The sequence below is a fragment of the Impatiens glandulifera genome, chromosome 1 (genome assembly GCF_907164915.1).
Source record: "Impatiens glandulifera chromosome 1, dImpGla2.1, whole genome shotgun sequence".
NCBI lineage: Eukaryota > Viridiplantae > Streptophyta > Magnoliopsida > Ericales > Balsaminaceae > Impatiens > Impatiens glandulifera.
In genome coordinates, this window is record NC_061862.1 from 94884880 (window position 1) to 94956968 (window position 72089).

The 72089-nt window shown below is 25.1% G+C and overlaps 4 protein-coding genes, 1 long non-coding RNA gene and 1 pseudogene across 5 annotated transcripts; all 6 read left to right on the forward strand.

The window, feature by feature from the left end:
• Positions 1-13340: 13340 nt before the first annotated feature.
• LOC124936824 lies at positions 13341-14201 on the forward strand. The gene is made up of 2 exons (XM_047477350.1): positions 13341-13729; positions 13832-14201. Exons 1-2 carry the CDS (start codon positions 13341-13343, stop codon positions 14199-14201), a joined length of 759 nt encoding a protein of 252 aa, XP_047333306.1.
• Positions 14202-14693: 492 nt separating this feature from the next.
• On the forward strand, positions 14694-15854 carry LOC124936835. The gene has a single exon (XM_047477360.1). The coding sequence runs from the start codon at positions 14694-14696 to the stop codon at positions 15852-15854; it is 1161 nt and encodes a 386-aa protein (XP_047333316.1).
• Positions 15855-27002: 11148 nt separating this feature from the next.
• Positions 27003-27582, forward strand: LOC124919337. Its single transcript, XR_007097568.1, has 3 exons — positions 27003-27239; positions 27316-27394; positions 27468-27582. It is a non-coding gene; the product is annotated as an uncharacterized LOC124919337 (long non-coding RNA).
• A 5170-nt stretch (positions 27583-32752) lies between these two features.
• Positions 32753-37383, forward strand: LOC124936845 (zinc finger BED domain-containing protein RICESLEEPER 2-like). The gene is made up of 5 exons (XM_047477371.1): positions 32753-32875; positions 33180-33405; positions 35283-35546; positions 35672-36070; positions 36152-37383. The coding sequence occupies exons 1-5, from the start codon at positions 32753-32755 to the stop codon at positions 37381-37383; spliced, it is 2244 nt and encodes a 747-aa protein (XP_047333327.1).
• Positions 37384-42901: 5518 nt separating this feature from the next.
• LOC124936855 lies at positions 42902-49064 on the forward strand. Its single transcript, XM_047477380.1, has 3 exons — positions 42902-43021; positions 48647-48839; positions 48934-49064. Exons 1-3 carry the CDS (start codon positions 42902-42904, stop codon positions 49062-49064), a joined length of 444 nt encoding a protein of 147 aa, XP_047333336.1.
• A 5118-nt stretch (positions 49065-54182) lies between these two features.
• On the forward strand, positions 54183-56788 carry LOC124919336 (annotated as a pseudogene).
• The last annotated feature ends 15301 nt before the right edge of the window (positions 56789-72089 follow it).

A 72089-nucleotide genomic window follows, 5' to 3' on the forward strand; every position in this document is an offset into this window, starting at 1 on the left:
CTTCACCACTATTATTAATACTTTTATTTTTTTAAAAAACTTTATCAAAACCATTACCAAATAAGATTTTTAAATAATTAAAAAAATTATTTTTAAAGACCTATAACCAAAAAAAAAAACCTTAAATTTTTTTTAATTTATCTTTAAAATATTTTTCTCTTTTTTATTCAAAAGGAAATGCAAGACAACTAACTAATTTATCAAAACTCAAGTTTCCTAATGAACATTTTTCAAGTATGATTTCCTTTATACACAAGAATTCATTTTCTTTTAAGCTTTTTGCCTATATTATTTTTAAGATTTTATTTGCTCAATAACAAACCCTGTCATTGTAGTCGGATTCCAACTAGGAGTTGTCTAATGACCTCTATTACAAAAGGTTGTTGAAGTGATAAAAATATTACATAATAAACTAAACGTTTCATATTCAATTATTATTTAAAAACGCCATAAAAATTTAAAAAAGTCATACTAAAGTTACAGCTGACTATGTCAAATTAAGCATTTAATTCCAAATTCTCTATTTTATATCAAATTATAGTAACAAAATATTCAAATAAGCTTCATATCAATTTATAGTAATTAAAGATTCATATCAAACTTATAATGTTCACCCTCAACTTTCTCTAATATCATTATCAAACATAATAGTATAAACCCTAATTTAATGTCAAGTCAAGCTAAGAAAAATGTTTTCAAACCTATATTACTAATATATTAAATATATTAACTATGTCGAATGAAAGTAACAAATGAGGAAAGACAACTTAAAACGAACCTTAATTTGAAAAGGTCAGTTGAATGAAATAAGTAGCAACTCATCGAAGGAAGGTAACCATGGATGAGTAGTCAGTAGTCGCCAGATGATTGAGTGTTAGGTGGACGACGACGGCGGTCAGTGGACAGCAACAACGGAACAGTAGTGGACAACTTTGGAACAAGAGTCAAACGGTAGAAAAGTAAGAAGAGAGATCTGATTTGAAAAATTGAATAAAAATAAAATGTGATAATATAATTTATTTATTTGTTTCATTTATCAAAACTACGTCATTTTGATAAATGAGACAACAAGTGGGACATCCTCTTGGGACAACTGATCTCATCTCGTTGTAGCGGAGGTGACTCAATAACAATCTGCTACGGTACAGAAATAAATGTCACGGTCCCAATATAATTCCAGCACCCTCCACGGTCCTAGTGTGCACTTGGGCTAAATTCTGTTTTTTGTTTTAATATTTCATTTTGTTTTCCTTTTATGTTATTTTACAAAATTGAATTCTGTTATGTTGTCACAATAATAATCCTGAATATTCTGGGGCTAGACAACAACTATAAGGTTGATCTCTCTTCCCCAAAGATCTATCGAATAATGAATATATCAAATTTTTGTGAAAGTTCTTCACCCTATTTTATTTTATGTATTAAACCTTTGTTTTGGACTGTTTGATATAGACCAACATTATTTCTTTTCTCATCTTTGATTCTTCTTTTCTCCTCATCTCAAAATTTTCATCACAAAACTCTTCCGCTGCACTTTGATTATATATTTTCTACTCGGTCCTAGAGATCAAGAACTCAATTCTTGAAATCAAGAACTATAAAAAACTCGTTACAAATCAAGTCGTAACATCTTGATATCAAAGCAAGACGATTCTCAAATGATAGAAACCTAATAGCAAATAGAGATGGACGCTCTAAAGACACTAATCGAAGGCTTGTCCCAACAAATGACTTCTATACAAACTTCAATGGACAGAAGGTTCAATGCCGCTGAAGAAAGAAGAGTAGTCATTGAAACTGATGCGTCTAATAATGGCCAAGATTCCCGCACCCGACCCTATGTTAATGCTTCTTGCTACGGTCCTCCTACGAACATGTCCTTCCAATATGGCCAACACTACGTTCCTCCAACTCGACTTACAAAAGTTGATTTTCCTGAATTTGATGGGACTAATTTGGAGGGATGACTCATATATGTCGAGCAATTCTTTAGGGTGGACAAGACAAATGATGTCACGAAACTGGACATTGCCCGCATTCACTTTTCAATGAGGATAGAATGTGGTATGACTCATATTTGCAGAGCCGCAACCATAAAGAAGTTTGTTGTGGGATGTATTCAAGAGAGATCTTTTGTTGCGATTCGGTCCGTTCATACACGAAACCCCCATAAGACAACGGATGAACTTGAAGAAGGTCAGCATTGTCCAAGAAGCAACATACGCATCCCTAATGAGCAGTAGACCCTTGTACAACGCTGAACTATCGCTGCTGCCAAGCCATCAATTGTTAACACGGTCTGGCCAAGCCATCAATTGTTAACACGGTCTGGCCAAGCACCAACCGGACAACCGACCCCAAGAGTAACTATGTTATACTTGCAATGAAAAGTGGGAGCCCAACCATATGTGGAAATCCAAATTATTCATGGTCTCGGCTAATCATCAAGAAGTCCAAGAACTCATTCAAGAACCCACTCAAGAACCAAGTTTTGATGATCCACCTTTACTGCTTGAGGTAGGGGATGAACCTGCCATTTCTTTGCATTCATTGATAGTCTTGAAGGGTATGCCTCGAGAAACAGGTCAACATGATACAAGGCGACCATCGGGAGAAGCCCTTGGAAAAATATAGTGTTGCTGGCATGGTGAAAATAAAGAGTAAGAACGAAGGCCAAATTGGTTCACTCGCGGCAATGACATCGGAAGACACTCCTAAAGATTTCTAGCACATAATCGAAGGCTTCAATGCTCTATTCCAACAACCTAAAACCGACCACCAGCTAGGAAAGTAATTAAAATCCATGGTTGTTTGACTGCCCATGTGTTGTTGGTCCAGAAAAAGGACTGAGCTTGGATGTTTGAAGACACTCTAGAGTATAATCGGAGCTGGAAGAAGGTTTTATATATCTGCTCCAGGTCCTAGCAACAAAGGTCAGCTCTCTACAACAGAAAACTTGACTTTGGGTGCATAGAAATTTCCTAGATTGGAGGAGTGGCAACTGACCCATCTAAGCTAAAAACGACAAGGTCCAGCCAGTTCCACTATTGAAAAATATTACTGAAGACTTTCAAAGAATTGCGGTCCTAGACTCTGATACTTGTTGGACCTGCTAAAAATCTGACCGAACAGCAAGAGAAAAGAGTTCTTTTTGAAGTTGGCATGATGCGAATAAGAGGCTGACTAAACCACGGTCTTTTCGTCGAGGGCGGCGAATTTTGAAGGGGGAGATAATGCTACAGTACAGAAATAAATGTCACGGTCCCAATATAATTTCAGCACCCTCCACGGTCATAGTGTGCACTTTGGCTAAATTTATATTTTTGTTTTAATATTTTGTTTTGTTTTTCTTTTCAGTTATTTTACAAACTGAATTCCGTTATGTTGTTACAATAATAATCATATTCAATATTCTGGGGCAAGACAACAACCATATAAGGCTGATCTTTCTTCCCCGAGGATCTATCGAATAATGAATATATCAAATTTCTTGTGAAAGTTCTTCACCCCTATTTTATTTTATGTATTGAACCTTTATTTTGGATTGCTTGGTATAGACCATCAATATTTCTTTTTTTATCTTTAATTCTTCTTTTCTCCTCATCTCAAATTTTTCATCACAAACTCTTCTGCTGCACTTTGATTATATATTTCTCATCCGGTCCTAGAAATTAAGAACTCGATTCTCGAAATCAAGAACTATAAAACACTCGCTACACAATCCTAACAATACCCTTTAACGCCATGAAGATAATCCAAACAGTAACTAGGTCAGCTATTCCACTATTTTTATATGAGAAATGATTAGGGAGTGATTTTGGGGAGTGAATGACGTGTGACAATCTGATTCGTTGAAAAAACAATAATTTTTGTTTCTCTTTTCTTTCCCCACCATTTATCTTTTTCTAGACAGTGATATAATAACTTCTTCACCGATCTCCAAAAATGTATATTAAATTATGAGCTATTTATAACTGGATATATAATAGTTTTTAAAAACTACATTTAATATATTTGTGTTTTAGGGTCATATTTGATTAAGATTTTAATCAAAGTTTAATTATTTAAATAATAATAATTAATGATGATTTTAAGGAACTAAAATATATATGTTTTTAATTATTTGGAGTAAGCGGAACAAGTCCGAAGTATATACTAGAATAGGTCAACTTCAACTAACAGTTTCCCAAACTAATCTTGACGTTCACTTTCCCAAACTAATTCATTTATTCTCAAACTAACCTAGTTTACTATTCAAACTCATTTTATTTTTTATTTTTTATTTTTTTTATTTTTTTTTTACATTTCAAATTTATTATATATATATATATAATTATTATTTATATAAACTAAATTATTTATATTTTGATATATATTTTAAATTATTAATTTTATAAATTTAATTATTTATATTTTGATATATAATTTAAATTATTTTTTTATAAATTTTTTTATTTATATTTTAATATAAATATTTAATGGTTCATTAACTTAAGACATATTTTTAGGAAGAAACAATAAAAATTGATAAAATTTTTATTGTGAAATTATATCAAAATGAAAAGTTGTCAAAATTATTTTAATAAAAGACAAGCCAATAAATATAAATAATAATTTGAATGAAAAGTTGTCAAAATTATTTTAATAAAAGACAAACCAATAAATATAAATAATAATTTAAATAATAAAATAAATAAATTTATAGGGATAAAAATCATACTGACACACACACATATATATATATATATATATATATATATATATATATATATATATATATATATATATATAATAAATTTGAAATGTAAATATATATATATATATATATATATATTAAAATATAAATAATTAAATTTATAAAAAAATAATTTAAATTATATATCAAAATATAAATAATCAAATTTATAAAAATAATAATTTAAAGTATATATCAAAATATAAATAATTTAGTTTATATAAATAATAATTTAAATATATATATCTATATATATATAAAAATTTGAAATGTTAAAAAAAATAAAAAAAAATAAAAAAATAAAAACTGAGTTTAAATAGTAAACTAGGTTAGTTTGGGAATAAATGAACAAATAGGTTAGTTTGGGAAAGTGAACGCCAAACAAGGTTAATTTGGGAAACTGTTTCAACTTCAACGGAAAGTTACGAGGTACTACAATTTTTATTTCTTTTATTTTTTAAATAATATAAAAATGTCTATAAATGTAATGTAAAAATAACAAAGAAAATAAAAATTAGTTTAATTGGTTAGTTATCCTTGAATTTAATAACTATGCAAGAAACCCTGTAAAAATATTTTTAATTTTAGGTGGCACTACTCTAAGGTAGGTGACTTTATCCAAATGTTGTATTAGAGTTGAGTAAACTCTCACTACTAGAATATTTTTCATGCTTTGTATAGTCTATCTTCTAATTCTAAATCTAAATTAATATATTAGGTTTATTTTGAAAAAAATTATATGTGATAAAAAAAGTCATTTATTTTTTAAAACAAAAAAAATCCATATATAAAAGAGAGGAGTTTTTCAAAACCTAAAAAATTTCACATTTTTAAATTAAATAAAAAGATAATTCACAAATTTTTAATTCATCGAGTTTTATAAATAAAATAACAAACTTAAATAATATATATTTTTGATATATATAGTAATAACTCAAATTTTACTTAAGTTTCAATATTTTTTTTTCAAGTTCTACCTCAATTCATTAATTTTCTATTCTTATTTGTATACATTGTTTCTTCAATTCTTTTTCTTAATATTAGTAATTAAATTAATCAAATTTTAGTTATTATGAATTTATTCTTAAATTAATCAAATTTATATTTGTATAAATATTCAAAATATATGTGTAATGACATAAATAAAAAAAATATATTTTTAATTATTCAAATTTATTGTTATATATAAATAGATCTATATAATTTTAATTTAAACTTAAAATTATGTTATTATATATTATATATAAAAATTTAGGTTGATTAACCCAATTATCTTTATCTTAGGCCTAATTGAGTTAGATCAAAAGATCATGAAACTTTTGGAGTAGGTTAGGCCATAGTTCCTTCTCTCACATCACATCTACTCTTTAATTTATTTTCTTTTTCTTTATCTGATTAGGGTAGGGTGAAATGTATTAAAAAATTAAAATTAGAGTAAATTTGAAAAAATTAGAATGATTTTAAATATTTTTTGATTAAACCTTCTCTAAATTAAGATATTTTTATCAATATAACTCAAGAACTATCATAATTTATGAATGTATAGCCAATAAAATCATACGAGACATAGATATTTTTAGTAAGATCAATTGGATATTTTTAGTAAGACCGATAATTATTTTAAAATATGAAGATTATAATAATTTTTATTAATTATTAAATTATTGTATTGTAATTGTTAATATTGTAACCCTATAAAATTTTTGTCCCATAAAACCTCAAACTATGAAATTTTTTAATATCGGTTTGCGTTTTAAGAATATTTTTTAACAAAATATTATTTTAAAAAATTTATAGAAATATATCTTAACGTTTTGGAATTAATCTAACAATAATTTTTATCAGATTTCAAATAATTTTCTTAGATTTAAAATAATCAAATTAAAATTCGATTAAATAAATCTGTATTTAAATTAATTAAAAATAATTAAATTAAAAGATTATTTATTTAATAAGAGTCGCAAATTAATTTTTAAAATCAATAAAATTATACATTTATAAACGTATTTTTGACCAGAGTCTCTTTTTGGTTCGTAGTTTGGTGATAATCGGGAAAAAGTTATATACTATATCATTTGTATCCGTTTAAGAATGGTCTCTACTTTATAAAATTTTGGTTTTGAAAAAAATGATTTTTTACATTTTATTTAACCAATTATTCTTCAGGTTCTAGATATGCACATATTTTTCGTATATTTAAAATTGTAACAATAATATTTAAATGATGGTACATAGGGCTGATGTCGACAATTAATGTGGAATATACCTAAAGAATATCAGTTAAAGGTATTAAGATTTAAAAATAAATCCCAAATAGGTCCTTACCAAAATATTTTTTGTGAAAATATTTACAAATATTTTGAAATCATTTTCTATTTTTTTTAGATTTTAGAAAATGATTTTGGGTTCCAAATTATAAAATAATTTTGAAATATTAAGGAACCAAACAGGCCCTAGACCAGTGTTCTCGGTCTTGGGTGCGATTTTCATCGGTCCTGGGCTAAAAACCTTAGTCCTAGGTCGAGGTGCGAGAACTCTTGGTCGAGGTGCTAAAGACTCTCGGTTAGATGCAGAAATCTTCAGTCTGGGTGTAGGAGGCTCTCAATCGGATGCGAGGATCCTCGGTCGGGTGCGGGAGTCATTGACTCATTGGTATATATGAAGAACACTCGGTTCGGGTTGGGCTAACTTTCTTTGGTCATTGGTACGAAGAACACTCGGTCCCGAGTTAGCCTTGAGCTAACTTTTATCGGCCCTAGGTGTGAAGGATTCTCGGTTATAGGTTAAGCCTAGGCTAAGTTTTTCGGTCCTCAAGAACATCAAACTACAAGTTTGATGATTTCGTTTGAGGCTTTGATCCTTTGATCCAAGGGTATGTGAAGCTTCGTATAGTTCCCATGATCATTTATAACATCATCTTGACGTGTCATTCGATCGAGATGATGTTCCATTCAACTCAAACAATTTTGGTACAAAAAATGTATTTTTGAGTTGTAAGGTTTAATGAAATATAAAAAGCTTGTCAATATCTTCCTTATGCTTCATATGGTTGAATGAACTAAAATATGAATACTGACGATTCGTTTTAACCAATTCAAGAACTGGAATATTTTATTTTTATAAAAAATTTAGCTTTTGATCAAAATAATTGGGATGATTTGGAATTGGCTCAAATATGTTCCCAATATCTTTATAAACAATGTTGGACAACTTTTTGGGTTCCTGTTCTTGAGTAGAACAAAAACCATTTTGAAATAATTTAAAATCAAAATTTGGGTTTTCTGATTTAAGTTGATTGATTCGATTTTGTTTCAACAGAAAACTTATAAATGATCTTAGGATCGTTCTTCAATCAAGAAAAAAATAACCGGGCAGCATATGAAACTAGAAAAATTGAAATATAAAAATTTCAATTCAAACTAGTAATTCAAATTAAAGTGTGATTAGAAGTTACTTGGAGTTAGAGAACACCCCTTAACTCTTAGAAAAACTTCATAAATTCTTGAATCAGAACCTTACTGCCTTATACAAAATTTTCAAAATTTCAGAAGCTTGAATCTCTTTAATGGTGGATTTTTTCACGGGCTTGACTAAGAGGTGGATAGTGGATCTATTGCCTTTGGTTTGCATAGAGGAGGGTATTTATAACCTCTCAAGGTCGGTTCACTAAGCAAGTGGATTAGATTAAGTCAAAAAGTCATTGATGGTCTTTTGTTTGATCTCTGACAAGTTGTTGGTATAGGTTCTGATGATGCCTCAAAGAGTAGGGGTAATGATCACAGGATAAGGGTGATCATTTCACCTTTTGAACGATCAAAAGGTGGAGAAACGACAAATTTCCATATTTAAAAAATCAAAGATGGAGCTTTTGGTTTGTTGTCGTGAGGAAGAAGACAAACCAGGCGAAACGACATCGTTTCGGGCGAGAAATCGAATGTGGGACACTTCGTTCGCATTCCATCTGTGTTCGGGCTTTCTGTTGCGTCTAGGCTAACGAAGATGAGGCGCACGTTAGTCAATTTGATGCTTCGCGGGCACGCATCTCGGCGTATCCTCCGTTGCAATGGACGACGCAAATGACTCTCGCGCGTTGGATAAGGGTGATCAAAAGGTGGAGAAACGACAAATTTTCATCTTTGAAAAATCAAAGATGGAGCTTCTAGTTCATCTTCACGAGGAAGAAGACAAACCAGGTGAAACGACGTCGTTTCAGGCGAAAAATCGAACGTGGGACACTCCATTCACGTTCCGTCTACGTTCGGGTTTTCTGTTGCGTCTAGGATAATGACAATAATGCGCGCATTAGTCGATCTGGTGCTTCGCGGGCGTGCGTCTCCTCCGATGCAGCGAGCGACAAAGATGACTCTCGTGCATTGGATGAGCATTCAACGCTCATCTAATGGTTGTAGAGTCTGTTGCAACGAATTCTTTTAATTCCAGCTGCAGTAGAGCACGCTCCATTTTTAGCCTAAGAGTTCGTTTGAAATTAATTTTTTCTTTCATCCCTATGACTTTATTTTTAACCTATAAAATATACAATTTTTTAATAATAAATATGACATTTATTTTGTCAATTTATTTATTTATATTTTTAGAATTTAATAAATAATTTATTTGAGATAAAATGGATATAAAATTTATCCTATATTATTTATTTTAATTTCTCTTAATTTTCTTAAAATTAATTTGAGATAAAATGAGTAAAACATTTATCCCAAATTATTTTATATATTTTTCTTGGCCATCATTTTAATTAATTAGAATTTATTTATCACAATAATTAATTCAATTAATTATTTAATCATGTTTTGACCTTATTTTTAATTATTTTGATTTATTTATTTAAAATAATTATTTAACAATTATAAATTGAGTAATTAAAATTTTAGTGTTTATAAATATATTTTAAATTAATTAGTATTAATTAAGTATTTATGAAAATGATTACGTTATATTTATTATATTATATTATATTATATATAATTAATAATTTAAATATATAAATATATTTATATATTTATAAATAATTAAATTTATAATTTATTTTAATAATAAGTTATAATATTAATAAAATTGTTAAATATTATATATATATATATAATATATAGATAACTAAGTTTAATAATAAACTAAAATAGTTTAATTTTATTTTTTTAAACTCAAATCCTATCTTTTCTTAGAAAAAAATATTTGATGGTTAGTTTTTAAATAATTTCGTACCAACCCTAGGTTGTGATTAATTATGCACAATGTTTTCATCGTGATATCAAAGGTAACATTATGATAATTTTCGTACATATTAGTTTTAATGTTTGTCATTCTTTGAACTTTTTATTTTATTGGTGTATAGTTTGATAGTTTTATTATTTGAACGATCAAACATTCCATAAGTTTTTTTTTTAAAGTTGGGAAAATAAATATAAAAGAAATTTGTAAGATTATATAGGAATAGTTGAATAAAATATTTTTTATTTTTGATAATAAAATAATCAATAATAAAGAAATGATTTAAATTAAACAAGTGTATTTGTTAATATAAATAAATATAGAGAGAGAAAAATCAGAATGGTGGCAGTGTATTGTATTAATACTGATGGATGCTGCCGTGCTTTTGTATTAATTCTCTATTACTATTACGAATATTAGGCCTTGTCGTTTATGGTTTTCAAAAAATTAAGAGAAAAATTGAATAATGGAGATGATTTTAAGGAGTTAATAATTGTTTTTGATAAAAAAATTTAAAATATATTGATGTATTTATTTAAATAAAATAATATTTTAAATTAGAAGGTATTTTAGTATTTTAATTAATGATTTAAGTGGTGTAATGGATAAAAAGAGAGTGAGGTGATGTTTAATTTTGTATGAGTTTTTAAAAAAACCCATAACGAACAAGGCCTTAATGTATCTACTAAAAAGGAAAACAAACAAAGGGCTTGTTCGGTCGGTCCAGTTTATTTAAATAATTTGGAGAGAAAAAAAATGATTATTGGTGATGATTTTGAGGAGATGATGATGTTTTTTTTTGGTAAAAAGACATAAAATGTATTAATATATAAAAATAAAATAAATAATTATAATTTAAAATAAATAATATTTTAGTATTTTAATTAATGAATTAATTTATTTAAAAAATAAAAAAATGAATAAAGTGATTTTGTTGGGTTATTTGGAAAATCTAAATCGGAAGAAAATGTAAGAGAGACTTATAATCTATAGACCATGATTGATTTCGGAAACATATTAAGAGGAGGGTAAATAAAATGTCTATAATAATTAAATAAATAAACTATTACAAATAAGGCCTTGTTCGGGTTTTTAAAAAAACTTAGAGAGAGAAAAAAAATAATGATTGGTGATGATTTTGAGGAAGTGATGATTATTTTAAGTAAAAAGACTTAAAGGTATTGATATATGTGAATAAATTAAAAAATAATAATTTAAAATAGAGGATATTTTAGTATTTTGGTTAATGAAATAAATGATGTAATTGTTGAGAAGTGATTGATTGAAAAATTGGTTTTGATTGGGTTTTTTTAAAAACTCAAAGAGAACCGGGCCTAAGAGTGAAAACGGGGCTGCACATTTTTTTATGAATAGGACGAAAATAACTCGATGATAGTTTCTCTTATTTTTACTATCATTTAGTGGAGTCATTTTATTTACTCCCTTACTCTAATTAAATGCAAATTTATTGTGGATTTAGAGTTTTTCTATAAATTTTTGTATGATTTATTATAAAAAAATATCTTCATGTATTATGTTAATGATATTTCATCGGAATAATACAAAAGACATAAATTAACATCAAGAAGATATTTTAAGTGAAGCTTGGAGTGTATTTTTAATTTTCCTTTATTTAATAAAAGAGAAATGATTGGAGAAATGAATTGAGAGGAGGGAAGAATGTGGTACAATTTGATTCGCTGCAAAAATAACAATTTTTATATATCTTTTCTCTCTTCTAAACTTTCATCTATTTTCCATCTAGTGATGTTGTGACATGTCATTCCCTTAGTCCATTTTCTCTCCCAATTTTTTTTCCTTATCACTCCTCTTAAAAAATATGTTTAAATATTTTTTTATTACAATAAAATTTCTAATTAAGAGCAATTTTGTTTCAGAATGTATAATTGATAATACGAACAGCAGAATCTATAATTGATAATACAAACAATTATGTATGTACTAGACGAATCTTCATAAGAACGATTTTGTTTCATAATCTATAATTGATAATACACCAACAAAATCTATAATTGATAATATAAACAATTATATACTAGACGAATCTTCATAAGAATAAGAGGTTGATTTTTTGTCAAGTTCTATAATAATCAATTTTAATTAATTTATTCTATTTTAAAATAATGTTTTTTAATAAATCTTGTTCATTTTGTCTTATTTTAAATATTGGTTTGTTTTTATGGGCATGTATTACTATATGGATGAATTATAAGTTTGAACAAAAACAAAATATTAAAAAGCAATTGTTTTTCCCACCTCCTCTCATATTCCCACCCCGCCTAACTCCTTAATTAATTTCAAAATGACTTATTTATCCCTACTACCTTTATATATTTACACATTTCTTAATTTATTTATTTTATTTTATTTTATTATTGAGTGTTTTTATTAAATATAATTAATTAATTACTTTGTAATATTTTTTTAATTTTATTTATTTAATTAAAAATACAAAATATTATTATTTTTATATTATAATTATTTAAAATATATTAAATATTGAAATATATAATAATTTAATAAAATATAAATATTTAATATTTTATTATATTAATTATATATATATATATATATTAAAATACTTACAAAAATTATTTATCAAATAATAATTAATAATTAGTTTAATCATAATATTTTAATTAATAATATTATATATTAATAATTAGTCAATCATAATATTTTTAATTTTAATTAATAATATTATATATTAATAATTATTTTTAATTAATAATATTATATATTAATAATTAGTCAAACATAATATTAATAATTATTAATATTTTTATAAATAAAATTATCTATTAAATAATAATTAATAATTAATATAATCATAATATTTTATTTAATAATATTATATATTAATAATTATTTAAACATAATATTTTTAATAATAAGTAGCTTCACCGCCGCCCTAAATTAACAAAATCAAATCTAAATAACAAAATTTGTTTTTTTGATAAATCAACACCAAAGAATCAAATATACTTTTTTAACATGAATAACCACAATTTCGATCCATTTTCAGATAATTGGTCATTTGAGAATGATGTTCCTAGTGGAGAGAACATCTCCAACAATAATCGCGATTATACACTTAGTTATTATCGGTTGCTTTATGCATATTTCTTATTTATTTTTGGAAAAGATTAATATCAATTATAAAATTATAATAAAAACTAATATAAAAAACTAATTGAGTTCTTTCACTATTATTTTATATTTATATAGTTATTTGAAAGTAGAGAAGATATGATAAATTGGGCGAAAATGGTATTGTGGTAGTGATTAAAACATCTGCTAATTTAAAAGGCGGTAATCTGCTAATTTAAAAGGCAGTAAGTTGCCAAAGTGTCATTTAATGTGTGAAAGAGGAGGAAAATACAAACTGCCACGGTATTTTGTTGATGGGCAATCCTTTAAAAGGAATACAGGGACAAAAAAATGTGAATGCCCATTCGAGCTGCGAGGTGTACCAATACCTCCAGAAGGTGTGATGTGGCATTTAAGGGTTGTATGTGGTTTCCATAACCATCAATTAGCAGAATCTATGTATGGTCATGAGTACACGTCTAGGTTAAAACCAATGGAGCTACAGTTTGTGCTCGACATGGCCAATAGCACAACACCTCGTGAAGTTCTTAATATATTGAAACAAAGAGACCCGTCAAACAATACAGGGATCAAAACCATTTACAATGCCATTTTCACAAATAAATCCGCCAAACGGGCCGGCCTAAATCAAGTCTAGTATGTCTTGGAGCAGTTAATTAAAAAAAATTACCTCCATGATTACCGTACAAATCCAGACACTAATGAAATTACGGATATTATTTGGGTTCACCATTAAAGTCTGTTACTTTTTGTCAACTGTCCATCCGTGTTGATCATTGATGCCACATATAAGACCAATGAGTATCGGTCACCACTATTGGAGGTTGTGGGTATCTCATCCACAATGCGAACTTACTCGCTTATGTTCGCATATCTAAGCAATGAAAGGGAAGAGCAACTAACATGGGCATTAGGTACCTTAAAAAAGTGGATGCTTGAAAAGGGGACATCGTTGCCATCAGTGTTTGTTTCCGATCGGGATATGGCGCTTATTAATGCCATTGAAATATGTTTTCCTACGGCACGTCACATCCTCTGTATTTGGCACATAAACCAGTGTGTAATGAAAAAATGTAGGCCTATGCTTGGTCTAAAGTGGAACAAGTAATTTAATGCGTCATTGCACTCGCTCATTAATTCATCCACATAGTGGTCTTACCATCATAAGTGGAAAGTCATGCACGAGGAGTACAGACGATTCCAGGGTGCCCTAAATTACCTTTGGGAGACATGGTTACACTCTTACAAAGAGCGATTTGTTTCAGCATGGATTGATACATGTATGCACCTCAGGAGTAATTCAAGTCAAAGGTGTAGTTACTTTTTAACTTTAAATATTGTACTATTTAAATTCCAACCATTATTAAAACACAATGCATTTTTCTATTGCAGGGCGGAAGGGGCACATGCGAGACTTAAAATGTATTTGGGAGATACCATGTCATCCCTGGAAACATCTTTTCTAAAAATACATAAGATGTTAACAAATCAGTTTGGGAAAATTCAAAAGTCGTTCGAGAGATCTCTCAACATTCCACGCCATACACATTTACATGACAACATTTTTTATCAAGTAAGGTGTCGAATTTCACTACAGGCAATGGAGTTTATTAATGCTGAGCTGAAATGCGCCGAGGAAGCATCTCACCAACTAGCTGGCAAATGCAACTGTTCAATTAAAACAATATACGGATTGCCTTGCAAGCATGATCTTGCACATTATCGGTTCCTTTCCATTCCAATTCCAATACAGAGTATCAACGCTCATTGGAGGTGGTTGTCTATGAACGGTCATGAATACCATGACGAAGGAGCACGAGCTAACATGACATCTAAAGTTGTTGAGATATTAGATGGGATGGATCCACAAATGCGAGAGCAAATGATAGATCCGTTTTTTAATATTGCGGATCCATCTCAAAGTACAGTTCGAGCCCCTTCGTACAATACAGAACATAGAGGTCGACCTACAGGAAAAGATGAGCAGAGCAAACGCCGCATACCTTCTTTTGTTGATATATCCACTTCAAGTTCTAGGGCCACTCAAACGAATGCAACGTCTCGAAAGAGAGGACGTGGGAGGGGGTCGGGGGTTCGCAATACTCTGTCGACCCATGATCACCCTCTCGTTTCACCCTTCCGTGATACCTACATTGAGAAATTACCTACGGTTATGCAGCCTTATATTTCTCATATTGTTGACGTTGAACCTGACGATCACTGTGGATTTAGGGCGATAGCCGCACTAATCGGGTATGGTGAAGAAGGTTGGATTCAAGTACGATACGATCTTATGGAGGAGATTCAACAAAATAAGCGTCAATATGATCAACTTTATCCAGATCGGGAAATGGCAGATAATCTATTAGTTTTATTAAAATATTTCGAGCAACCGGCACCTGAGAGGCATTGGATGGACTGTATGACTTTAGGAATTGTCATCGCATCAAGGTACAACCTCGTACTACATACATTTGGTGAGAATAATTGTAGTTGTTTTACTCACTTACCATTAAGGTCCCCTCTAGTTCCAGACCTAGAGCGCCGAGAAATAGCTATTGCCCTTGTTGGCCAACACTTCGTGCAAGTTTTTTTACACCCTCATTATCCTGTACCACCCTTTTCAATGTGGTGGTGTAATCATTCATCTGACGAAGCTAAAGGATGGGCAACTAGTTATATAGCACGTGCTAATTTGTGGTACGAAATAACGGGTACAGGACCTAACGGCGGTGCTGAATTTGGAGGAAATATCGATTAGAATTTTTTATTTTTAAATTTTTATTTACTTTGGTGTATTTTTATTAGAATTTATATTTTTAAATTTTTATTTACTTTGGTGTATTTTTTTATGACATGTGTACTCTTTTCTAAACCGGGTTAAAATACTTAATATTAAGAAATTAAAAAATAAAAATATTTTAATAAAAAATATTATGCATTATCACTAATTATTACTATATAATATATTAAAGACTTTATCTTATTTATTTTTATTTATTTGTTAGATAATTTTATTTATAAAAAAATTGATTTTTATAAGTATTTAAAAAATATATATATAATTAATATAATAAAATATCAAATATTTATATTTTATTAAATTTGTACACATTTTAATATTTAATATATTTTAAATAATTATAATATAAAAATAATAATATTTTGTATTTTTAATTAAATAAATAAAGTTAAAAAATATTAAAAATTAATTAATTATATTTAATAAAAAAACTTAATAATTAAATAAAATAAAATAAATAAAATAAGAAATGTAAATATATAAAGGTGACAGGGATAAATAAGTCATTTTAGAGTTAATTGAGGAGTGAAGGAGGGGATGGAAATATGGGAGGGGTGGAAAAAGCAACTCCCTATTAAAAATATCCTTTGATAATAATGCATATAAAGTCTACATTATAAAAAAAACACAAAAATAATTATCAAATATGTTAAATCAATTCAACAAATAATAATAAGAAAATGGATTATAATTCCATTAATTATATCACAAATTGTCGAATTTATAAACAAAAATGAGGAATTTTTATAATAAGAGACTTCTTTCTCGATGTGTTTTAGTTATTTCATAATCACCTTGATATTTAATTCTACAATATGCATTTTGGAACTTGCTAAAAAAAACATTAGCAAAATAATTGCTGCTCAGATCTTCTGTTACCGAATTCTCTATTCCTATTTTCGGACCAATCATAATGCATTATTATTATTTTATTATTAAATGAAATTTTGTGTTGAAATGAAGAGAGACCTGAACCCGGATATATAATTATGAGTCTATTTGATTTATGTAAAATCAAGGTTGAAAATCACATCACAAAGGAAGGAAAGTAGTATTTCATATCAGGAAGCGATATTTAGTGAAATTTGCTTCACTTCACTCAACTACTCAATGTAAAAATATAATGTTTTTAATTTACATGTAAATCCACTTACTCATTCATGTAAAACAAAAACCTACAAAATAAAATAAAATATATTAATTATTTTACTGTCTATATAATTATATATTATATAAATATATATAACTATTTTTATAAAGTTATTTGTGATATATTTAAATTAATTTGTATGAATTATTTTATAATTTATATAATTATATATTAAATATATATATTATATATATATAAGCACATTTAAAAAGAAATTGTGTAAGATATTTATATAAATTTACAAAACAAAATATTTTAAAATTTATTGGTAAGATATTTAAATGAATTTATTATAATTATTTTATATTTTATATAATTATATATTAAATATATATATATAAAACAAAATGTTCAAAAATTTCTGTAATATATTTAAATAAATTTGTAAAACAAAATATTTTAAAATTTATTTGTAAGATATTTAAAAAATATATATTTAAATTATTTTATATTTTATATAATTATATATTAAATATTAAATATATATAAATGTTCATGTAAAACCACTAACACATTTATGTAAAAACATTTATACGTTTATGTAAAAGTATTTATGCTTTCATATAAGTTTGAAAAAGAATAAAAAAAATGAACAAGCACAACCTAGTGAAGTAACGCTGATAAGAGTGAAACAAACTTCAATAGGTATTTACATTTTTAAGATATTTAAAAAATTTACTTTAATTATTTTATATCTTATATGATTATATATATATATATATATATATATATATATATATATATATATATATATATATATATATATATATATATATATATAACAAAATGTTAAAAAATCTATATAATATATTTAAATAAATTTGTAAAACAAAATATTTTAAAATTTATTTTTAAGATATTTAAATAAATTTATTTTATATTATATATATATATATATATATATATATATATATATATAACAACATGTTAAAAAATTTATGTAATACATTTAAATAAATTTGTAAAACAAAATATTTTAAAATTTATTTTTAAGATATTTAAATAAATTTATTTTATATTATATATATATATATATATATATATATATATATATATATATATATATATATATATATATAACAACATGTTCAAAAATTTATGTAATACATTTAAATAAATTTGTAAAACAAAATATTTTAAAAATTATTAGTAAAATATTTACATAAATTTATTTTATATTTTATATAATTATATATATATATATATATATATATATATAACAACATTTTCAAAATTTTCTATAATATATTAAAATGAATTTGAAAAACAAAATATTTTAAAATTTATTTGTAAGATATTTAAAAAAATATATATTTAAAATATTTTATATTTTATATTATTATATATTAAATATATATAAATGTCATGAAAAATCACTAACACATTTATACGTTCATGTAAATGCTTTTATGTAAGTCTGCAAGAGAATAAAAAAGTGAAACAAGTGCTACCTAGTAAAACTTGCTTCACTAGATATTTACAGCGCTATAATAGGAGTGAAGCAAACTTCACTAGGTATTTACATTTATAAGATAAATATTTTATCAAACATGTTCAAAATTTTATGTAATATATTAAAATAAATTTGTAAAATAAAATATTTTAAAATTTATTTGTAAGATATTTAAATAAATTTATTTTAATTATTTTATATTTTATATAATTATATAAAATAACATGTTCAAAAATTTATGTAATATATTTAAATGAATTTGTAAAACAAAATATTTTAAAATTTATTTGTAAGATATTTAAAAAATATATATATATATTATTTTATAATTTATATAATTATATATTAAATATTAAATATATATAAATGTTCATGTAAAACCAATAACACATCTATGTAAAAATATTTATACGTTCATAAAAATCATTTATGATTTCATGTAAGTCTGCAAGAGAATAAAAAAAAATAAAACAAGCACTACTTGGTGAAGCTTGCTTTACTAGGTATTTACAACACTAATAGGAATGAAACAAACTTTACTAGATATTTACATTTGGTAAGATATTTAAATTAATTTACTTTAATTATTTTATATTTTATTAAACATGTTCAAAAATTTATGTGATATATTTAAATAAATTTGTAAAACAAAATATTTTAAAATTTATTTGTAAGATATTTAAATAAATTTATTTTAATTATTTTATATTTTATATAATTATATATTAAATATATATAAAAAATAACATGTTAAAAAATTTGTGAATTTGTAAAACAAAATATTTTAAAATTTATTTGTAATATATTTTAAAAAAAATATATTTAAATTATTTTATATTTTATATAATTATATATTAAATATATATAAATGTCCATGTAAAACCACTAACACATTTATGCAAAAACATTTATACGTTAATGTAAAAGTATTTATACATTCATGTAAATCTACAAGAGAATAAAAAAATGAAACAAACGCTATTTGATGAAGTTTGTTTCACTAGGTATTTACAATACTAATAGGAATGAAGCAAACTTTACTTTACTAAGTATTTACATTTGTAAGATATTTAAATGAATTACTTTAATTATTTTATATTTTATCAAACATGTTCAAACATTTATGTAATATATTTAAATAAATTTGTAAAACAAAATATTTTAAAATTTATTGATAAAATATTTAAATAAATTTATTTTTATTATTTTATATTTTATATAATTATATTATTATATATTAAATAAATTATATATATATATATATATAATAACATGTTCAAAAATTTCTGTAATATATTTAAATGAAATTGTAAAACAAAATATTTTAAAATTTATTTTAAGATATTTAAAAAAATTATTTAAATTATTTTATATTTTATATAATTATATATTAAATATTAAATATATATATAAATGTTCATGTAAAATCACTAACACATTTATAAAAAACATTTATACGTTATTGTAAAAGCATTTATGTTTTCATGTAAGTTTGCAAGTTAATAAAAAAAATGAAACAAACGCTAATTGGTAAAAATTGATTCACTGTGTATTTACATTAAACTAGATCAGATAGAATTACTTGTTTGGACAACCCACTATTGCTCTATTCAGCGCTCAAATTCCTTCACTATTGCTCTACTAGAGGGTCAATAGAAGTGAAACAAACTTCACTATGTATTTACATTTGTAAGATATATTTAAATGAATTTAATTTGATTATTTTTTATTTTATCAAGCATGTTCAAAAATTTATGTAATATATTTAAATAAATTTGTAAAATAAAATATTTTAAAATTTATTTGTAAGATATTTAAATAAATTTATTTTAATTATTTTATATTTTATATATTTATATATTAAATATATATATATAAAAAATAACATGTTATAAAATTTATGTAATATATGTAATATATTTAAATAAATTTGTAAAACAAAATATTTTAAAATTTATTTGTAAGATATTTAAAAAAAATTATATAAATTATTATATATTTTATATAATTATATATTAAATATTAAATATATATAAATGTTCATGTAAAACCACTAACACATTTATGTAAAAACATTTATAGGTTAATGTAAAAACATTTATGCTTTAATGTTAGTCTGCAAAAGAATAAAAAAATTGAAACAAGCACTACCTGGTAAAGTTTGCTTCATTAGGTATTTACAACACTAAAGGAGTGAAACAAACTTCACTATATATTTACATTTGTAAGATATTTAAATGAATTTACTTTAATTATTTTATATTTTATTAAACATGTTAAAAATTTATGTAATATATTTAAATAAATTTGTAAAATAAAATATTTTAAAATTTATTTGTAAAATATTTAAATAAATTAATTTTAATTATTTTATATTTTATATAATTATATATTAAATATATATATATAAAATAACATGTTCAAAAATTTGTGAATTTGTAAAACAAAATATTTTAAAATTTATTTTTAATATATTTAAAAAAATATATTTGAATTATTTATTAAATATATATAAATGTTCATGTAAAACCACTAACACATTTATATAAAAATATTTATACGTTAATTTAAAATCATTCATGTAAATCTACAAGAGAATAAAAAAATGAAACAAGCGCTATTTGGTGAGGCTTATTTCACTTGGTATTTACAACGCTAATAGGAGTGAAACAAATTTCATTAGATATTTACATTTATAAGATATTTAAATGAATTATTTTATAATTTATCAAACATGTTCAAAAATTTATGTAATATATTTATATAAATTTTTAAAATAAATTATTTTAAAATTTATTTGTAAGATATTTAAATAAATTTATTTTAATTATTTTATATTTTATATAATTATATATTAAATATATATATATATAATAATATGTTCAAAAATTTATGTGTAATATATTTAAATGAATTTGTAAAATTAAATATTTTAAAATTTATTTTAAAGATATTTTAAAAAATTATTTAAATTATTTTATATTTTATATAATTATATATTAAATATATATAAATGTTCATGTAAAACCACTAACACATTTATGAAAAACATTTATACGTTCATGTAAAAACATTTATTTTTTAATTTAAGTCTGTAAATAAATAAAAAATGAAACAAACACTAATTGGTGAAGATTGTTTCACTAGGTATTTATAGCTCTAATAGAAGTGAAATAAACTTCACTATTTATTTACATTTGTAAGATATTTAAATGAATTTATTTTGATTATTTTATATTTTATCAAACATGTTAAAATTTTTTTGTATTATATTTAAATAAATTTGTAAAACAAAATATTTTAAAATTAATTTGTAAGATATTTAAATAAATTTATTTTAATTATTTTATATTTTATATAATTATATATTAAATATATATAAAAAAAATAACATGTTAAAAAATTGTTAATTTGTAAAACAAAATATTTTAAAATTTATTTATAATATATTTTAAAAAAATTATTTAAATTATTTATTAAATATATATAAATGTTCATGTAAAACCACTAACACATTCATATAAAAACATTTATACATTCATGTAAATCTACAAGAGAATAAAAAAATGAAACAAGCGCTACTTGGTGAAACTTATTTCACTATGTATTTACAACGCTAATAGGAGTGAAACAAACATCATTAGGTATTTACATTTGTAAGATATTTAAATGAATTATTTTATATTTTATCAAATATGTTTAAAAACTTATGTAATATATTTATATAAAATTTTAAAATAAAATATTTTAAAATTTATTTGTAAGATATTTAAATAAATTTATTTTAATTATTTTATATTTTATATAATTATATATTATATATATATATATAAAATAACATGTTTAAAAATTTCTGTAATATATTTAAATGAATTTGTAAAATTAAATATTTTAAAATTTATTTTAAAGTTATTTAAAAAAATTATTTAAATTATTTTATATTTTATTTAATTATATATTAAATATATATAAATGCTCATGTAAAACCAATAACACATTTATGAAAAACATTTATACGTTCATGTAAAAGCATTTATTTTTTTATTTAAGTCTGCAAATAATTAAAAAATTAAAACAAACACTAATTGGTGAGATTGTTTCACTAGGTATTTTCAGCGCTTATAGGAGTGAAATAAACTTCATTATTTATTTATATTTGTAAGATATTTAAATAAATTTACTTTGATTATTTTATATTTTATCAAATATGCTCAAAAATTTATGTATTATATTTAAATAAATTTGTAAAATAAAATATTTTAAAATTAATTTATAAGATATTTAAATAAATTTATTTTAATTATTTTATATTTTATATTTTATATAATTATATATTAAATATATATATATATATATAAAATAACATGTTTAAAAATTTATGTAATATATTTAAATGAATTTGTAAAACAAAATATTTTAAAATATATTTGTAAGATATTTAAAAAAATATATTTAAATTATTTTATATTTTATATAATTATATATTAAATATTAAATATTAAATATTTATAAATGTTTATGTAAAATCACAAACACATTTATGTAAAAACATTTATACGTTTATGTTTTTATGAAAGTCTGCAATAGAATTAAAAAATGAAATAAGTGATATCTGATGAAGCTTGCTTGCTTCACAAGATATTTACAACTATAATAGGAGTGAAGCCAACTTTATTAGGTATTTATATTTATAAGATAAATATTTTATCAAATATGTTCAAAATTTTATGTAATATATTTAAATAAATTTGTAAAAAAAATATTTTAAAATTTATTTGTAAGATATTTAAATAAATTTATTTTAAATATTTTAATTATTTTATATTTTATAAAATTTTATATTATATATATATATATATATATAAATAAAGAATAACATGTTTAAAAATTTCTGTAATCTATTTAAATGAATTTGTAAAATAAAATATTTAAAAATTTATTTATAAGATGTTTAAAAAAAATATTTAAATTATTTTATATTTTATATAATTATATATTAAATATTAATATATATAAATGTTAATGTAAAATCACTAACACATTTATGTATAAACATTTATACGTTAATGTAAAAGCATTTATGCTTTCATGTAAGTTTGCAAGAGAATACAAAAATGAAACAAGCGCAACCTAGTGAAGTTTGCTTCATTAGGTATTTACAACGCTAATAAGAGTGTAACAAACTTTACTAGGTATTTATATTTGTAAGATATTTAAATGAATTATTTTATATTTTATCAAACATGTTAAAAAATTTATGTTATATATAATTATATAGACGATAAAATAATTAATATATTTATTTTGTATTATTTTGTAGGTTTACATGCAAATATAAATGATTTTAAAGATGAAATAAATGGTTTTACATGGATTAGTAAGTGAATTTACATTAGTAGAGTGAAGTGAAGTAATGGTTACTAAATAACTTCCGTCTTCGTTTGTGATGTGATTCTCAAACATGATTTTACATTAATGAAGTTGACCCATAATTATATTCGGGTCCAAGTCTCTCTCTTCGTTTCAACCTAAAATATAATTTAATAATATAATAATTATGCTGCATTATGATTGGTCCGAAATGGGGAATTATGCTACATAATTGTCGAATTTTTATAATAAGAGACTTCTTTCTCGATAGCGTGGCTCTCCGCATTCGCATGGGCTAGTGACATGATGAGAACTACAAATGCGGTCTATAAAAGTGTCCTGAACCACGCCAGATACCAATTTTAGATCCGGTGCGCAGATAGCTGACGGGGTTTCGAGCAAGGGTGACGGAGCCAACCCCCACTAGGCAGAAAATCCAATCGGTGTTGCTTCCCCTTCGTCGAATACCGGCTGCTCTTATTCCCATCGATATGCCCGGCACACATAAATGCATTAGAGTGGCTTGTAGCCGATGTACTCTCTTCGCTCGATAAAGAAATACCGGGACCGGCGTGCGTTTTAGTTATTTCATAATCACCTTAATTGATATTTAATTCTACAATATGCACTTTGGAACTTCTTAAAAAAAACATTAGAAAAAAAAAAAAAACATTAGCAAAATAATTGAAGCTTTGAAGTTTAGTCGCATCACACCATGTATGTATAATGGAGTCCTTGGAGCTTGTTTGATCTTCAATTTCCTAGGATTTTATATGTTTTGTCTTAAAAAATATTGTTTATTAAAAAAAAATGGGATATTTGAGATTTAATTAAAAAATGGGTTAATATAAACTAAAGAAAAATTTAAGAAAACCTATTTTTTTTAGAAAATCAAAATAGCCTAGGATCAAACAAGCTCCAAGAATATGTAGCCTTAATGTTAATGTGTTTTGTCTTTTTTTTATTCCTTTTATATTATTTATTTACTTTCTATTTAAATAAACAATCATTAAAAAAAAACAAAAAAACAAATTAAAATGGAGAGAAAAAAATATTGTAGTATTAATTTGATTAAGCTTAATAGTTGCAAACTTGACTAAATAAATTTTGAAATCTAATAAACATTATTTAAAAAATATTGTAGTATTAATTTGATTAAGCTTTAATAGTCACTATTAATTATAATATATATGAAAGAATCTTATTCTTCACTAACCAAAGAATTAAAATGTATAATATTATATCCCATCATCCATTTCTTTATTTAAAAAAATATATGAAGAAATCTTACTTTTGAGTTAACCAATAACATATATTTTGAGTCAATTTCCATGTCTAATATTCTTTCCCCATGCCCACCACTTTTATTTATTTTCTTTCTTTTTTCATTAATTATTCAACTACTTAGACAATCTCCAACTTCGAAAAATAAAAATTTATTTTCAAACTCATTTTGGTGTAAATATTACATTAAATAATAATTATTTTCTAATCAAAAAATCTTTTCTCAAACTCAAAAAAATATTCTTATAATATTCTTCTTTACCTTAACTTTTATAACTTTTTAATATTACCTTATATATTTTACAAACTTATAAATTACATCACAATATTATAATATTATATAATTATTTTAAAATTAATATTAAATTAATTCTAAAAATTTATTAAAAATTCAAAAATTATAATACACGAACAAAAAAAATACATTTGAGATTGAACATTATTATAAAAAATATTATATAAATGAATTAAATTATATAAATAAATTAAATTAATAATCATATAAATAAGATTAATATAAAATATAGAATAAAAATTAAAATATAAACAAATAAAACATATAAATAAATAAAATATATAACCAAATTAAAAGATAAATAAATTAAAATATAAATAAGTTTAATATATAAAATTAATTAAATAAAAGTTATATAAAAATGAGAAACCATTTTCGGGTTACATTCAAAGATTTGAAGTAGGGTGGAAAACAAAACCCATTTTGGGTATAGGTATACAGCCCGTTAGAGTTGCTCTTAGGGTAACCAAAAAGAAACCTGTGTTATTTTTTACATATAATCTGTATAATTCTACCTTCAAACCCTAAAGAGGTTTCTCGAACTTTTTTCTAACCCTTGTTTTGTATTTCTTAAAAAATGAAGAAGAGGATGATCCTTACGACTGATGGCCGAAGTGAAGGTTTTGTCGGATGATTATTCTGATTCAATGTGATACGACAACAATGAAATGCGAGTCATAATCATCCAGGACTCGCCTTCGTCAAACCCCGGCAATGAAATGCGGATGGATTCGATGTCTTCTGTATATTCTATTGATTTTGTTTTGCATCTCCATTGTCGGGATTTAACGAAGGCGAGCATGATTCAGACTGGCGATTCTGACTGGCATTTCATTGTTGACGTCTGACAGTGAATCAGAATCATCATCTGACAAAACCTTGGTTTCGCCTACATAATGTTTGTATTATGTCAATCCAATGAAATCTCGTATTCCCAAATTTAAAATCGCGAAATTTTGAAAGTAGTAATCCTAGTCAATATTTTCTTAATACAATTAAATGTGTAGTATGAACTAACCTTTCAATTTATGAACTAATTGGAGAGGATAATTGTCAAACTAAAAAATTGATCACATAAATCTCCTCTTCATGAGTAATGTTTGTATTTGGTCAAACTGTCAATTGAATGAAATGTCGCCTTTCCAAATGTGAAAATGGTAAATCTTAAAAAAGTAGAAATCTTAGTCAATATTTACAATTAAATTTATAGTGCAAAAATTGTGACTGGGTTATATTCCCCGTTAGCACGACCCCTTTCAATCAGAATATTTTAAGGAGAATCAAACCTTAGATCTTTGACACTTGAGCTATCTTAAGTGTAACCCTATTATGTTTTAAATATCATGAACTATGTTTTTGTTTTAAGAACTAATTGGAGAGGATAACATCAAATTAACAGTTGATCACATAAATTTACACTTAATTTAGGAGTATTGTTTGTACTGTGTCAATCTAATGAAATTCCGCATTTCAAAATGTGAAAATGACAAATCTCGCAAGTAGAAATTTTGTTCCATGTGGTTTTGTTTTTATGTTCTAAAATGGAGAGGTTAACTGTCTCCTTTGAATTTAAATTTGTAGGAATGGAATTAAGCAGAGAAAGAATTCATGGCAAGATGGGGTTTTGGGTACTAATTGCCCTATACCTCCAAATTCAAACTACACTTACAAATTGCAAACAAATGATCAGATTGGAACCTACACTCTCCATGACTTTATTGAAATCGTTCGGAACGATGAAGATAACTTGCAATCTTGGCATCTGAATGGTCATGATTTCTGGGTTGTTGGGTAAGAACTTAAGAAGTTGGATCTCTCTTGATTGAAATTTGATTGATGCCTTGGATTAAACCCAATTGAATTGCAGCTATGGTTCTGGGCAATGGAGTAATGACAGTAGACAAGCATATAATCTGGTGGATGCTACAACCCGACACACTGTACAGGTAAATTGGTGAGTCTGTTTAGATCTTTGATGAGAAGTTGCAACTAAAATGGAGTTTTTGTTTTTGAAAACAGGTGTTTCAGAAATCTTGGACAGCGATGATGGTATCCTTGGATAATCAAGGAATGTGGAATTTGAGATCGTCGAAATGGGAAAGACAGTATTTGGGACATCAGCTATATCTTAGGGTTTTTAGCAACGAGAGAATCTGTTTAAAGCCGTTGGAAGCCATATTTAAGACTATAATTCATATTTTCCAACCATATTTAAGACTATCATTCATATTTTTATTATTATCTCGTTTGTTGATACATGAGGAACAAGAATATGGTGGAACTTGTTGTTTGGTTGATCATAAATTATTGATTTCATCTTAATTATTTATTCATTATTTGTCAAATTCAATGAGGGCTTATTTATTCTTTTTTATAAAAATTTCAGTCTAATTGTTTGTTTGAGACTTGAATTTGCGTTGATTTTATCAACTCACAATCTTAGTCTTAATCTTAATCATCTATTCTAATGTTAGTCTTTTTGTTTTTTTTTTTTAATTAATTTATCACATTTAAAAATATATATTAAATCTTTTTTATTTCATGTCTTTCCATAAATCACATTTCCGGAGCTTTGAACTAATATTTTTTAAAAAAAATATTCAATTTGAAAAACAAACATGTATCAATTATAGATCTTACAAAAATTTATGTTGAATAATAAATCTATCATTTTAATTTTTTTTTTCAAATCTTTCATTATATCACATATTTTGTAGTCAAATAAACTACAAAAATTTATGTTGAATAATAAATCTATCATTTTAATTTTTTTTTTCAAATCTTTCATTATATCACATATTTTGTAGTCAAATAAATTACATCCCGACAATTTAAAATGTTTAAATATTTAAATGTCTTTTTATTTTAAAATGTGATAAATTAGTATGAAAAACAAAAATAATATATCATATAAAAACTTTAAACGAATAAAATTGTATAATTATAGTCTTATAATATCGTACCATTCAAAATTCGACCCCATCCAATAAAAACAATTCAACTCTAAATTCAAATAACAATTGAACATAAAAATCTCATTATAATCTAACATTATTTTACCCACCATCTCATAATCATATAATTCAATTTATTAATTTAAATAACTTTTATTTCTTTTAAAATAAAATTACTTTACCACTATATATTAATACTTTTATTTATTAAAAAAACAGCTTTATCAAAATCATTACCAATTTAGATTTTTTAAACAACTGAAAAATTTATTCTTGAAGATCCATAACCAAAAAGCCTTAAATTTTCTTTAAGTTATCTTAAGAATATTTTTCTTTAAAAAGTGACTATTTTTTTTAAAAGGAAATGCAAGACAACTAACTAATTTATCAAAAAGAATTCATATTCTTTTGGGCTTTTTGCCTTGTTGTAATTAGATTCTAACTAAGAGTTGTCAAATAGCCTTGGTTATGAATGTTGTTCAAGTGATAAAAAATATTATCTAATAACAAATTTAAAAACGACAGACTAATAATAAATTCAAATAAAATAGTCTCCCCACGGGGACTCTTAAGAGTGGTGATCTAGTTTCGTCACAATTGGAAGGTTAAAACTCCTCCACAATGGCGGCGGATCGTGACCACGACCCATTCTAGTGGGTAAAGATGTCAAGCCCACAATGTGCAATCTCTAAAAATGTATGGATTTTGTATGTTTTTCCGTTTTTGTGAAATTCTCCTAGTTCATGGTAGGATATGGAATTCTCTAGATTTCTCTAGAAGTTCCTTTTTGTAGGTAAGGCCATAGAACTCTCTAGAATTATTTAAAACTTTCTAAAGTATGTAGGTAGAATAACTCTCTAAAATTCTCTAGAAATTTTAAGAGTAGATAGTTAGTAGAATTCTCTAGAAGTCTTTAGAAATTCTTGGGTCTAGGTTAGATATAGAAGTGTATAGAAAACCATAAATTATAATGAGAATCTAGAATGATCTATCCATTTGTATATAAACAAGTCTTGGCCATAAATCAAGCACCTCACACTTGTAATAAACAAGTGTTCCATCTTCTTGCATCTTTAGAAAGGCTGAATAACTAGTATTGTGGCGATCTAGACTAGTGCCGCTCGAAACGAAGAAATATTCGGTGACCGAGTATCAGCCCGTTACAAGTGTAAAAACCCTAACAATATCTTCTAACAATTCTCTCTTCATTATTCAGATAATCGAAATAGTAACTATGTTAGCTATTCAATTAATTTTAGATCGCCTCACATGATTAGACAACTTCTTCAACGAATCTCCAAAAATGTATATTAAATTAGGAGTTATATAACTAGGGGTGTAAACGAGCTGAGCCGAGCTCGAACTAGCTCTGGCTCGAGTTCGAATTGACTCGTTTTTTATTGGCTCGGCTCGAGCTCGAGCTCGATCGAACTTTTAATATTAAGCTCGAACTCAGCTCGATCATATAACCATAGGCTCGAGTTCGGCTCGAAGTACTCGAATATATATATATATATATATATATATATATATATATATATATATATATATATATATATATATATATATATATATATATATATATATATATATATATATATATATAAATATATTGATTTCTTATATTAAAAATACATAAATCACCATTCATCAATCACCAGTTCACCACACAAATATTTCAAATCTTTAGTTACATATTAATAAAAAAAACCATAAATTAAAACATAGTTCATCAAACATGAAATTTCAGCAATATAAGCACAATCAACTTGTGAAGTATCAATGGACGGTCTCTAAAGTATTCTTGCAAAATGGTTGTGGAAGTCGTGTATTATATTTAAGATGAACTTAAAAACATATTAGACTCCATTAGGTTTATTTTAAAAATAAAATATTTTATACTGAAATAAAAATAGTTATATATCTTATAAAATATAATACATTGAGATTGCATATATTAAATAATAATACAGTATAATTATATATTAATTTGATTTTCAAAAATTATGTTTATGTAATTAAATTAATATTAAATTTATTTATTTTCATATAATTATTATATAATATATATTTTTTAATTTATAAATATCATTCTGTTATATGTTCATATACCAAATTATTAAAAATATCATACATTTACCGTATCAATAATTTTGGTATTTATATCATAAGCAATAAGCCCATAGATAATCTTATGAGTATGTTTTAAATTTTGATTAAAAAGTAAAATATAATTAAAAAAAATTAAGGATTAGATTCGAAAAAGCTCAACGAGCCATCAAGCGAATCTTACCTAAACTCGAATTCGGCTCGAATCTTAAACGAGCTGGCTCGAGCTCAGCTCAAATTCGATTTTGACCAAACTCGAATTGAGCATTGACCGAGCGGCTCAACTCATTTATAGTCGTATATATAACTAGATAATACTTCTTAAAAACTACATTTGTTATATTTGTTTTTAAATTTGGATTGAACTTTTAAATAAAGTTTAATTATTTAAAAAGTAACAATGGACGATAATTTTAAGTGGGTGAAATATATTTTTGGTAAATATATACTAAATTGAACCCAAATCAGATCCTATTGCTACAGATTTCAGTCAGAAAACAATATTATTATTTTATTATTCATCCATATAAAACCAAACTCAATAAACCCCAAAGATGGAAATGAGTGTTTTATATTAGGAAGCATTATTAAGTGAAATTCACTAGGCTTCTATGAGTCATAAATAATTAACATGTTTTTATATATAATTATATATTAAATCAATCCAGATCTTCTGCTACCGAATAGAGTGTTTCCTTGTTGCGGACCAATGAAAATACAGAAGCATTATTATATTAATAAATGAAATATGGGTTGAAAGGAAGGGAGAGAGAATCCGAAACCCGAATTTCATTCCGGGTTCACCCCAAACGCCGTTAACAGAATGTAGAGATAACGTATGAAGCGAAACTTCCTTCTCCCAGATTCCATGTCAAACAGAATGAAGATATACGGTTTCCAGTGAAGCTCACTTCGCTCCAGGCGCCATGTAAAGCGGAATGTAGAGAAGCACTATGGAGCGAAGCATACTTCGCCCAGACGCCCTGTTGAACGGAATGAAGAGATGCTTTTCAGTGAAGCATACTTCGCTTCATTTATTTTTAATACCTTGACGATCATGTAAAACCTCAAACACATCCATGTAAAGACCTTTTAACGCTCATGTAAAAACATTTATTCATGTATGTTTAATAAATTAATTAACAAAAATAAAAATTTATATATATATAATAAAACAAAAATTAAAAATTATATTTATGAAGAGACGTTTTTCAGTGAATCATACTTTGCTTAAATTAGTATATATGCCTAGAGAATCGAGCGAAGCTTTCTTCGCTACAGACGCCATGTAAAGCGGAATGAATAGACGCTTTTCGAGCGAAACTTCCTTCACTCAAGCGCCATGTAAAGCGGAATGAATAGACGCTCTTCGAGAGAAGCTTCCTTCGCCCAGGCGCCATGTAAAGCGGAATGACTAGACGTTTTTCAACGAAGCATACTTCGCTTCAATTAGTTTATATGCCTAAATGTTCATTTAAAACCTCCAACACACCCATGTAAAGATCTTTTAATCGTCATGTAAAAATATTTATTCATTCGTGTATATATAATAAATTAATTAAAAATTTTTTAAAAATTATGAAGAGACGCTTTTAATTGAAGCATACTTCGCTTCAAGAGTTACTTAGCGATGATTACTTCACTTATATTAACAACTTTAATATATATAAACCATAATATCATTATTATAAACACTTCCGCCTGATTCATCTCTCTCTCTTCAAGCTTCTGCCTCCTTTCACAACGATTCGCATTCGGCTCCCCGTCTACCATACCAGAAGATCTTGATGTCTTGACAATAGTACGTACACCAAAATAGTAAACTTTTCTTTATATTTGTGAAACCACTAAACCCTAGGATTACATACGCACAATACGTTATTTCGTTCATATTTAGGAAACCTTACTCCGAAAATATCACGTTCAATGCAAATCTTTCGTATTTAGGAAAAGTACTTAGGGTTAGGGTTGTGTATATTATTTCCATGAAACCCTAGTTACTGATGTAGTGAAAACTTATTTTTGATATTAAAAAAGTATCTTTTTTTAATGTGCAGGCAACAAACAACGAAATCGTCCAAAAGTACTATAGGCAAAGAATATATTTTTTGCCCCAATCAATTATCTAGTGAAGATATAGTACTATTTTTGACTTATATCCATTTTGTCCATATTATGTAAGTTTTCATTGTAATAACCATGTTTGTTAGAGATAATATTATTGTTTTTACACAGCTGTTGATGGTGCAATATGCTGACACTTGTGGTGTCACGGTGTCAATGAGGTGGAGAGACGATGTAACTCATGTCATAGCATCCACTGATGCTAATGGTGGATGTGGTCGAACAATCACAATATTGAAGGCAATATTGAACGGGAGATGTGTCCTTACAATTGATTGTGAGACTCTCTTAGTCTTAACGCAATATTCATTTTCACATATAGGAAACTAAATACCAATTGTTTTTGTATAGGGATAAAATCATCAATGAAATCAAAAAGTTACGTTGATGAGGAACTGTACGAGGTTCAGCAAGATAATCATGGGACCTTGGGTGGTCCAAGACTGACAGACTAAGGTATTTGAAGAATGTAAGTTTGATCTGATTTCTCCTCTATATCTTCATTATTTTCTATGATAACTGATTTTTTTTGTTTGTTTTTTAGCTGCCAAAACTGTTCAACAGTTACACTTTTATTTTTGCAGGAGATTTCTTCCCGGCTTACAAACATGATCTGATAGGGTTTGTAATTACTAGAGGAGGTATCACTAAAGAAATAGAGAATCCATTTGTTGAGCCCGAAGACGACAAAACTATAGTAGTATACGATGAGACGAGTTACGTTATTAATGAAGTTATTTGGGTATTTAAGGCAATGGATCCTGTGTCATGTCAGCATATTTTGATAAATATGGTGTTCCTCACACAAGCTTGCTTGAATCTATTTCTGTTTGTGATTTGCAGTTTTGTTTACTTAATTTGTAAACTTGTTTTTATTGACAATACTGAATATTTGCATTCCTAATTTGTTTCTTAAATTAGTAATTTCATATTTAATTTTTTGGCTCTTAGTGTTTATAATAATGATATTTACAGCGCTGATAGAAGTGAAACAAGCGCTACCTGATGAGGCTTGCTTCACTAGATATTTACAACGCTGATAGAAATGAAACAAGCGCTACCTAGTGATATTTTCTTTACTTTTATTTACATTGTTAATAAAAGTGAAACTAGCTTCACTGAAGTAATAATTTAAATACATCGAATTTTTTCATGTTGCACTCCCATTATTCACTTTCTCTCTCATCGTTTTTTCAAACCCTAGCACAAACTTCTCCACTACAATCTTCTCACGAAAATGGTCTTTGTTGGGGTGACGTTGAATATTCTTTGTGGTTTTGGGGATGATGCTAATGCAACCTTGGATCCCTTGAAGTGTGTAGAGACTTGCTGTTGAAGATATGCGATTTCACTGTTAGAAATCGTTCGTCGAGTTTTTTTCTTCATTACCATTCACGGTAAATCTACCCTCCTCATAAATAATCACTCTCTTTGACTCTCTTTGCCTGCTTCTGATCGATTACTTTCCATATTTCGGAATCAGATCTAGTTTCCTTCATGGATGCCGCAAAGGCAATGATTGCTCAACTCTTTTTTCTCAAGAAAATGGAAAACCATGTAAGTTCCAATCTCAATCAAACTTTCCTCGTATAACCGACTAAGAGAAGAAAAAACTCATCGTCACAGAAAATAACTTTTTTCAACCACATAATTTTTGTTGCATTCGCCAAATATGTATCAATTCTGTTCTTATATCTTTTGAGTGACAATTTTTCTGTCAATAGTAGCCATTGATGACATGTTTAATTTATTATAATAGATATATGGTGAACATATTTGACAAAGATATCTATTATGGAGGCATGTCTGAGACAATCCTAACTTCTCCAACAGTTTTATATATATCATCAATTTCATAAACATATTTTTAAATGATATAAAAATGTATAATAATGTAATGTAAATTTAACCAAGATAATAAAAATTAACTTAATTACTTTAGTTTTAATTAGTTTAGTTGGTTAGCTATGCTGAATTTAATAATTTCAAAATTTAGAAAAATATAATATTTGTTTTTTAGGTGGCACTCTAAGATAAGGTTGTAAATGAATCAAATACTTTTGATTCGATTTGGTATTCGTATTCGAATTTTGATATTCGTATTCGTAATTTTGTGATTCGAATTCGAATAAAAATATTCGATTCGATTCGACTAATAAACGAATACAAATACAAAATCAAGATATTCGATTCGGTATTCGCTAATATTCAATTAAATATTTGATTATATATATATATTATATATATATAACCATTTTATTAATTTTAATTTTATAAATATTATTTATTCTAAAACCCTAGTACATATATATATTTCTTCGGTTGAAAACTTGAAACCCACATCTAGTCATTCTGCTGCTAATCACTCAAAACCTACCACCGCCTCCATCTCATCTCTTCTTTTCTCCAGTCGACGTTACTTCGGTTGCCGCCGCCGCCTCCATGTAGTTCTCTTCTCCGCTCGTCATCTTCTCCACTCGACACTACTCTAGTGATTTCTCTGGTGAGTCATTTTCTTCTCCGGCCATGTATTTCTTGACCAGCTGTAACCCATATCTAATATGACTATTAAATATTGGATATCATTTAGAATATAAATATATTTTTTTTAACATTTTAAGCTCTAATTACATATTTGTTATAAAAGGGGAGAAAACTATGATCGAGATAAATGATGATGAATGTGATGGTGCCTTGCGAATTAAGAATGTGAATGTTGATGGGGAGAAAGATAAAAAAGAAGGTAAAGATGATGAAGTTGAGGAAGAAGGTAAAAATGTGGAAGATGGTAAAGATGATGAAGTTGAGGAAGATAAGGGGAATTTTGAAAGGAAAAAGAGAAAGAAAGTTTCCAAAGCTCATACCGAATTCATTGAAGTGATTGGAAATGATGGACATTTTAAGTACCAATGTATATATTGCAAAAGTCTTCTTTCTAGGTCAACTACCGGTACAACAAGTCATCTTTGGAATCACTTGAAGAGGTGCGTGTAAAAGAAAATGCACACTGAAAAGCAAAAGACATTACAATTCCAGCCTATCAAATCCAAGTTGAGATGAATCCTTTGTCAGATGGTAAATATGATCATATGAAGCAAAGAGAGGCCATTGCCCATTGGATTTTAATGAATGAGCAACCGTTTAATGTTGTAGAAAGTTTTGGTTTTACTTTCATGTTGAGTATCAACCAACCACTATTTGAAAAGATTTCTTGTGCCACGACAAAGAAAGATGTCATTAATGTATATGACATAGAGAAGAAAAAATTACAATTGGCATTGAGAGACATCAATAAGATTTCCTTAACCACTGACATTTGGAAGTCAAAGGTGCAAAAGATTTCTTATATGTGTGTCACTAGTCACTTTGTTGATTCAAATTGGAACCTTCACAAACGACTTCTTAGCTTCATACCTCTACCTCCTCCACATGCTGGTAAATTTATTTTTTATTATTAAATTTTTTTTTGCATTATATTTATTGTTTATTAATTTAATTTGTTTATTTGGTATTCAGGTCATGATATCTTTAATGGGCTTATGAAGTGTACAAAAGATTGGAGGATAGAGCATAAAGTCTTCACTATCTCTGTGGACAATGCCTCGAACAACGATTCAGCAATTCGAATTGCTAAAGAAACATTATCTAAGAGTCGTAAGTTTCCATTGGAAGGTAAGTTGTTTCATGTTCGGTGTACTGCACATATATTGAACCTTGTTGTTCAAGATGGTCTTTCTGAGATTCAAAATATTATTGATGATGTCAAAAAGAGTGTGCAATTTATTAACCAATCAGAGTCTAGGTTGAGAAAATTCTCAGATGTTGTGCATCATTTAAGAATCCAAGTAAAAAAATTGATCATTGATTGTCCAACTCATTGGAATTCTACATATGAGATGTTAGTTGAGGCATATAGAGTTAAGGATGCATTTCCTATATTTAAAGAGTGTGAACTTTTTTATCGTCATTGTCCTAGCCCTGATGATTGGAAAAAAGTGAAGGATGTTATTGATATTTTAGAGGTTTTTTATGAAGCGACTCATATAATTTCTGGAGTTGATTATCCTACTTCAAATGTTTATCTTGCTGTTATTTGGAGAGTCAAGCATGTATTGAATGAAAAAGAAAATCATGTTGATGAGTTTATTCGAATGATGATAAAAAAGATGAAGGAGAAATTTGACAAATATTGGGGAGAATGCAATCTTTTGATGGCAATTGGAGCGATACTAGACCCTAGGTTCAAAATGAGGTTGGTTGATTTTTCTTTCGGTAACATATATAGTAAGGTTGAAGCACTTACAAATGTGATGAGGGTTCGAGAAGCATTATACAACTTGTTCTTTGAGTATGTTGAAGTGGATCAATCAAGATCCCGAAAGTCTACTACTTTAGTACAATGTTCTTCTACGTGTGCGAACTCCACGTCTAAAGAAAAATTTGTGCCTTCTGGTTTGTCTATGTTTGATCGGTATTTGGATACTGTTGAGGTTCATGATCCTCTGAAGTCGGATTTGGATATTTACTTGGAGGAAGGATTTTTTAGAACTCAAGACGAGGATACAAGTGTACAGTTTGATGCCTTGGCTTGGTGGAAATCTATGAAATTAAAGTTTAAAATTCTATCCAAGTTAGCTCGTGATGTTCTAGCTATCCCTATTAGTACAGTGGCATCAGAGGCTACATTTAGTGCAGGAACGCGAGTATTGGATCCTTATCGATCAAGGTTAACATCTGATATGGTATAAGTGTTGATTTGTGGAGCAGATTGGGTTCGTCAGATTCATGGGATCAAGAAACCCCTTATGACATATGTGAGTTCTCTATTTATTTTATAATTTATTTAAGTTATATGCATGTTTTCATAAATAAATAATTTTTTAATTGATTTTTATTTTTGTTTAGGAGCAAGAACAACCGATCAATGTCATGTTGCAAACCACTTGATTTGCAAGCCATGAAGGATTCGAATATTGATTTACAAACCACTTTAATGAAATGTTCTTTTGATAACTATTGTTTATGTTATGTTACGCAAAAATTTTAATTAATGGCTTGCATTGCATTTTAATTATGTTACGCGTAATTTGAACATTATTATTTAAATTTATTAGGTAATTTTATTGAATATTGTTATATATTATGTAAAAATATTAATTTTCAAATTTTCGAATAAATTGTATAAAATATGTTTTAAAAAAAATCGAATCGAATACTCGAATCGAATCAAATAATACGAATATCAATTTCAAATCGAATACGAATCACATTAATTATTCGAAAAAATTTCGAATATGAATATAAATATTCGAATAGTTTCACGAATACGAATCGAATACAGTAATATTCGCTTCGATTCGATTCGTTTACAACCCTACTATAAGATAGATAAATACTATATTTATCTTGTATTATTGAAAAGATTCCACTACTAGAATATTGTCCATGCTTTGCATAGTCTACATTATAATGTTAAACCAATATATTAGGTTTATTTTGAAAAAAATAACATGGGACAAAAAGAGTCATTTTTTTAAAATCCATTTATAATAAAAAGGAACTTTCTCAAAACCTAAATCTTTTCACTTTATTAAATTAAATAAAAAGATAATTCACAATTTTTTAATTCATCAAGTTTTATAAATAAAATAACAAACTTAAATCTCATATATATATATATATATATTGTTGCTATAGCATGCAATAACTCAAATTTTACTTAAGTTTCAATATATTTATTTCCAAGTTCTACCTCAATTCATTATTTTTCTATTCGTATTTGTACACATTCTTTCTTTAATTATTTTTCTTAATACTAGTAAATTAATCAAGTTTTCAAATTTATATTTGTATAAATATTTAAAAATACATATAAAGACATAAATAAAATAAAAAGTTATTTTTATGTGAAGAAGAAGAATATGGACAGTTTATATATATATATATATATATAAATAAGTGTAAAAATGAATATTTTAACCGTGATTGTTTTTAATAATTTTAATAAATAAAATAAAATGGAGGAAAAATCATTTTAATAAATATAAAATTAAGAAGAAATATTTTAAAATGTTGAAATATATATGTGTGATGTTACAATATACAACACCCCATTTTATAGTATGAATTAATCTTTAAATTCTAAAAAGTTATCTAAAACTTCAAGAGAATAAAATAAAATAATTAATCATAAAAAATAATTATTAAAAATAATAATAATCAAGTTATAAAAAGAAGAGATTTCACTTTTAGTAAAATAAGAGAATTATAAAAAGATAATTAAAAGTAAATTAAATAAATGAATGAAATATATGTATATATAATCACTACACCAAAAATGACTTTCGGCGACGCTTAAAAAGACTTCTGCCAACCTTTAAAAGCGTCGCCAAAAACATTACCGACACTTATTCTTGCGTCGCCAGAAGCAGGGTGGGCGCAAGTTTTTACCACGCTTATTTAAGCGTCGGTACAAGCGTTGCCGAAAGGCGAAAGTTTTAACGACGCTTATTTAAGCGTTGGCAAAATTAAAAAGCGTCGCTAAAAGTCTGTTTTATTTTTAAACTATTTTTTTTAAAATTTGTTTTTTTCTATTTTCATTTTAGATGTTATTTTTTTTTATCTCTATTATTATCACATGTACCCTTCATCTCTCAAGTATATGATGAACATAACCCTAAACCCTTAGGGTGAACCCATATTCCAACACATTATAACCTTAAAAACACTTCAGAAACTAATGAACACTCTCATATTTTATATACCAAAAACTTCTTCTTTTTCTCCAATGTGGGATAAATGTCATATTAACACTGTCACTAATGAACTCTCTCATATTTTACTTTCAATTTAATTAAAATTTAAATAATAATTAAATAAAAGACATATATTAATAATACTATAAAAAGTTTAAAAATTATGATTATATAAAAAATATTAATTAAATTTTAATATTAACAAAATTTTAAGTCAAATTTAATTTTAAAAAAATTAAAAAATTAAAATAAAATATTTACAAAGTTTAGAAATAAAACATAAAAATTATTAAAATTTAGAATATTTAAATTATAAGGTTTTAACAAAGTTACAAAGTTGTTATATAAAAAAAATAAAGGTGGTGGTATTAGATATAAAGGTTGGCAAAAGTTTTTTTCTTTTAATTTTTACCCACGCTTAATATGGGTTGGCATATAAGGGTCGCTGAAAGTATGTTTTGTTGTAGTGAATATATATATATATCACTGTATAATTATATAGTATATATATATATATATATATATATATATATATATATATATATATTAAATGATATTAAAAATATAAAAACTTCTTTATAAATAGAAATATGTTAAAATTATATTATTATTATATTTATAATTATATATAATTGAATGTATATAATTTAAATTTAAACTTAAACGTATATATTTGTATCACTGGCTCACTTAGACGTATGTATTAATAAAATGTCATTTAAACCTACATATTATCAAAAATTGGCTCATTTAGCCTCTTTTAATAACCATAGTTAATTTTTATTTTTTATTTTATATATTTATTAATTAAATAATAATATATTTTCTCTCTCCTTCTTTTTCATTAATTAAACCAAGTAATTTATTTTATTCTTAAATTTTTTATTATTTTTATATTAATTTTTCTTTTTTATTTTATCTTTTTTATTAGTTTTTATTTCTCATAATACTTAAATTCTCATTTTTAAAAAACATTTAGCAACTTATTTATGAATTTTATGTTTTTTACTATAATATTTTTTTGAAGGATTTCTTTCTTAAATTGTTTTGTCTAATATTTGATTATTACTCTTTTGGTGTTTGATAAATGAGTTGTTATTATTATCAAATTCTTAATTATAAATTTATTTATTTTTGTGTTGAAGAATTTTTATTGTTGAAAGGATAAGCAATTGTTATATTCATTCATTGTGACCAAAAATTAAAATAATTAATAATCAATATTAATATAAGAAAAAAAATATTAAAAAGAAAAGAAATATAAAGTTAAAATAATTAATGATAAAATATATATATATATATATATAATAAAATCAAAATAATCAATAATAAATATTCATATAGAAATAATTAAAAAAATTAAAAATAAAGGATTCATTTATTAATAAAAAGAAAAAGAAAGAAAATATATTAATATTTAATTAATAAATATATAAATAAAAATTAACTATAGTTTACTAACAGAGATTAAATGAGACAATTTTTGATAATACATATGTTTATATGACTTTTTATTAAGTGAGTTAGTTATACAAATACATAAGTCTAAGTGAGCTTTTTTCCTATATTAAATTATATTTAAAAAACATGAAAACTTTTTATAAATATAAATATGTTAAATTTATATATAATTATAATTTGTACAAGTATATACGTCTAAGAACTTTTTTCCTATATTAAATGATATTTAAAAAACATAAAAACTTTTTATAAATATAAATATGTTAAAATTATATTATTATTATTATTATTATAATTATAATTATATATAAATAGATGTATATAATTTAAACTTAAAATTATGTTAATATATTATATATAAAAATTTAGGTTGATTAACCCAATTATCTTATCTTGGACTTAATTGAGTTAGATCAAAAGATCATGAAATTTTTTATGCCATAGTTCCTTCTCTCTCACATCCCATTCACTCTTGAATTTATTTATTTTTTCTCTATCTAAAATTTGGTTATGGTTAGTGTGACTGTGAAATTGATAAAAAAAAAAATTAGAGAGTGAATTTGATTTTTTATTAATGGTCTTAAATATTTTTGGTTAACCCTTCTATAAATTATGATACTTTATTAATAAGTTACTTACAATGATTGGGATGTATAGCTAATAAAAACATACTATGTCAACAATGTTTTTAGCAAGATCATTAATCATTTTAAAATAGGACGATTTAAAATAATTTTTATTAATTATTAAGTTATTATATTGTAATTATTATTACTATGTTTTAATTAATTAGTATTGAGTATTTGTGAAAATGATTAAATTATATTTATTACATTATATTATATATAATTAATAATTTAAATGTATAAATATATTTATAAATAATTAAATTTATAATTTATTTTAATAATAAGTTATAATATTAATAAATTTGTTAAATATTAAATATATATATATGATCGATTTAAAAAAATATTTTTGATCGACGAGTTTGAAAAATCTGGGACGCTCTAAAAAAATTATTTTGAAAATGTGAGAATAACTAATTTTAAGGTACGAAAAATTAAAGTTTATAAAGCAAAGCTTTGTAAACAATTCCATAATTTACTATTTCGTCAAGTTTTGAAGATATTGAGAGTTTTTATTGGGAAATATGTTATAAGCATACTTTAAATTTATCATTATTAATTAATTTGGCAATTAGAGAATCGCCACCTAATTTAAAAAATTAGGAAATTAAGAGAGTAAGTTCGGAGTTTGGTTACCTGTGAAAAAATATTTTTGTAGACGTTATGTCCCACAACGCCCTAAGGTCTCTACTAGTTAATTTTGGCCGTTTTTTAAATTCTTTACGCTTTACAATTTAGAATTTTCAATTTTTTAACATTTAAAGGATTTGCATGAGATAAAAATGTATATAAGGAATAAACAAACACAAAACTAAAAAAAACATAAACAAATAATCCACACATAATGTTGTCCTAAAAAATAAAAAATAAAAAATAAGCAAATTATTGATCAAAATTTAATTGACTTAAGTCTAGATTGATTTTTAAGAACTTTATTAAAGTGAGATATATAGATTTTTTTATTTTTTTGGGAAGAATATGGTCCTTGGATTCCCTTTATTGGAACTATGTTTCTATTTCTTGTTTGTTGGAATTTATCGAATCGAAAGTTCAATCCTCAAAGAGAAGAGATAGAAAGATCCGGGCAGGCATTAGATGCTTGAACATTCACTTCGTTCAGTCTTAATATTTAGGCTTCCTGCTTCAATTTTTATAATAATTTGTAGTTCAAGAGAACTCATAAAAAAAAATTAATCATAAGTCTAAGTTAGGGATAGGTTCAATTTTTAGTTAATAGTTTAATTTTAAAATTTTATTCTAACCTAGGATCAAGCAAGTCACACACTTATCTAAAAGAATACAAAAAAGTGTCCACAAAAAATGGGTCGCAACTAAGTCTCCACGGTCGAACAACTAGCCCTCAGTCGAAAATTAGACCCAGCTCGGTCGGAAGCTGATGCAAGTCCTCTACCAGTCCTGAAATGCGTCCTCGGCCGAACAGTGCGCAACAACATCAGTCTTTGGGTGCAACCATCATCATTCCTCAATCGACAGCAACAGTTCGGTCTCCAGGTGCAGCCAACACTAGTCCTCAGTCGGGTGTAGGAATGTGACTAGAAACAGGTGCATTCTCTCGATCCTAAGGCCGCAACAGCTCACCCTTTCGATCTTAAACAGGTAATATGTCCTTTTTGGTTTCAAATTATAGCCCAAAGAGGCTAATAAAAAATAAATAAATAAAAAATCATAAGGGATGTCTAAAGAAGTTAGGTGTGAACAAAATTTAGTTTGGGGCTAAGTTTTCTCGGTCAGGTAAAGAGCCATGGGTCAGGTTTGAAGGTCCTAAACGTCAAGAAAACTAGCCCAAGCACAAAGACATGATAGTTTTCTCGGTCTTGTGTGCATAGTAGCGTCTAGAAGCGCTGAAAGCGTCCGAAAGACATCGGTCTCTGCATGCAGAGAAGCTCCTCGGTCGGCTGGCACCTGCTATGCTTTAGGGTGCATATTTCTCGGTCGGAGGCTCTTCTAGTGCACCCCAGGGCTAGTTTCTTTGTTCCTAAGCGTTGCTAATAGGCAGAAACCCACTGGTTTTCGTTTGTTAAACATGCTCTCAATTTATTAACTAATTGGTGATTAGATCCTAAATCACATAAAACACTCCCGAAATCTTGTTAATACTTAAAAAAAATCATTTATATAAATAAAAAAAAATTAATCTAATCACTCAAAAAAAATTGCATAAAAAAGGCTGATTGTTCTTTTTATTCTGTGTTGTTCTTAAAAAATGTTTTCTTTTTGTTTTTTATTATTTTATTTACATGTTCTTTCTGTTAATATTTACATATTTACATGCTTAAGAATGCATAATTAAATCTTAGTCTACTAATTTAAACCTGCGATTACATTATATAATATGAAAAGATAAATGCAAATATTTATTTAGATGAAAACGTAAAGGAAAAATAAGAAAGAATCAAAGAAACTTACAAGGGGATGTTTTTTGATTTTGGGAGATGTGAAAACCTTGAATCCTAAGCAATACTTGTGATCAATAAAACTAATTAGTGATTGCATTGGAAATTTTAAAAAAAAGGTTGTCAGCCTAGGGGAGTTAGCAAAATAAAAATCTCCTCATTTGCAAGGTGTTAAGGGGTGGTATAGGATTAAGGGATTTATTTTTAATAAATAAAAAACTAAGTCAATTCTCTCTATTTCTTTGCCCACTCACTGTTAGGAGGGATTTTTCAACCGTCCATTTTGGATTTTGCACCGTTTCCCCTTATAATTTGATTTCACAGGTCAAATCTTGGACATGGGTCGGTCCATAGGTCAGGTCACCAGTCGGGTCTGTCAATTGGATTCTTTCCTTAACTTGACTTCGGGTTGACTTGCTTTTGATTTGGATTATTTCGCTCCCCATTCATAAATCTGATCTGAATCTTGCATATGGATCTTGGATGAATCCTTGAAGAGTCACACGTCTCCTTTATCCTACAAAAAGAATTGGTTAAACATAAAATTAAAACAAACAATTAATGAAAAGAAAATAATTTAATTTTTAATTATTCCTATTTCTAAAGAACAATTCTAATTATTTCATCTATTATAAAATAAAATGCTAACTAACTAAGTCAAATTCAAAATTAAATTGCAAAATCTAATCTAACAACTAAACTAATTATTTAAAACAACTAATCTAATAATTTAAAACAACTAATTTAATTAACAAAATAATAAAATTATACCTAACGATTTTTTTTAAATCATTAAAAAAACGTTAATATATATATATATATATATATATTATTTATTTATTTATAAATATCCAAGGTAATTAATTAAATAAAATCTTGAATATTCAAAATATAATAAATTCCCCAAGTCTTATAACTTAGACAAATTAATACATTAACTTACTAAGAATTCAAACTCAATTATTTTCAAAAACTCAATTATCTAAAAATAATTATCTTTAAAATAAATCGTGAAACGAGCCCATGAATAAATTTGAGAAATTTGTCTAGACTCATATTTATTAAAAGTATAAACTATGAAATTTGGGGGGCAAAAAATGAGTGTCTAAAATAAATAAATATATATCTATATAATAGTGTCGGCCCCGAGAATTTGGTTGCCCCATCCTAAGGTAGAAACTCAAAAAAGATTTTTGCCTCCCCTAATTTCAATTTTTTTCAAAAAAAGTATTTTTTAGTGTGATTAGTGATAACCAAATATAAATTACAACTTTTAATTCTGAACCACTAAGCTACACATTTTTATGTTAAAAACTTAAAATTTTATCTAAAATTTTAATTATTTTATTAAATAGGTTGTCCTGCGAAGTGAATGCCCTAGTCCGTGGCTTGATGGTTATATTTTTAACTAAATTCGTAGAAAATATACCTTCAACAACCTAGGTCGTTTGTTGCTAATTCAACAAAATGATATCAATATTGACCTTAGGAGAATTTTTGGTACATATTAGTTTTAATTTGCCGATGTTTGGACTTTTATTTTATATTTTGACCAGTATTATTTAAACGACCAATCATTTATAATTTATTTGTAAGATTACATAGGTATAATTGACTTAAATATTTGTTTTCCCGAAAAAGATTAATGTATATTAAAAATAATGAAAATAGCTTGAGCACAACGACAAAAGAATGACATTAAGAGAAAATAGATAAAATAAAATAAAATAAAAACTAAAACTAAAAAATAAAAAACGTTGTTAATAGGTTATCGAGCTCGTAAGTCCTCGAGAAGAATGATTCACTCTCCGACGGACTCTACCGACTTCTAGAATGAATATTAAGAAAATATCATAATAATAACATTATGAATGATACGCATCGGACGACTACTATCAGTAAAAGTTCGACGATTTCTCTCCAACCAGATAATCCACTACAAAAATGATTGGGATTGTAACCCGATTATATAGGTCTGTCATATTAGTTGCATCATTCCAAATTTCACAGCAAATACCCAAGACTCGAGAATCACCCAATGAATCTTAGTGATACTCCACAAAAAACTTCAGATACTAGCCATCATTCGTTAATGCAAAAGTACGTGAGTTGCCGATTCAACCTCTTCGTGAAACATACGACAACGACTAATCATAATACAATTTTTTTCATGCACATATCATCCGTAAATATTTTAAAGATCGAGATCTTGGATAAAATCTTTGGCTCCCTAAGTTTCTCCCAACAAAAACTATATAAACTCATCTTAGTGAACAACTTGTAGCAATGTCCCACATGAAAACTATTCATGTCTTGCCAACGCATAATGTCTTGTTCAGGCGGTGATACTTGTTTGTGTCCTACAAAAAGTAAAACTTTAATATGGGACGAACTATCCATAGTGTTTAATCCCCTTTTATATCTAATTTGATTAGAGAAACCACTAGATCGAGGATCAAACATGTCCTTAACTTATGCATTTCTTCATATAAAAATGGAAGTAAGATCATGATACGTCGTAGCTAGACTTTTGACACTACACTAACTATCGTTCCAAAAACTGATCGAAGAACCATCTCCACAATAAATCTAGATTGCTCATAATTTTTTTCCCACATATAACAAATTCTCCTCCAAATGCTACACACAATGGGATAATTAAATGTTTTTATGAATCAACTAGACCAATTGTAACCATACTTACATTTGATCATCGATGCCCAAAGACAATTCGGTTATGTTGCAAATCTACAACATCATTTAGATAGAAAATTCTTATTAAATGAAATAAGATCTCGAATATTCAAACCTCCTTGATTTTTAAAACATTTAATTTTATCCCAACTAGCTAAATGACGAAACAATGAGTTAGAGGATCTCATATAAATTTACACATTATTCTCTCCATTTTCACTATCACACTCTTGGGAAGAATGAATAAAAACATCATATATGAGGACATAGATGACAATATAATTTTAATGAGGATTAACCGACCCCTTTCGAGATTATTTTATTTTTCCAACTAGATAGTTTACATTCCATTTTAGTGATAATCGGGTCCTAAGAGACCTTGGATCGTAATTTAGCACCCAATGTCATACCAATGTATGTAGATGGAAGATCACCAATTCTGAACCCCATTACATTTGCCAACATCATTCTTCTTTCATTCAAAACATGATCTGAGAAAAAGATATATGACTTATTAAGATTCACTCGAAGACCGAGAGAAAAAATTTAATCCACACAATCAATTTTGCACCCATTTTGTCTATACATCTAACAAAAACTCCAAATTGACGTGATAATAACCTTTTTCAATGTCTAACATAAGAAAAGTACATTTGTCACCTCTTTAATTAGCTGGGTCAATGCACTTATTGACTATTAATACAACAACATATATTTGACGACTTTTGATTAACGCCATCTGATTACTAGATATAACCGCCTCTAATATATTTCTCAATTTGTTGATCAAACATTTTGCGACAATCTTATAAAAAGATGAAACAAGACTAACAAACTTAATGTTCTTCACATCAATAGTCTCTAGAACTTTACGAATAAGACATATATAAATAGGGTTTCAACTTTTATCAAATGATAAAATGTGTTTGGGTTCAGAATTGACTAAAATAATTAATATTTTAATTGACTAAAATATTTTTATTTTTAATAATTAAATAATCTAATTTAAATCAACTAAATAATGGGTAAATTTGACGAAATGACCCCGAAGATTGGGGTATTTGACCTGGTGGTTGTTAATAATTTTTATTGCATTTGTGGTCTTTTTTTTGACGAAATTGTCCTTGTAGCGAAACGCTAAGAGACTTAGTATTTCACTAAGTGGATTAAGTTTAGTATAAATACTCTAATTTTTTCATTTCCTTCATTTCCTTTCTCTCTCTTCTCTTGTTCTCTCTTTGACGGCGGCGACTACGGCAACGGAGGCAGCGGGGCGGCGGTCCACTTCATAAAAATACAAATTTATGTTCTTATTTACATGATCTTTATTTCAAACCCTAACCTAAATCGATTTTTGTTTTTATTTACATAATCTTTATTTCAAACCCTAACCTTAAACCTATTTTGCATGCAGGTCAGGTGAAGGATTCTAAGGGTTGGAAGGTCAAAGAAGATGTTCATTTCAAACCTTAACCTAATTCGATTTATGTTCATTTTCCATGATCTTCATTTCAAACCCTTCGATTTAACATGTTCTTATTTGGTTCATATTGGTTCATATTGGTTCATATTTGTTATTTGGTTCATATTGGTTCATATTTGTGGTTCATATTGGTTCATATATGTCGATGATGATATTTGTAGATAATCTCGGATCATATGGGTTCCGTTTCAGGGAAGTTTCGCTAAGGACTTACCGTTTCGCTAAGTGCTTACCGTTTCGCTAAGTGTTTAGCATTTCTCTAAATACTTAGTATTTCGCTAAGTGCTTAGCATTTCGATAAGCATTTTTAACCATTTAGATAATCTTGGACAAAGTCTGCCTGTTTAAAGTACATAGATATATTTTCTTATGGTGTGTATTGGAGATCATTATGTATTTAGATAATCAAGAAACATGAATAAGGAAATGGTCAATCGATGTATTGATTCTTCATATTGTTTGAATAGATAACACATGTCTGTCATTGGGGACCCTTTCGAGCTGCTTATTCTGTGTCAACATTTGAGGGACTTTATATTTCAAAAGTCTTATAATTGTTGTTTTTTTCTGGATAGGATGTTGGGTTGTGGTTAGAAGAGATAAATTTGGGAAGTTATCGTCAAATATTCAAAGAAATTGGTATAAATGGGGAATACTTACAAAGCATGTCAATGTTCACGACAGAACATATACTTAGGTTTATAAGACAATGTCACATGAAATGGGGTGACTTTATAACCCTTTGCAAGGAACTGAGGCGAATTAAAGGTTGGTCGATTTCTTGTCCTTCCTTTACTCTCTTCCAAAACTATAATCTTATTAGCTTTAGCTTGTTGATAATAAGAAAATGAACTTTTTTTAGTGGCTTGTTTGAAAGGAGAACAAAGGGTACGAAGGCCATGGTGGGCACCTCCTTGTTTGGCGGTTGTTTTCATCAAGTCTGCGAAGAATAATCGGCAAGCCAAAGTTGTGTCGCTGAAGCTTGAACCTTAATGGATTTTGCTCTTTTCCATGTATGTAATAATATGTATGTGTGTAATTCTCACTTGTTGCATGGCTTTAATCATCTAAAATTCATCTTTTAGTTCTTCAATGGAGAACTTATGTGAATTTCTTTCCTATTTTCATTAGCTTTTTTGGTTTTATGTTTGGTTTTATAAGTGTTTTCCTGTTTTAAATGCATGTATACAACTTTGTAATGAAAGGAATGCATTATGATCAGGATATATATGATATATCTAACCAATAATAGTCTACTTTCTTTATATGAATCTTTATTGGACTCTTTCTTATGGATTATTATTTTCATCTTGATTATGATAAATGGATAAATTTTAAAAATAAAATTATGTTTGTCAAAAATTAAAGTATAAATTAAATTACACTTTAAAGTAATTTTTGCACCAAATTATTTAAAATATATTTTAAATTAGCATAATATTCATCCTTCAAACATCATTTCATTCTCCTTTTTATATATCACATCACTTATTTATTAATCAAAATAAATAAGCACTTAACGAAATGCTAAGCACTTAGCGAAATGATAAGCACTTAGCGAAATGTTAAACACTTAGCGAAACGGTAAGTACTTAGCGAAACGGTAAGTCCTTAGCAAAACGGTAAGTCCTTAACGAAACTTCCCTAAAACGGAACTCATATGATCCGAGATTATCTGCAAATATCATCATCGACATATATGAACCAATATGAACCACAAATATGAACCAAATAACAAATATGAACCAATATGAACCAAATAAGAACAGGTTAAATTGAAAAGTTTGAAATGAAGATAATGAAAACATATATACATAAATCGAATTAGGTTAAAGTTTGAAATGAACATCTTCTTCGACCTTCAAACCCTTAGAATCTTTCACCTGACCTGAATGCAAAATAGGTTTAGGGGTTAGGGTTTGAAATGAAGATCATGTAAATAAAAACAAAAATCGATTTAGGTTAGGGTTTGAAATAAAGATCATGTAAATAAGAACATAAATCTGTATCTGTATGAAGTGGACCGCCGCCTCCGTTGCCGTAGTCGCCGCCGTCAAAGAGAGAACAAGAGAAAAGAGATAAAGGAAATGAAGAAAATGGAAAAATTATAATATTATACTAAACCCTAATCCACTTAGCGAAACGCTAAGTCCCTTAACGTTTCGCTACAAGGACAATTTTGTAAAAAAAAAAAAAAGACCATGAAAGTAATAAAAATTATCAACGACCACCAGGTCAAATGACCACCAGGTCAAATACCCCATCTTCGGGTCATTTCTTCAAATTTCCCAAATAATGTAATAAAGAAATGATTTAAACTCAATCCAATGAGTAACATTAGTGTATTTGTTATCGGTATATAAATAAATATATAGAGAGAGAAATCAAATAATGGTGGCAGTGTCAATCAATACCGATTGATGCTGTCGTGCTTTTGTATTCTCTATATTACGAATATTAATGCATTTATTCAATAGAAAAACAAATAAAAAGTAAGATACTCATATTATCTCCCAACTGAAAAATTATTTTTAAACTCATTTTAATTTAAATGTCATGTTATATAACATTAATTCTTCTTTAACCGAAAAAATTAATCTCAAACTCAAAAAAATATTATTTAAATATTATTTTTTACATAAACTTTTATAACTTTTTTATTACGTCATATATTTTACAAATTTATAAATTACACCACAATATTATAATATCATTTAATTATTTTAAACTTAATTATAAAAATTCATTAATAAATTTTTATAATTATATTTATAATTATTATATAATTATATATATATATATATTAAAGTAAAATATTTTTTTGAATATTATTATAATTTTTTTTAACATTATTATAAATTTATGTTATATAAAAAATATTATATAAATGAATTAAATTATATACATAAATTATATAAATAGATTAAATTATTATATAAATAAGTTTAATATAAAATATTGGATAAAAACATAAATATAAACAAATTAAACATATAAATAAATTAAAATATAAATAACTTATATAAATTAATTATATAAATAAGTTTAATATATAAGACTAATGAAATAAAAGTGAAAGGACTGAATTGTAAAAAAGAAAATATGTGTTCACCTACATTACAAACGCATATTTGCATGCTTTAGAAAGAGGAAATGAGAAATTTATTTTGCGTGTTTTTGTTTGGAGTTCGGTTGGATGATAAATCCCATTTTGGGTGGAGTTCGGTTAGATGATAAATCTCATTTTGGGTTTGCGTTTTCAGTTCCATTTAGAGATGGTCTTATAATATTGATTTCGAGAACATATCAAGAGGAGGCTAAATAAATTGTCTATAATAATTAAATAAATAAACTATTACAAATAAGAGTGAATCAAACGGGGGGCTGCACATTTTTTATGAATAGGAAACTTGGTCATAATTTCTCTTATTTTCACTATTATTTAGTGGAGTCATCTTATTTACTTAGCTTACTCTAATTAAATGCAAATTTATTGTGGATTTAGAGTTTTTCTTTAAATTTTTATGTTTTGTTTCTATAAAATTATGTGATTTATTATAAAAAAAATATATCTTCATGGGTGGTGTTGATGATATTTTATCAGAATAATACCAAAAAAAAAACATAAATTAACATCAAGAAGATATTTTAAGTGGAGCTTGAAGTGTCTTTCTAATTCTCCTTTATTTTAAAAAAAATAAGTTTAAATCATTTTTTTATTACAATAAAATTTCTACTTAAGAGCGATTTTGTTTCAAAATCTATAATTGATAATACGAACAATTATGTACTAGACGAATCTTCGTAAGAATAAAAAGTTGATTTTCGAATAAAGAAACGTACAATCATCTGCCAAGTTCTATAATTTCTATAATAATCAGCTTTAATTAACTTATTCCATTGTAAAATAATGTTTTTTTTAATAGATCTTGTTCATTTTGTCTTATTTTAAATATTGATGTGTTTTTATCGGCATATATTACTATCTTGATGATAAGTTTGAACAAAATAAAATACTAAAGACATCCTTAGATAATAATGCAAATAAACTCTACATTCTAAAAAAGATGAATGATAGTAGAGAGAAATTTGTTGAGAAAATTGGGGAGAAAATGATATGTTACAACATCACTAGTTAGAAAAATTATAAATTGTGAGGAGTGAGAGAAGAGAAATAAAAAATTTCAACGAATCAACTGTAACATGTCCTTACCTCTAAAATTCTCTCTCCCTAATTATTTCTTTATAAAAAAAATACAAAACTATTTATCAAATAAGTTATATCAATTCAACAAAGAATAATAAGAAAATGGAAAATAATTCCATTAATTATATCACAAATTGTCAAATTTAAAAAAATGGACGGATTTTTATAATAAGAAACTTTTTTCTCAATGTGTTAATTGATATTTAATTCTACAATATGCACTTTGGATTTTCCTAAATAAACATGTAGCAAAATAATTGAAGCTTTGAAGTTCAGTCACATTACACCATGTTTGTTTAATGGAGTCTTGGAGCTTGTTTGATCTTCAATTTCCTAGAATTTAATTATGGGTTTTTGTCCTATAAAATATTGTTTATTAAAAAAAATGGGATATTTGAGATTTAATTTAAAAAATGGGCTAATATAAACGAAAGAAAATTTTCAGATTAAATAAACAAAAAAATAAATTAAAGATGGAGAGTTAATTTGCTTAAGTTTACTAGTTGCAAACTTCACTAAATAAATTTTAAACTAAACAATTATAATAAAGGTCTGTTAGGTTATGATTATTTAAATAACTTAAAATATTAATAAATATTATTTTATTTGTAAAATTATTTTATGTCAGATAAAATTATTGTCACTGTCACTATTTTTAAATAATCCCGGTTATTTGAAAAACCCGAATTTGAACAATGAATCAAACTAAAACTAACCCGAAAGGTGCAGATGAGAATCCAAATGCAAGTGTAGGAATCAAAATGCCGTTTCAAGGAAAACCCATTGGAGAAAAGGCTGCTGTTCATCCTGACCTAATGCAACTACGTCCTTCAATCGCTATTAATTATATTATAATATATATATATATATATATATATATATATATATATATATATATCTTATTCTTCACCTACCAAAGAATTAAAATGTATAAGGTCTTGTTGAATTTGAGTTATTTAAATAACTTATAGAGGGAAAAAAATAATGATAATGGATGATTTTGAGGAAATAATGATTATTTTTTTGGTAAAAAGACTTAAAGGATATTGATTTATATAAATAAAATAAAAAAATAATAATTTTAAATATAGGGTATTTTAGTATTTTGGTTAATGAAATGAGTGATGTAATGGGTGGAAGTGATTAATTGAAAAATTAGTTTTTGTATAAATTATTTAAAAATGCTAAGAAGAACCGGACCTAATATTATATCCCATCATTCATTTATTTATTTAAAAAAATATATGAAGAAATCTTACTTTTGAGTTAAAATATATTCTCTTCGATTTCCACGTCTAATATTCTTTCCCCATGCCCAACAATTTTCTTTCTTTTCTTCCCCTTTTCATTAATTATTCAACTAGTTAGGGTCTTTTCTTCACCTTTTCATTAAATATTCAATTAATTAGGGTAACCAACTATATTTGAAAAAGAAACACTCATGTTATTTTATGTAAAGTAAAAGGCCTTGTTTTAGATGCAGAGATTACTATTTAATAATAAAGTAAGTCTTGGGCAGGAATCCAACATGTGCAAATGCCCTTTTTCATTCGAAGCAAAGTTTTAGTCCGATTCTATTCACGATAACTTAAAGTTTTTAAAATTTAGAGTTTATGTAAAATTGTTAAAGATTTGTAAACTCGTAAATTAAAAATCGAATCATAAAATCTTAAAATTTTATTTTTAAATATATTAATTATAAAATTATTTATATATAAAAAATTAAATATAAAAAAAATTATTAAAAAAAATATATAATAATATTATATATTTATATATTAATACAAAATAAAATATAACTAAACAACTTATTCTTTAATATATCCCTAATTACAATATTACCTACAAATATAAATATCTAGAAACCCTAGTCCACATCCCCATCTTCATCGACGGCCGCAATCCCTGTTTTCTTCTTCTTCTCTCTCAATCGACTAAAGAACAATAACTCATGTTTTCTTCTCTTCATCACCTAGATACGATTTTTCCTATTTGGGCGACTTGATCGATTCAACGAGTCTTTTGGTTGAATCGTAAACTCGAACGAGTTGACGCATGAGTTTGACAGCATTGTTCAGACGGCAACAATGAAATGCCAGTCAGAATCATCAAGGACTCGCTTGCGTCAAACCCCGGCATGGAGATGCAAAGCAAGATCCGGTAGCATGTGAATACTCACTAGATCTTCTTCTTGGACGCGCAGTAGCATGGACGCCGCGGAAGGCGACGAGCCTATACAAGAACAAATAAAAAAATCGATAGTTTGACAAATACCAGACTTGAAAAAACACCGGTTATTGTAAGTAGATTCGCCACAGTTAAGTCAAAACTTCTCTTCTTACCTATCTGTGAGAATCTACTACAATAACTACTACAATAACGGGTGTTTTGTTCAAGTCTGGTATTTATCTAACCATCATCGGTCTTTTCCCTATCAGTCAAAACGAGTTTCTATTCATTCTGCAAACACTCACCAAATCACCTTCAATCTTTATTTATCGGCTCCTCTTCCGAAGATGCTCAAATCTCCAGGTACAAACTTCTTATCTCAGCCGTAGATTCTGATGATGAAGCCGATTTAGCAGCTGTTCAGCCTGTTTATAATCCCACGCCTCCCAATCGCGAGCTGAGAACTCCCCATAGCGGGTAAAAATCCACATTTATTTACTAGACAACTACAAAGATGAATCTCTGGATTTCTGGGGAAGTAGGTCTCAGCTTTCTCATCCTTTTCTTTTCTAGATCTTTCATCACTTTAATAATAGTAATTACTGTGAATATGACTTAACCGCCAAATGAGCCAGAAAGAAAAGAGGAATTAAGCATACCCTCACCTAAGAACTTCCAAATAAACACTTTTGTTCATGGATCTGGATCTGAATATGTCAAAGATTTTGGAATCTGGGTCTGTTTCCAATTGTGATCTAGCTTCCAAATGAAGCCACAAAAATCATAAACAACTTTTTCTACATTAATGAAGGCTAACCATTTCTATTGTCTTCTTCCAAATCAAAAGGGAGTTAGTGCTTTCTCATACTTTTATTTTCGTGATCTTTAATCACTTTAAGAATATTAGTTTACTTACTGTTTTTCTATTCTACACATCATGATAATCTTCAAACTTCAAATGCAGTGTTTGTTCTTGTTTGATCATAATGACAGTTTCCTTTTAATTATCATGATTCACGAAGAGCATTGTAAATCAACCTATATATCTCTTCAATAATTGATATACCATAGATATTTATCTAATTATTTGTGTTTCAAAGCATAAGTAGTCATGACCTGATGCTGGGGAATACTTTTATTGCTCAAAAGGAAATGAGCCCACCTAATGAGGAAATCCCACCTGAGGTTGCTCATCTTGCTTTGGATTTTTATGACCTATTCTTTCTCTTCAATATATATATTTTTCAGTTTCTTCCATTTCTTGGTTATTTGTGACTATGGACGTGCATGCTGGCCAATCTTTTGCTGTTCTAGTAACTTTAGATCAAGCTCCTAAAGATTACTACATTGTTGCATCTACATGTTTCGCAAATGAGGTCCATACATCAACCGCGATCTTGCATTACTCAGACTCCAAAGTTCCCGTTTCTGGACCTCTTCCTGATCTTCCATCCGACTTTCAATTTCAACAGTCATTACAGCAAGCAAGAACCTTCAGGTACGATGACACTATGAAACTACCAACAAATTTCTGTACAGATTATGATGACTTTTTTTTTTTTCTTTTTCAAAGGTGGAATTTGACATCTAATAGTAAGGCCTCATCCTCAAGGCTCATATCATTACGGAAGTATCCCAATTACAAAGAGATTTGTATTTGCCAATTCTGCACCTGTAATCAATAGGAAGCAAATATATGCCATTAAAGGAGTCTCCTTTGTGAATCCGACCACTTTAATATCTCCGGAGTCTTTCAATTGGATTCTATCCCAAGCGTTCCATCCAATGGCCCTGCAAATTTTTCAACTTCAGTTGTGAACACAACTCTCCATGACTTTATTGAAATCGTTTTCCAGAACGATGAAGATAACTTGCAATCTTGGCATCTGAATGGTCGTGATTTCTGGGTTGTTGGGTGAGAACTTAAGAAGTTGGATCTCTCTTGATTGAAATTTGATTGATGCCTTGGATTAAACCCAATTGAATTGCAGCTATGGTTCTGGACAATGGAGTAATGACAGTAGACAAGCTTATAATCTGGTGGATGCTACAACCCGACACACTGTACAGGTAAATTGGTGAGTCTGAGTTGCAACTAAAATGGAGTTTTTGTTTTTGAAAACAGGTGTTTCAGAAATCTTGGACAGCGATAATGGTATCCTTGGATAATCAAGGAATGTGGAATTTGAGATACATTCCTTCTAATGTTATGCTTTGTGGTAAAGCCGATGGAAGCCATATTTAAGACTTTCATTCTAATTTGAATCTGTTTATGGAGTTTCCCTACATAAGGAACAAGAATATGGTGGAGCTTGTTGTTTAATAATTGATTTCATCTTAATTATTTATTTATTATTTGTCAAATTCAACGAGGCCTTATCCATTTCTTTTATAAAAATTTCAACTCACAATTCACCTCTTCTAATGTTTCTTTTAATTAATTTATCATATTTAAAAATATATATATTAATTCTCTCTATTTTTTATTTTTCTCTTGTCATTCCATAAATCACATTTTGAATGTATTCAAATTGAGTTGGGAGTTTTAAACGCATATTTTCAAAAAAAAAGTACCTAATTTAAAAAACAAACAAGTATATATTAATATATCATACACAACATTAAATTATTTTGAAATTTTATAAAATAAATTTATATTCTTTTTTTCAAATTTTAATGACATCACATACTTTTTTTTAGTTACACAATCAGGGAAATTTGACGAAATGACTATAAAAATGCTCTTAAATGTGCTGGTGACCCGCGCATAAATTTATTTACGTAAATGACTACTTCAAAATATTTTGATAAAATTATTCCGTCACATAATTCGGAGGACAGGATCGTCTCGCGAAGAAAAAGAATGTGAAAAGTTCAGAATGATCGTGCCCTTCGTGTGACGATCGTACCCTTCGCGTTACACGACGGAGGTAATTTCATAGGGTTTTCTTTCACATGACAATCTTGTCATTCGCGTTACGTGACAAGGGTAATTTCGTCAGAATATTTTGAAGTGGTCATTTGTGACCAGTGCATTTAAAACTATTTTAAGGTCATTTCGTCAAATTTCCCGGGGTGACAATTTGAAATGATTAAATATTGAAATGTCCAAACACGTTTTTTATTTTAAAATGTGATAAATTAGTTAGAAAAACAAAAATAATGTCTAGAAAAAAACTTTAAATGAATCAAATTTTAATGATTTGAGTCTTATATTTTAAGATATAAAATTCGAGAATTCAACCCATTTGATAAACAACACAACTCTAAATTCAAATAATAATTTGACCTAAAACTTTCATTATGGAATATTATTTTATCCACAATCTCATACTCATATAACTCAAATTATTAATTTAAATATTTTTTATTTCTTTTTAAAATGAAATTATTTTACCACTATATATTAATACTTTTATTTATTTATAAAATATAACTTTATCAAAATTATTACCAACTAAGATTTTTTTTAAATAATTAAAACAAATTATTCTTAAAGATCCATAATCAAAAAACTTTATATTTTCTTTAATTTATCTTTAAAATATTTTTCTTTAAAAAATGACTATTTAACTGACTAATTTATCAAAACTTAAGTTTCCTAATGATCATTTTTATGATTTCCTTTATACACACGAATTCCTTTTCTTTTAAGCCTTTTGCCTCTATTGTTTTTCAGATTTTTATTTGCTCAATTACCCGCCTGGTCAATTGTAATCGCCTTTTGTTATGAAGATTGTTTAAGTGATAAAAATATTATCTAATAAATTACTTTATTACAAGTTTCAGATTCAATAATTATTTAAAAATTATGAACAAATTTAAAAAAGTCATATTAGCCACATTAATAATAAATTTGAATAAAATAATTCTCCATTCTCAGAGACTCAGAGTAGTGATCTAGTTTCGTCCCAATTGGAAATATTGAAACTCCTCCACAATGTTGGATCTTCGTATTAGGTTACCCTAACAATACCCTCCATCCATTATTCAGATAATCCAAACAGTAACTATATCAGCTAATCCATTAATTTTATATTTTAAATAAAGTAAAAAATGTATATTAAATTAGGAGTTATTTATAACTAGATAATACTTCTCTAAAACTACATTAGTTAGATTTGTTTTCTTTGGTCATATTTGGATTAAGGTTTTAAACTAAGTTTGATTATTTAAAAAGTAATGATTATGATAATTATAGTCAAAAAGTAATAATTATGATAATTTTAATGAAGAAAGATATTTTTGATAAGTATATACTAAATCAAACAAGCCAAATATATACTAAAATAAGTAGACTTTAACGGATAGTTACGAGTTACAAGAATTGCAAATTTTATTTTTTTTTATTTTTTAAAACATTTTTTAAAATGATATAAAAATGTATAATAATGTAATGTAAAATTAACTTAATTAGTTTCGTTGGTGAGTTATCCTTCAATTTAATAGGTAAGAGTTCAAACTTTGGAAAAAAAATAATTTTTGTTTTTTAGGTGGCACTATAAGATAGCTGAGTAAATTCTCACTTGGTTCTAATGTTAAACTAATTAGTCCATAAGTTTGCAATAATAAATAAAATTTACATTTACAAAGTTGAAATAGAAAATACTCATATTTTTGTCATCGTTATTATCATTATCGTTTTCATCGCCTTTATCATCTTTTTCATTGACAATATTTATGGTCTGAAAATGAGAGGCTTCGATGGTTGGGACAATCTAGTGGTAGTCTTACTCTTCTCATTCAACGTTGTTTTTGTTATTCATAAAAAAAGAGAAATATAATATCAAGTTTGATAAGGAAACTTTCATTTAACTTTTTTCTCATTAGTTCACTGATTTTACCCTCATTTCTCGATCAACCAAATATATCATTTCTTACATATAAACATATCATATTACTTACTAATCTCGTAACCTCATTTTTACACCCAACTATCTGAATAGTACCAACATCTTTTAATTTACTTTTGACAAACCAACAATCTCATCGTATCATTAACCTTTTTACCTTAACTTCTTCGGTAAACCAACAATCTCATTTATATATTTAAACAATAATATTTGTTTTTTCCAATTAGTCTCTGATATTACTAATCTCTCATCTTATCCCTTAGCAAACCAACAGCAAATCTCTTATCATTGACCAACCAATGTTATTGGCTTTTATCCCTCGGTAAACCAACCACAAGTCATAATCACACTTTCATACCTCTTATCATTCGGCAAATCAACCACCAAACTTAATCACACTTTCACACGTTTCTTATCTCTCGATAAACCACTTCTCAATCACATAATTTCACAAGTCTCTTATTCTTGACAAAACCAATGTTATTGGTCTCTTATCCCTCTTAGCAAACTAACCACAAATCTCAATCAAACATCTTATCCATCAACAAACCACATCACAATCCCAATGTTATCAGTGATCCTTTGTTACCGACCTTTTATCTCTCGGTAAACCAACCACAAATCTCAATCACATTTTCATTGTTTCACAAGTTTATCCTTTCAACAAACAAATATTATCGGCATCTCTTATCACTCAGTAAACCAATCACTAATCTCAATCGACATCTTATCTCTCGGCCAATCAACCATCACCTCATCATCTTTTATTACTGATCTCTTATCTCGCGTCAAATTAACCACATTTCATTTTATTACCACCTCTCAAGTGTGGGCCTCTTATCCACAAATATAACTTACTTAAATTTGCATTTGCAAGGATTTAAACAATTTTCTCGAGTGTGAAAAATGATCACTTTAACCATCCACTTATGATTGATGTGTTTTATTTATAATTTTGTGTATATATGTTGTTGTATATATATTTTATAACTAATAAATTTAGAAATTTTAAGTTTTTGATTTTTTTTATAAAATTCATAAATAACATTAGACCATTTTTAATAATAAGCTAAAACTATATTTTCAACATAAAAAAATATTATTTATCATTTTGTTTTAAATATAAAAGGTAGATAAATAATCAAAAAGATTAATTAATTGTTAACTATTTTTTCAATATAAAATATATTAGTTACTCGTCAAATATAAATTGTTGACAAATAATAAAAAATAATAATTTATTTTTATTTAAATATATCTCAAACTATATTTTAAATAGATTTATATATATATATATTATATAATTTTAAAAAATATTCGATATATATAATATAATAATATAAAAAGAATTAATACAAAAAGAATTATTAATATATATATATATATATAAAAATATTTATTAAAAAAATCTATAAAATAACCCTTCTTATTATGTTAATATGGCTAAATTAATATTTTATTCTTAAAATTAATTAATTCTTTAATTGTTAATATTTTATTTATTAGATATAAACGTAAAAGGAATAATTTTTTTTATATAATTTTAAAAATGGTGTAGAATTATTGATATATATATATATCTATAATTAAATTAATTTTTTATTCTTAAAATTTAATAAGTTATAATGTTGATTATAAATTCTATTTATTAATTAGAGAGAAATGATAGAAGAAATATAAAATGTATTATTTGTTTTCTTATTTAAACGATCTTACACTAAGATTCAAACTAACCAATTGTCTTGTCTCCGAAAATTCAATTTTAAGCCATATATATATTAGATTTATTTAGAAAAAATTAACATGTGAAAAGAAAGTCATTAATTTTTTTTTTAATAAAAAAAAGAACTTTGTCAAAACTTAAGAAATTTTATAAATAAAATAACACTTAAATAATATATATATATATATATATATATATATATATATATATATATATATATTTTGTTGATATAGTATGTACGTAATAACTAATAACTCAATTTTAACTTAAGTTTCAATATTTTTTCCGCAATTCATTATTTTTCTATTGTATTTGTACACATTCTTTCTTCAATCCTTTTTTCTTCTTCTTAATATTAGTAAATTAATTCAATTTTAGTTATTATGAATTTATTCTTAGATTAATCAAATTTATGTTTGTATAAATATTCAAAATATATGTATAGTGACATAATAAAAAAATAAATTATTTTTAATTGTTCAAATTTATTATTATATATAAATAGTTGTATATAAATTTAATTTAAACTTAAAGTTATGTTATCTATATATATCTAATGATGCTTAATTTTGAAAGATAGGAGGTGTACATCACGCTCTTTCCAAAATGATTTACATCATCATAGATATTTTTATGTGTTAGATATATATATTTCTCTCTCTTCATTTATATTTATTAATTAATTTTTTTATTTTCTTTACCATATATATATTTTCTCACTAATAATATAAAATATATATATTTTTTCATCAATTCTATTAACTAAGTTTCATAATTATCTGTCCGTTACTCTTTTATATATATATATATATTAATATTTTTTATTAATTAAATTTAGCATTAATATTAATTATAAAAAATTGCAAAAATAATAAGAGTTTAAATTATTATATTATATTCATTATAAAATTATTTTATTTATATTAATTCAGTTTAGCATTAAATATTAAATATGAAAATATGTAAAAAAAAAAAAAAATCAGTTATTATATTATAATTAATGAAAATATGTAAAAATAAAAATTTCAGTTATCGTATTATAATTAATGAAAATATTTAAAAATAAAGAATTTCAGTTATCATATTATAATTATCTATTAATTGAATTTAGCAATAAATATTGATTATATCAATTAGCAATAAATATTGATTATATCAACATATATTACTACAACTAAACCAATATATTACTCCATCAAAATATTTTATTCCTATAAATAATCTTAGTTGAACAAGGTTCAACTGAAGAGAGAAAAGTGATATCTTCATATACAGAGCATTTTATTTCGTCGATCTCCTATCTCTATTCATAATCTTCTCAATTTCTCTATCAATATCATTCTTTCAATAATTGAATTTGAATTATGTTATGTTTCAATAATTCGTTTTCACTGATTTGTATTTTTTTCCAGGAATTTGATCATTTCAGGCAGCTGCAAAAACATCATCGGTCAACTTCTAACTCTACAATCATTCACAAAATTCAGGTAATTTCTCTTTCCTAATTTAGTTTCATTTCAGGCAGCTGCAAAAATATCATCGGTCAACTTCTAACTCTACAATCATTCACAAAATTCAGGTAATTTCTCTTTCCTAATTTAGTTATCTTACTTATTTTCTGTCTCATAATATAAGATCATCTCCAACCCACCAGCAAACAACTCCATTATAGGTCACTCAACTGCATTTTAAATTTTTCTACAAAATCTTTCTCCTCCAAACCCAATATGTAGGGACACTGTTCACATACTCAAAAGGTTTTCAAAACTTTAATTTCGGTCATTTTAGTTTGTTTTTAATTAATTTATATAATTTATTTATATTTTAATTTGTTTACATATTTTATTTATTTATATTTTAATTTATTTATATAATTTATTTCTATGTTTAATTCATGATAATTTTAATAAGGTTTGTTTTGTTGTATTTTTTTTTTGTTTGTGAGAAGTAATTTGTGTTTATGTAATAATGTTTAATTTATTTTATGATGTGAATTTTAAAAGAATTAATAAGTTGTTGTAAAGTTATGGGTTCAATTTGTAATTTTAGATAAATATATAGATAATATTGAAAAAAATAAAATTTATTATAAAAATGAATATTTGAGAATATATTTTTGAGTTTGAGTTTTTGGATTGGAGATAAATTTATTTTGTTTATTGCATTTTAAGTATGAGAATAGGTATTTGAGTTAGAGATGTATAAATTTCTTTCATAATATATATATTTCTCTTTCTTAATCTAATTATTAAAAGTATTTTTTTTTTTTCTATTTACTGTATAAATTTTTATATATTTCACACTAATAATATAAAATATTTTTTTTATTAATATTTATATATATATATAATAATAATATATATAATAATGTTTAATAGATGAATATGAAGTTTTATACACAAATTATTAACTCTATAAATTACTCTACTTTCTAAATTAATTTCTTTATATATTTTACTCTTTTTATTAATCTAATTATTAAGTATTTTTTTTTTCTTACTTTCATTATATAAATATTTATATTTTTTCACACTAATAATATAAAATATTTTTTATATTAAAATATATAATATTACCTAACATATTTATATTTATATATAATAACAATATATATAATAATGGATGAATATGAAAGTTTATACACAAATTCATTAAGATTTCTATCTCATTTCATAATTTCTCTCTATTGATTAACTCTATGTAATTACATATGTAATTACAGTACTTTCTAAATTAATTTTTATATATATCTAATGACACTTAATTTTGAAAGATAGGAAGTGTACATCACGCTCTTTCCAAAATGATTTACATCATCATAGATATTTTTATGTGTTAGATATATATATTTCTCTCTCTTCATTTATATTTATTAATTAATTTTTTTATTTTCTTTACCATATATATATTTTCTCACTAATAATATAAAATATATATATTTTTTCATCAATTCTATTAACTAAGTTTCATAATTATCTGTCCGTTACTCTTTTATATATATATATATATTAATATTTTTTATTAATTAAATTTAGCATTAATATTAATTATAAAAAATTGCAAAAATAATAAGAGTTTAAATTATTATATTATATTCATTATAAAATTATTTTATTTATATTAATTCAGTTTAGCATTAAATATTAAATATGAAAATATGTAAAAAAAAAAAAAAATCAGTTATTATATTATAATTAATGAAAATATGTAAAAATAAAAATTTCAGTTATCGTATTATAATTAATGAAAATATTTAAAAATAAAGAATTTCAGTTATCATATTATAATTATCTATTAATTGAATTTAGCAATAAATATTGATTATATCAATTAGCAATAAATATTGATTATATCAACATATATTACTACAACTAAACCAATATATTACTCCATCAAAATATTTTATTCCTATAAATAATCTTAGTTGAACAAGGTTCAACTGAAGAGAGAAAAGTGATATCTTCATATACAGAGCATTTTATTTCGTCGATCTCCTATCTCTATTCATAATCTTCTCAATTTCTCTATCAATATCATTCTTTCAATAATTGAATTTGAATTATGTTATGTTTCAATAATTCGTTTTCACTGATTTGTATTTTTTTCCAGGAATTTGATCATTTCAGGCAGCTGCAAAAACATCATCGGTCAACTTCTAACTCTACAATCATTCACAAAATTCAGGTAATTTCTCTTTCCTAATTTAGTTTCATTTCAGGCAGCTGCAAAAATATCATCGGTCAACTTCTAACTCTACAATCATTCACAAAATTCAGGTAATTTCTCTTTCCTAATTTAGTTATCTTACTTATTTTCTGTCTCATAATATAAGATCATCTCCAACCCACCAGCAAACAACTCCATTATAGGTCACTCAACTGCATTTTAAATTTTTCTACAAAATCTTTCTCCTCCAAACCCAATATGTAGGGACACTGTTCACATACTCAAAAGGTTTTCAAAACTTTAATTTCGGTCATTTTAGTTTGTTTTTAATTAATTTATATAATTTATTTATATTTTAATTTAATATGAAGTTTTATACACAAATTATTAACTCTATAAATTACTCTACTTTCTAAATTAATTTCTTTATATATTTTACTCTTTTTATTAATCTAATTATTAAGTATTTTTTTTCTTACTTTCATTATATAAATATTTATATTTTTTCACACTAATAATATAAAATATTTTTTATATTAAAATATATAATATTACCTAACATATTTATATTTATATATAATAACAATATATATAATAATGGATGAATATGAAAGTTTATACACAAATTCATTAGGATTTTTATCTCATTTCATAATTTCTCTCTATTAATTAACTCTATGTAATTACATATGTAATTACAGTACTTTCTAAATTAATTTTTATATATATCTAATGACGCTTAATTTTGAAAGATAGGAGGTGTACATCATGCTCTTTCCAAAATGATTTATATCATCATAGATATTTTTATGTGTTAGATATATATATTTCTCTCTTCATTTATATTTATTAATAAATTTTTTTATTTTCTTTACCATATATATATTTTCTCACTAATAATATAAAATATATATTTTTTCATCAATTATATTAACTAAGTTTCATAATTATTTGTCCGTTACTCTTTTATATATATATATATTAATATTTTTTATTAATTAAATTTAGCATTAATATTAATTATAAAAAATTGCAAAAATAATAAGAGTTTAAATTATTATATTATATTCATTATAAAATTATTTTATTTATATTAATTCACTTTAGCATTAAATATTAAATATGAAAATATGTAAAAAAAAAAAAATCAGTTATTATATTATAATTAATGAAAATATGTAAAAATAAAAATTTCAGTTATCATATTATAATTAATGAAAATATGTAAAAATAAAAAATTTCAATTATCATATTATAATTATCTATTAATTGAATTTAGCAATAAATATTAATTATATCAATTAACAATAAATATTGATTATATCAACATATATTACTACAACTAAACCAATATATTACTCCATCAAAATATTTTATTCCTATAAATAATCTTAGTTGAACAAGGTTCAACTGAAGAGAGAAGAGTGATATCTTCATATACAGAGCATTTTATTTCGTCGATCTCCTTTTGTCGTGTGCTATCTCTATTCATAATCTTCTCAATTTCTCTATCAATATCATTCTTTCAATAATTCAATTTGAATTATGTTATGTTTCAATAATTCGTTTTCACTGATTTGTATTTTTTCCAGGAATTTGATCATTTCAGGCAGCTGCAAAAACATCATCGGTCAACTTCTAACTCTACAATCATTCACAAAATTCAGGTAATTTCTCTTTCCTAATTTAGTTATCTTACTTATTTTCTGTCTCATAATATAAGATCATCTCCAACTCACCAGCAAACAACTCCATTATAGGTCACTCAACTGCATTTTAAATTTTTCTACAAAATCTTTCTCCTCCAAACCCAATATGCAGGGACACTGTTCACATACTCAAAAGGTTTTCAAAACTTTAATTTCAGTCATTTTAGTTTGTTTTTAATTAATTTATATAATTTATTTATATTTTAATTTGTTTACATATTTTATTTATTTATATTTTAATTTATTTATATAATTTATTTCTATGTTTAATTCATGATAATTTTAATAAGGTTTGTTTTGTTGTATTTTTTTGTTTGTGAGAAGTAATTTGTGTTTATGTAATAATGTTTAATTTATTTTATGATGTGAATTTTAAAAGAATTAATAAGTTGTTGTAAAGTTATGGGTTCAATTTGTAATTTTAGATAAATATATAGATAATATTGAAAAAATTAAAATTTATTATAAAAATGAATATTTGAGAATATTCTTTTGAGTTTGAGTTTTTGGGTTGGAGATAAATTTATTTTGTTTATTGCATTTTAAGTATGAGAATAGGTATTTGAGTTAGAGATGTATAAATTTTTTTCATAATATATATATTTCTCTTTCTTAATCTAATTATTAAAAGTATTTTTTTTTCTATTTACTGTATAAATTTTTATATATTTCACACTAATAATATAAAATATTTTTTTTATTAATATTTTTTTTGTTAAAATATTTTTTATAATGTTTAATAGATGAATATGAAGGTTTATACACAAATTATTAACTCTATAAATTACTCTACTTTCTAAATTAATTTCTTTATATATTTTACTCTTTTTATACACAAATTCATTATGATTTCTATCTCAATTCATTATTTTATATTCAAGAATTTTTTTATTTCATAATTTATATTTCTAATTAATTCCTAATATTACTCTTTTTTTTAATTATTTTTTTTTCACTTTCTACTTATCATAATATATAAAAATTTAAAATTATATATATATTAGGTAAGTTAAGACTATTTATTTTAAATAGGTGGTTATATATAAATAAATATTTTAAATAACAATATTAAATATTTCTCTCAACTAAAATCTATATATATATTAATTTCGTACCTAATTTTTTTTTTATCTCTAATCTTTATTTATATATATATATATATATATATATATATTGCTTAAGAGAATTTTTTTTAATTTGGTTGTGCAAGAAATCATTTATTTGTGGACAATATTATTTTTTTATATCACAGTTTTTATTATTTGATAATTTTCTGCCTTTTTCTTAAATGTTATGGTGATCACTCTACTAAAGTGTGGTTTCATCTCTAAAATGATCGAGTTTGATGTAAATTTTTTAACAAAGTTCTATCTCTAAAATATTCTTATTTTTATCTTGACTCTTGTATATCTACATTATCTCACTTTATTAAAAATACAAAGGTCTAAAGAGAATTTGATTGAGCCAACTTATTTTTTCTTTAAATAATACTATTATTTTAGTTTGAATTGTTTAAATTAAGAATTTTCTTAATTTGGTTGTTCAAGAAACTATTTATTTGAGACAATATTTTTTTTATATCACAGCTTTTATTATTTAGTAATTTTCTGCATTTTTTTTAATGTTATTAATACCGGTAATCACTCTACTACACTACTACAGTGGTTTCATCTCCACAATGACCGAGTGTGATTTAAACTTTCAAACAAAGTTCTATCTCTAAAATATTCTTTTTTTTGTCCTGACTCTTGTATATCAATACTATCTCACTTTATAAAAAATACAAAGGTCTCAAGAAAATTTGATTGAGCCAACTTATTTTTTCTTTAAATAATACTATTTTTTTAGTTTGAATTTTTTTAAGAGAATTTTCTTAATTTGGTTGTTCAAGAAACTATTTATTGGTGGACAATATTTTTTTATTACAGTTTTTTATTATTTGATAATTTTTCTGCATTTTTCTTGAAGGTTATCAATACTGGTATTTACCCTACTACAGCGTAGTTTCATCTTCACAGTGACCGAGTATGATCTATCTCTAAAATATATTTATATATTTTTTGTCTTGACTCTTGTATATCTACACCTTCTAACTTTATGAAAAATACAAAGATCTCAACAATTCTTTTATTAAATTTATTGAAACTCATTGCAAAAAATTGATGCAGTCAACCTTAAGAACTAAAAATAATTAATATACATGTGATCGAAACATATTTTATATTATATAAACATATATCTTACTTTTAAGTTAATATTATTATTAGAATTAAGTTACTATTAGTAGTGATATATTTTTTTATTGAACAAAATATATTAATACTCACTTAATCTTTGATTATAAATATAGAATTTGTATCATTTGGTTAATCTTATTTTTTACAAGATACTATTTAAGAGATTTTTTTTATAATTTAGTAAAGGAGTTTTATTAATCTAAATTTTTCATGACCTACTTTCAAATTTTTTGGACTAGGTTGGTCTTAGAAAAAAGAGATTTTTTGAAAATTGGTTATAAATACTTATTTAAATGCTGAACTATAATATCAAACTATATCAATGATAGGTAAAATGTGTTATATACTATTATATCATTCATCCCACATGAGTTTATCCCCTCTCTTATCTTCGAGTAAATTACTTCGTTTCTTTTGTGATGAAAAATTTTCTAACAAAAATTAACCTTCTATAAAAAAAAGGATTCTAATTTTTTAATTACATTTAGAAATATATAAAAATAAAAAATATATTTAATAAAATAGTTTAGAAGTCTAATAACAATCCTCTTTTTTCAAACATCATTCAAAAGATAAATTAAGTTTTAAACCAATATAATTTATTTATATTTATTCATTTTTTAAGTTAAAATCGGGTATTGACTATTGAATTATGTTAGTTTTTTTTTTTATAAAATGAATTCTAATTTCGTTTTTTATGAAGTTCGTAAAATGAAGAGTAATGTTATCTTCATTTGATTATGAATTTGTTTTTATTATTGTATAACAATAATTCATAAAATAAAATATTTTTTAAAAAAACAATCAACAAAATTATATAAAAATTCAAAGGATTCGCACAGAACTTTGACACAAGAAATTAAGACGAAAAAAAAGTAACTAAAAATTAGAGTCAATAATCTCATCTTTAAGAATTAAGAACCATCAGTAAATCTACAAATGTCTATAAATTAAATTAGAGTTGAGAGATTTAATTTAATATAAGAAAATTAATAATATATACTTTATTTACCCTACATTAAAAAAAATATATTAATTATTTTTTTAGGGTGAGATTTAATTTTTTATGTTTTTGTTAATAGTACATTTTTATATGGGTATAATAATTTTTATAATTAAAATTACAAATTTATAAAATATTTTTTATTTAAAAATTTTATATAATATAAAAAATGATATGAAATGATATAACCTTTATTTATATAATAATAATAACAATGTAATTTTAAATTTTATCTTTCTTCTTCAATCAAATTTTCTCAATTTTTATTTTAAGTTTAAATAACTTAAATAAAAATAAATTATTTTTAAAATTATAGTTATAAACTCACAATATTATTTATTTATTTAATTATATATATATATATATTAAATTTAAATGTTATTATCTCATATAGAATAATATTTAATATAAAAAATCAAAAAATTTATATGATTTAAAAAAAAATGACATAAGATAATATAACTTTTATTTGATTATATCTAAATGAAGTTTAAATATTTTCAAACATTTATTATATAATAATAATAATAATGTAATTTTAAATTTGTATTTTTTTATTTTTATCAAAATTTCTTAAATATTATTTTAAGTTTAATTTATTTTTTATTCACTTTTTGTTTTTTATCTTATAATTTAATTATATTTTTTGATTGATTATGTATATAAATATATGAATTATATTTTTTCTTTTATTATTTTTCTTGAATTTGGAATTGAATAATAAATAAGTAGATAATGAATCTAAAATAAATATCATATCATTAAAAGTTAATTAGAAAATTACATTAATTTTGAAATTTTTATAACTTTATTTTATTTTTCTAAAAATATTTAGATTAACCTTTTAAAAGAACTTATTTTTTTTTTTCAAATAATTTGATAATGTAGTTTGTATTTTGTAAGCAAAACTTATTAGTTAATTTTTATTCTATTAATTAGTTATATAAAAAAGTGCCTAAAGATCATATTTTTTTTTATAACTATGATATTTTTTTATATTATAATCTTTGATTTAAGATATTTCAAAATATATTTTTATTTTTTTTATAATAAAAACAATGCAAATATTTTCACATATTTTATAGTTCGACAAATTATTCTAAGGATAAGAAGTAATTGTGAAGCTAAATTGTACCACCTAAAAGTTGAGTAATATAATATAATGGTGTTATTTAAATTTTATATTAATTTTTTTATTAATTCTAAAATTTGTTTGATAAATATATTTATTTATTATAATATGTCAAATTATAATATTTTTATGTCAATAATAAAATTTTTATATCTGAAATTGATCCTGATAATGAGGTGGATTGATTAAATATAAAAAAGCGGATATATTCTTATGAATTATAATAGGAACTAGACCAATCTATCTTGAAAGGCTTCCATGTCCTTCTAACCTTCTAAAATGTAAGGTCATAAAAACAGCTCATAGATAGTAAAAATTGGGTCTCACATCACCCGAGCGACTCCATGTGCTCTCCTCTCCTCTCCTCTCCTCTCCTCTCCTCTCCTCTCCTCTCCTCTAATTCTGTAATTGTTATTTGTTTATTTTATTTATATTTTTTTTATTCTATTGTTAATTTTTTTTAATTATTTATTAATGATTAATTTCAGTTAAATTTTTTGTTAAACATTTTTTATATCTATAATTTATCATATTTAAAGGTATTATATGAGTCTTCTCTTAAAAGTTTAAAATAATATTTATTTATCTTTTAAAGTACTTAATATTATAAAAATGAGAAGAAATATTTAAAATATAATTTATTAGTATAAAAATATGTCATTTTTTTTAAACTCACTCAATTTTGTTAATAATATTCATGAATGGTGATGTGATTTATATAATATTATAATTTTAACGTAATAATGTAATAAATTTACACTTATCTTTTATCTTATTCTAAATTGTAATCAACAATATTTATCTTTAAAAAATTGTTTATCATGTGTAAAATGACCCCTACAACGTAGGGTAATTTTAGGTTGATTAACCCAATTATCTTATTTACCTAATTGAGTTAGATCAAAAGATTATGAATTTTTTGGAGCAGGTTAGACTAATGGTGGTTCGGTATGTTATACTTTGATATTTTATCCATATCTTATACCTTACATAAAATTTTGGTATACAAAAAATGCATATTTTTATCTTACCTTGATTTCGGTATACCTTGATTTCGATATACCTTAATTTTAGTATACAAAAAAATCATACCTTACCTTACCTTAATTTTTGTATACCTTAATTTCAGTAAGATATTATACTTTTGATACATAAAAAAATATATTAACTTAAAAAAATTAATCTCATCGTTAAGGTGGAGAGACATATATAGAATAATATTTCACTATAATTATATTTTGATATTATTCAAAAATTATATTTCTATAATTAAATTAATATCAAATTTATTTAATTATTTTCTTATAAGTAATATATAT

Bases quoted from the DNA above. Each gene is read 5' to 3' on its own strand.
- LOC124936845 (XM_047477371.1), top strand. From the start codon at position 32,753: ATGGTGCAATATGCTGACACTTGTGGTGTCACGGTGTCAATGAGGTGG. The intron at 35,547-35,671 runs GTATATATTGCA...TTACAATTCCAG, and splicing joins TGGACATTTTAAGTACCAAT to CCTATCAAATCCAAGTTGAG. The intron at 36,071-36,151 runs GTAAATTTATTT...TTTGGTATTCAG, and splicing joins TCTACCTCCTCCACATGCTG to GTCATGATATCTTTAATGGG.
- LOC124936855 (XM_047477380.1), top strand. From the start codon at position 42,902: ATGCGTCCTCGGCCGAACAGTGCGCAACAACATCAGTCTTTGGGTGCA. The intron at 43,022-48,646 runs GTAGGAATGTGA...TTTTCTGGATAG, and splicing joins ACACTAGTCCTCAGTCGGGT to GATGTTGGGTTGTGGTTAGA. The intron at 48,840-48,933 runs GTTGGTCGATTT...AACTTTTTTTAG, and splicing joins GGAACTGAGGCGAATTAAAG to TGGCTTGTTTGAAAGGAGAA.
- LOC124936835 (XM_047477360.1), top strand. From the start codon at position 14,694: ATGGAGTTTATTAATGCTGAGCTGAAATGCGCCGAGGAAGCATCTCAC.
- LOC124936824 (XM_047477350.1), top strand. From the start codon at position 13,341: ATGTGTGAAAGAGGAGGAAAATACAAACTGCCACGGTATTTTGTTGAT. The intron at 13,730-13,831 runs GTATGTCTTGGA...TCACCATTAAAG, and splicing joins GCCGGCCTAAATCAAGTCTA to TCTGTTACTTTTTGTCAACT.